The sequence below is a fragment of the Cervus elaphus genome, chromosome 23, assembly GCF_910594005.1.
Source record: "Cervus elaphus chromosome 23, mCerEla1.1, whole genome shotgun sequence".
Lineage (NCBI taxonomy): Eukaryota > Metazoa > Chordata > Mammalia > Artiodactyla > Cervidae > Cervus > Cervus elaphus.
This window is the reverse complement of record NC_057837.1, coordinates 53,929,250-53,998,765: the sequence shown is the minus strand read 5'-3', so window position 1 is coordinate 53,998,765 and position 69,516 is coordinate 53,929,250. Positions and strand designations below refer to the sequence as shown.

Here is a 69,516-nt window from a genome sequence, read left to right as displayed (position 1 = left end):
AGCCATGGAGGTCCTTTGAGACCCAAATACCCCTGAGAGGGGCCACTTGACAGCACAGAGCTCCCCTTGGATGGATTTCTCACCCCACCTCCACTCTGCTCCGTGACAGTGCTTCCCTCTCTTCTTAGAACCTTCATTCCCCCACATCACATCTATGGGCCCCTCCCTGCTCCCTGCTGACCCCCCCACCAATAATGGAGGCTCTAGGCTTTGCACACACACACACACACACCTGGCACTTAGCAGGGCTGGTAAATGTGTTGAATGCATGGATGGATGGATGAGTGGGGAGTGGGTGTCTGGCAAGAGGGCGTGAGGGAGGCTGGGTCCACAGGGAGCCCCTGTGTGTCACTTGTCAACCCCACCCTGGCTGAACCCCACATATTCAGGCTGAGAGGATCCAGGTGTTCAGGGTTGGTCCTGGCATCCAAGAAGGTGCTGCCGGGAGGGAGGGATGGTAACCATGTTGGCTGAGGCAAAAGGAAGGATGCTGGGAGTTGGAGAGGGTTCAGAGACCTCCTGTCTCCTCATCCTTTCCCCATCTTTCATCAGAAATGAATCCGGAGTGAGACTAGTGGCCTTGCCTCCCTGGTCCTGGCAAGCCACCCTGCCCTCCCTCAGGTCAGAGGTCATGCCCACTCCTCACAGCCAGTCCTGAAGTGGGACCTCCCCCTGCCCCCACGCACAGGGAACCCTGCCCCAGGCTGGCCCTTGCACCATCTCTCTGGGCCTGTGAGGAAGATCCTGGCCTGGCCTGGGGATCGAATCCCCCAGCAGGAGCCCTGGTCCAGCACACATGAGAGTGAGTCCCTGAAGGAGGGGTGCAGTGTCCAGCCCACAGGTCACTCTAACTGCCACAGGGAAACGCGCAGCCTCCTGGCCTTGGTGGCATCCCTGTTGTCAGCACCACGGAGAGCTCCACTCCTGCTCCAGCCTTCCATGTGCCTGCTCCGTCCTGTCAGACTCTCTGTGACCCCATGAACTATGGTCCACCAGGCTCCTCTGTCTATGAGATGTTTCCAGGGAAGAATACTTGAGTAGGTATTCATTTCCTTCTCCAAGGGATCTTCCCAACCCAGGGATCGAACCTGTGTCTCCTGTTTTGGCAGGCAGATTCTTTACCACTGAACCACCTGGGAAGCCCCGCCTCAGTGGAGACCAAATGCCTCCCCTGAGTCTCTTGGGAGATAGCCTATCTCTGAGTCTCTGTCTTTGCCCATTTCTTTCAAAAACATTTGGAAAACCATCAAATGCAGGAGGAATGTGACAGAATCGGGGCCATTTCTCCAAAGGGGACACGCCCTCGTCTCTCCCCACCTGAACATGCTTCTGATCTCATGGGGGCCTTGGTCTGCAGTGGCTTGAAGCAGGGTTTCAGTTCCTGGCCAGAGACTGAAGTCAGGCTGCAGAAGAGAGAGCACTGAATCCTGGCCACTAGACCACCAGGGGCAGTGGCTAGGGACAAGGCCCTGGCCTGTCATCTGTATAGAAATGAATTCCCACAGAGAGAGGGAAAGTAGGTAAAAAATAAAGTGTTTATTAGGAGGAAAAAGAGTATGTGTGGATAGACATGTGGGTGGACTCAGAAAGAGTCATGCCCTCAGGGTGGTTTGAATCACTTTTGTGGAGCACATCTTTTGGGTTTTCTCTGGCCAATCATCTTGCTGTTTCTGAGTCTGTATAGACCTCTGTTCAATTCTTGAGTTGGGAAGATCTTCTGGAGAAGAGATAGGCTACCTACACCAGTATTCTTGGGCTTTCCTGGTGGCTCAGTTGGTAAAGAATTCTCCTGCAATGTGGGAGACCTGGGCTCAATCCCGGGTTGGGAAGATCCCCTGGAGAAGGGAACGGCTACCCACTCCAGTATTCTGGCCTGGAGAATACAGTCCATGGGGTCGCAAAAAGTCAGACACGTCTGAATGACTTCCACTTCACTTTCAGTCTTAGGGTCCTCCCACATGTGCATGCATCTCTCAACCAAGATGGATTCTGGCGCAGAGGCCTATGGGTGGATTGACATCACTGACTATGGAGTGGCATTCCTCTCTTTTTGATCTCTGAGGAGCCTTTATTCTCATATGTATTTGGGAGGGTCTCCTTGAATTCAAGGAGTATGGGGGCTTTTATCTCTGATCTGGGCAGGGTTCAGCTCTCCTCGCTCCTGGTATTTTGGAGTGTCTGCCCACAGGGGATGAACTCCAGCTGTTCAGTCTGAGGCCTGTCTAGTTCCTGCCTCACTTCCAACCAGGCCCCTTAGAGAGACACCCCTAATGACCAGCCAGAGGCCACAGGGATCTTGGGAAGAGGGGTGGGAGAGAGGGCAGAAGGAGGCTGAAAGTCCTTGAAATCTAAGAAACATGGAATGTTTCCTGTCGGGGGAGGGATAGATGGTAGCACAGAGGAAGCAAAGACTGGCCCTCCTGAGACACTGGCAAGTCCTCCTCTGAGCTCCGGATTTAAGCCGGAACCTGCGGTGTGCAGCCAGGGCCAGTCATGCCAACAGGTGTCCTCCCTTCCAGTGCTCTGCAGGGCCCCCTTCTCCCTGAACCAACCTGGTAGGGGCTCAGCCCCGCTGCCCCACTCTCAGGAATCCCCCTGCCCCTCCCCCTGCCCCCACCATAACCAGGGTCCCCATGAGCTGGACTTCGCCCTCCAAAACCTTGAAGCATCTTTTCAGACCATATCGATCTTCTGCCTTTAGCTAGCCTCCAGTTTCACAGTTCCACGCCTGCCTGCCTCTCCACTAAGTAGTTAATTATCTACAAACATACTCCAGAGGAGGGTGGAGCACTCTGCAGGGTGAGGAAGCGGCTGGGAAGAAATGAGATTCCTGGGCCTGCATCTGCTCCCAAGTCTTCTGTTGGCCCAATAAGCATGACGGGCAGTTCAACTTCCCCTTCCCTCCACACCCCACAGCTGGCACCTCTCTGAGTCTCCATTTCCCCAGCTGTTAGGTGGGCGTGCTAACCGTCCCCACCCATGAGGCCATTGTAAAGATGAAGGGGGCAGGCCAGCTAGGCACTTGGTACCTGGCCCAGTGTCTGGCAAGCACTGAATTGCTACTGCTGAAAATGACCATTAAACAGGAATCGCCCTGTAGTCACCCTTCTCCAGGGAAGGCCCTTGTATTGACAACTAAGAGCTGGAAGCTGGGTGCAACTCAAGTACCTTCAGAGGCCAGGCAGGGGCCCATGGGCCAGGCCAGGTGTGGCAGACACCTGTGGGCCATGCCACCTGCCTGGGGGCTGCAGAGCATCCCAGGGACACCATGCCTGAGGACCTCTCCCCAGGTTCTGTTCCCTGCAGCCTGACCCATCCCAGGAACAGCAGGTGTTGGGACACACACTGGCCCTGAGCCAGTGGACACAGCAGACGTTAGGAGAGGCAGTGAGTTTGGCTCTTTATGAAGAATTACATCCTGACAGGCTGCAGGCACAGAAAAGCCCTTTGTCCTGGCCAGCTGGACACCTGCTAATGGGTCTCAGCCTGAAGGATGGATGCGGCTTCTGCCTGGGGGCAGAGGGTCATAGACTCCCTGGGAGGAGAGGGCAGGGGAGGCCAGAGGGTCATAGCCCCCTTGGGAGGAGGGGACAGGGTGAGTGTGGGGGAGGGCCACCCTGAGTCACTCTGGCAAGGACAGAGGGCAGGTCCAACAGGGACTTTGGGACTCTCCAAGGGGACCCTGGGTCCTCCTGGAAAGTTCTCCTCTTTCTCCTTGACTCCCAGGTCACCTTGCTCTCTCAGGCCCCAAACCTGGCCCTGCAGTTCCAGACAGAGCTTGGCCTGGGGTATAAGACCCCCTGGGGGTATAAGGCTCCACTGGGGTCTCCTCCAACACATGAGGCCTGGACCCCAAACTGCTGCTCCTCTTTGAGTTCCCACAGGCTGAGTGCAGCCCAACATGCGTGTCCCCGGGCCCCCTCAGGACCTCCCCTCTGTGAGGGTGCGTGCTCTGAGCCCAGCCCCGACTAGAAGGGGTCCTCCCCATCCAGATCTGAACCCCCTGATGTAGATGGCTGCCAGCATGTCCCAGGGGAGGCCCTGGGCAGGACATGGGTGAGCCCTGTCCAAGCCAGACTTGGCTGTGGCCCAGGGACCTCCAGGGTGTGGAGGAACCCTCCTGGGGGTGGAACTCAGGACTGGATTCTCAGAAACTGGCCCCACAGCCCCAAGGGAGGGGAGAGCAGCTAAGTTCCTGCCTCCTGCTGACTACCAGGCTTGACCAGCCAGACCAGGCAAGGGGAGCTGTTCCCTGTGGACTTGGGACAGAGCAAAGGCTCCTTCCCCTATTTGCACCTCCACCCCCAGGCATGTGCCCTGGGGCTCCCATGTTCCAGGAGGCACATGTGAGCAGGGTCCAGACCCAGGCCTGCCCTGACCACGGGCCTTGGGCCGGCCCTCTGCCTCCCCACTTGAAAAGCAGGGTGCTGCCCCTCACCTCCCAGGCTGTCCTAACCAAGGGAAGCTCTTTGTTATGGTGAATGCCTGATTGGAGTGTCAGCCTGTCTGCCCAGGGTGTTCACCCTGACTGAGGCGGCCCCCTGCCCCCCAACTGAGACTACCTGCCCATTATTACCATCCTGGGCTCCTTGGAGCCCTTTGGGCTGGGCTGGACCCTCCCTGCTAGGCCCTCTGGACCAGCTTCCTGGGGGCCTGAGTTCCCACGAACACAGGCTGGCGAAGGCAGTGTGGGTTCCTCCCCCTGGCCTCCCCCACCTGCAGTGAAAACAGAACCAGCAGCAGAGATGGGCGGAGGGTCCCGGGAAGTCTGCACAGCTCCTGTGGGGCAGGGCCTCTCTGGGGCCCAAGAAGCTGGAGAGGAAGCCCGTGCATCTCCACCCAAGGCTGAGGGGCAGCCGCACATCCAGAGGCCGATCACCCCGGAGGCTGCCCGCTGCTTCCCAACAAGTTTCCACAGGGAGCCTGTGTGAGGGCCACCTGCCACCTTCCCAGACACCCTTCGATGGCCCTGGGCCTGGCCTGTTCTGCCCACTTCCTCCCCCATCTCTGTGCCCAGTTGGCCTGCCCAGGAGGGGACTCTGAGGGAAAGGAAGATCCCCAAGATGCACAGCCTGCCCGAATCTGGGGACGCCTGTGGTGGGAACTCAAGTCCCAGGCCCAGCAGCTGATTGCAGAGTGTGGAGGCTCCCTTGGCCAGTGACTGGATTTTCAAATCAGCACATTCCCGGGAAGCGGGTGGCTGGCAGGGGGGCCTCGTCCTCAGACGTCCTCTGCATCCTCCAACCAGCTCGGGCCCCTGAGATTCTGAGGCTGCTCACGTGCCACAGCCCACAGCCAGGAACTGTCAGCAAGCCAGGGGTGGGGGGGTGGTGCTGCTCCCCAGCCCCACCATGAGGTTGCTGACCCTACCCTCAATGGGACTCCAAACCAGGTCCTGGGGGACCCACTGGACCCCAGGCCATGGTCCACCCCACAGAGCCCAGCTCCGCAGCTCTGTCCAGGTTCATGATGGGGTGGGCGGTAGTTCCAGCTGGACCCTCAGGCTCTCAACTTCAATCCTGTCCTGGAAGGGGCCACTGAACTGTCAGCCTCAGGGAGCCCTTGTAGATGCCGTGTTGGTAGCTGTCCTTGGTCCTGAAGCAGGGAGGCGGTGCGCTCAAACTCCTTTGTGTTTCTCAGCCCATCATTTTAGGGAGGGGGATGGGGAGACTCATTTGCAGGGTGGGGTGCTTTTCTATTTCTGGTGTGTTCCATCGTTTGTCACACCAGATGGATGGACACCGCATCTGGGATGGCATTATTATTCCGTCACTCACATGATGTCAAAGCTGAGGTCGTCTGGCCAAGGAGAGGACCCAACCAGGGGACCCCAGCATCCATGTCCCTGTTTTCCAGGCCCAGTGGACATCCAGTAGGCCAAGCCTCATGTTACCCACACCTGCCATCGTCCGCAGCTTCACACAGAGCTGTAAGCCCAAGAGGGCCCCATAAACCCAGTTCTGCTTCCTGTTGACAAAGACCCATCTGCAAATAGCTCCTCAAGGCTCCCAAACGAGCTGCAGGAGCTGGCACAGCTATGCCAGCAGGGCGCCGGCTACCTGGACAAGGCTGTGGGCTAATGAATATTCACAGCAGCTTCCCATTTATGGAAAATTAAGCCAACCAAGCTTCCCTTGCAGGCTCCAATCTCCCCAACTTCCTGCTCCCCCTCTCCAGGCTTTTATCTCTTCCTTCCAGCTCAGCAGGACAGGGCAGGCAGGTGGGGGCTGCCTTGAACCCCCTCCCAAAGTCCTGGCTGGGCCAGTGTCTGTGCGGGCTGTCACGGTGCCAGCACCCACCCCATTCCAGCTCACTTTCTCTGAAGCGCTTAACACGTCCCTGGCCTGTTCTCAGGAAGGCCCTGGACCTTGTCCCAGTCCCGGGTGGAGATAATTACCCTGACGTCCATTTGCAGAGTTTAAATACATCCTCTTGGCGCTGGAAGCACAGATTTGGTTGTGGTGAATTGGGGGTGGAGGCATTGTCCCTTCGTGGGCTCAGTCTCTCTGGAAGGGCCGTTTCCTCCAATGACGGGCTGGGGTGTCCTCACCAAGCATGCTTGGGACCTTGTTCTCTGGACCTACTGTTGGGGGGGTCCCACCACTGTCCCACTACCCCTCCCTGCTGCCAGGCCCACAGGCTCCCTGAGAGTCAGGGAGCTGGACACAGTGGGGGACAGGACGGAAGGGTGGGGGGCTGGAGAACCTGGCCCCGGTGCCCCAACTTTGTGGAGGAGCTGCAGAGCATTTGCAGGTATCAGAAGCAACAGCTCCCATCTCTGTAAAAACAGTGTCATGGGCCCCTCAGACCCGGCCACTCAGCTTGGGAACAGAACCCTCCAAACAGGCTGCCGATGGACACCAGGAACCGAGGTGGAGTTCGAATGGGATTCACACTGCCCTCCAAATCCCATTCAAGCCAGCAAATACCTCCCAGAAACTGGGCAGCCCCACAGGAAACCGGGACCGGCAGGGCCATCACTCCTGCCTTTGGATAGAGCTTAAATCCAGGAGGGTCTCCGGGACAGAGGACGGGGTGCCTGGGACAGCACTGTCCTCCCTCGTGGGCACATGGGGACCCCAGGGGTCTGCCAGGGTCCTCTCTGGCTGCCATGTGTATAGTACTAGAGATTTGATCTGGGCCCCACCCTGCTCACCCTGCCCCCACACCACCTGTCTCCCTCTATTCGAGTCCTTCTCAGAAGATGGGGTCCTGTGGTTCTGCCTCGGTCCCTGCCAACCCTCCCCCAGGACAGGGCCTGGCACATGGTTGGGAGAGGGCTGTGGAGCGAGGGGCCGGTTGTAGTAGGACCCCAGTGTGGCTGCCATGGCTCAGGCCAGGTCGGGGTGGCCTGTGCTGCCCAGTCATGGAGTCCCACCTCTGCACAGGCTCTACAGCCCAGGAGGTCAGAGAGCAATTGTCCAACAAGAATCGGGTCTGCCTCCACCTCCTCTGGACCCACCCAGCAGCCCCCACTTCCTCGATGGTCACCTTCATGAAGTGGTCCAGTGGGTCAGGACTCAGGATGAGGGGAACCCGGGAGCTTTGACCCCACCAGCCAGGCGGCCTCTCCTCCAGCCACCCCAACAGCTCTCAGTTCCTCCCCCTGCTGCCTCACCACCTTCTGTTCCCATCTCTGCACAACCTGCTTGGCCTGAGTGGATGCGTCTGCCTGGAGGCCACAGTGATCACGGCCCTTGTCCCATATCCCAAGAGCTCTGCCTCCCCAGACACAGCTCCACGTTCCCAGACCTCCGGGAACAGCTCCCCCTGTCGCCTGCAGCCTCCTCTGCAACAGACATGTCTCAACTGCTCCCCTGTGGCAAGCTCTCTGTCACCCGAGTCCCACCACCATCCCCTGAGCCTGCCCTCCAAGTCCCACCACTGTCCCCCATGTCCCATCTGTTCCCCGAGTGCTACCACTGTCCCCCATGTCTTGTCTGCCCCCAGAGTCCCACCACCATCCCCTGAGTCTGACACCTGAGTTCCGCTACCATCCCCCGAGACCTGCTCTTCTGCTCTCCGCATTGACCTCCTCTGGCTTGCTGAAGCCACGCTGCTGACTGCAACTAGAAGGGCCTGTCCCTGCTCCTGCTGGCTCCTGCTCACTAAGATCCTCTGGCTGCTCCCCTCCTTGTGAGCCTGACCTGGCAGGTAGACAGTTGAAAAGAGCCCAACTTCAGAATCAGGCCTGAGAGCAAGCCAGGGCAACCAGAGACAGGCTGAGGCAGACGCCAGCTGAGGGTTGGATAGGCTGGGCAGAGCAGGGGACAGCGCAGGTGGCTCGGCCACAGAGGACCTGGGGTCTGAAGGCCAAGGTCATCCCTAGACCCTGGGCTCATGGAGAGCAAGGACCAGCCCACACTCCCCACCTTCAGGCCGATCCCATGAGCTTCCAGTGGAGGCATCACCGCAGGCACATAGCTGGCCATCAGAGGATGGCCCCGGCAGAGGAGAGGCTCTCGATGTTCTAGAAAAACTTGGAACCCCAAGTATTATGCAAATCCTGAGCCTCACTTGTTAAAGACTTTTGAAAATCTAGGTCCAGAGTGAGGGGTCCTTCAATTGTCCGTTTTCCTGTTCCCTGGAATGAGGGGTCTCCAAGGTCACAGGCTGCGCTCCTGAGGGGAGTGAAGAGCCCCAGAGCCCCTGGGAGGGGACGTTCAGGCTGGAGTGGGGTCTCTGAGCCAGGCTGCTCCCCTGTGGGCCGCCTCCATGCCCACAGGTCATACTTCCGCTTAAGGAAATGCCTTGGCAAACCGGGGTGGGCAAGGCGGGCGCGAGGGGATGCTGGTGATTAGGGCTCCACGTCTCACCTTCCTGGCTAATTAGCTGTGATGCCCCTCTGCCCGCAGCAGGCTCTTCCCTGTCTCCTGGGGAGATGCTGGAGACTGAGCGGCAATGAGTGTGTGTGCAGGTTCTTTATCTCCAGTTCCGGATTGCAGGTGCCCCTCGCCAGCAAGCCTGATGCCTGATGCTGGGATCCGTGGGAGACTGTTGACTCAGAGAGAAGAGATTCTAACAGAATTTCTCCTCTGGGTGGTGTGACTTCTTTAGAGGCAGGCGAGGCTGGGGGAGGACATGCCCCAGGACAGGCTCAGAGCCAGTGCCTGGCCTCTTATCAGAGCTGAATCCTCACCCACATGTGACAATGGCATAGAGTCACAGCAGTCCCTTCCCAAGCACACAGCCAGAGGCTGATCGGGGTGCACCCATCACCGGGCCCAGACACACCGGCATCTACTCCCGGCTGCCCACAGCCCAGCCTCGTCTGGCTTCGATTCTCCCCACCTCCACACAAGGGGTCTCCCTGTCCTGACTGCAGCCACAGCAGGATGCTGGACACTTTCCAGGGACCACACAGACCAGGACACTTTGGGACACATCCCGGAGCAGGACCCCTCCCCATTGATCATCCAAAATCTGGGACGAGCTGGTAGGGGCCTTGATGGGGGCAAATAAGCAACTTGAGGTGCTCCCAGTGGACCCTGGCTGTAACCTAGGCTGCACAGACCCTCCCCCTGTGGTGGTGGGTGAGGAGCTCAGCCCCTGGACAATCCAGTTCCTCTGTGCTTGCCTGGTTGGCCCCCAGGTGCCCACCCTCTGCAGCCCAGCTGTTTGTCTGGGATCCCACATGCATGGCCATGACTCTGTATGCCCAAATCAGGGAGAAGACAGAATGGCCTGAGCCCTATGATCAGCTTTGCTGAGAGATGTTCAAATAAGCAGGTTCCTGGAGCTAGGCATGGATCAGGATGAGTAATCCCACGTGTGGGGGTTTCTCCTTCATCTCAGAAGCTTCTCACTTGCCCAGAAGAACACGCTTCCCCTCCCACTTCCTCTGAGCCCTGCCGGGCTTGGAAGCTCATTCATCTTCCAACACCCAGACCCTCCAGGCCCATCCCCCAGCCCATAGCTCACAGTGTTTCCATAGCAACAGGCAGGTGCCTCCGTTGGTCACAGCTCATTGGACTGTGAGCTCTTTGAAGGTTGGGGACCCTGACCTGGCTTACAAGAGCAAGGAGTTGGGGGGGCACTGTGACCCTGAACCCCCTCCTATAGGGTCCAGCACTGCCTACTGGGAGCCTCCCGGCCTCTTCCATCCTGCTGGTGAACTTGGTCATTCCAGAGTGGTCTTGATGGGCAGCTGAGGCCCAGAGAGAGGGACCCTTCCCCTTCACTACAGTGGGGGGTGGCATGCTGACCAGTGACAACCACACTCTCTTCTAGGAAGCCCCACAGGAGACAGAGGTCACCGATGGGAAGGGTCCCACCTGGGCGCATCCCTGGAGGAGGAAGGCCAGGTGCTGGCCCTGTGCATGCAGTGCTGGGCGGGCCCTGGCCTCCTTGTCACCCGGAGCCCCCCTAGACTCAAGGATAGGACATGGCCCATTATCTGCTGCTTCAAGCCAGGGGAGGCTGAGAGTAAGAGGGGACTGGGGCTGGCCAGAAGAACTTCCAGAGCAGCTGGCTTTCCTCCTCTGATGGGTGTTCCCTGCAGAGCAAGATGCCTTTCTTCCCGCCCCACTCAGAAGATGCCCAGGGCCCAGCAGAGGGGCCCAGACGTGGGGAGGTGCACACCTCAGCAGGAGGCTGCCGGGTCCTGGGTGGGGCAGGCACAGCGGCAGTCCAGCTGTGGCCACCGTCCTGCTGAGCCGACCAACTTGGCAGCTGATAAAACTCTCGGGGGGCCTTTCCTCGGGCTATTTGAATAACGAGGATCATCAAGGATCGAGGATCATTTCAAACACACACAGGTGCTACATTTCAACTTTCCTTTCAACTCAGCGGGGCTGTTGGAAGGAAAGATGAATAAACCAGAGATTGGGCCCTCTTGGCCTTGTCAAGATGGGGAGGCCGAGGCAGGGGCTGCCCCCCGGGACTGGGGCTCCCACCTGGCTGGAGCTCAGGCCCTATTCACAGCGGGCGATAGACCTTGGTCCTGGATGACAGCCCTGGGTGACATAGGCAGTGGGCGCTGGGAAGGACCAGGAATCTCCCATCTGCCCCCAGTGAAGGCAACTCCCACTGTGGGGGGCTCCAGGACCCGAGAGACCCTGTATTCTGAGTCCTGGCTCCCAAATTATGCACAGGCAAGTGGGCCTGTGCTCCCTGCCCCATGTCACCACGGGCGCTGTCACCCGGGTAGCCCCTCCCACTGGGACAGGCAGTCTGCCCTTGTCCTGGCACCTGCCCTTCAAGTGAGGGTCTTGTGGCCCTGGATGCCACATGCCCTGCCTTGGCCCCTGGGAGCAGGTAGGTGACGGGCAGCCCTCAGCGCTGTGACACGCCTGTGGTTTCCGCATCACTGGTCCTGTCAGTGCCTGCAGTGTCTGACAAACAGAGGCCTTTCTCAGCCAAATTTTTTAAAAAGACACATAAAATATTTACCTTCTTGCTGCTGAAGAAAATGATGCATTTTTGTGTTCTCAACAACCATACCCACTTCGGCCCTGGGACACAGACCCAACAAACTGTTTCCTGAGGCGCCTGCCTGACTGGGGGCCCCACCCTTGGTGCTCAGCCCACAAGTGTGGGTTTTCCCTGCAGGGTCGGCCCTGCTCTTGGTTCTATGTTTCCTCCGTGGTGAAATAATTGAAGATTTGTTTGGTGTTTTAAAATTGCAAATCTAGCCCATGATGCCTGTAACTGCTTCCATAAAGAGCATCACAGAGAGCTGGAATTAGGAAGGCTCTCTCATACCCACTCCACACCGCCCCCCTGTTCCCCTGCCCAGCCCTCTGCATGTGTTAAAGACATTGAAAGTGAAAGTGAAAAAGTCACTCAGTCGTGTCCTACTCTTTGCGACCCCATGGACTATACAGCCCATGGAATTCTCTAAGCCAGAATACTGGAGTGGATAGCCTTTCCTTTCTCCAGAGGAATCTTCCCAACCCAGGGATGGAACCCAGGTCTCCCGCATTGCAGGCAGATTCTTCACCAGTTGACCTACAAGGGAAGCCCTAAAGACATTGAACTTGAGGTTAAAGGCTTCCAACAAAGAAAACTCCAGGCCCAAGGGTTTCTCTGGTAAATTCTAGTAGGTGCGTAGTGTTATGCAATCACTTTCAGAAGGAGAGGACATACTCCCACCAGTTCCCCAATGACTCCAAAGCCAGGGCCCTGCAGAGTGAGGGCACCGTCTGTCATCACAGGGATCCAGCCACAGACAGAGAGGGTAATACGTCACCTCCATTCAAGCTCAACACAGGATGCGAGGCTGGCTCAACACTCCGAAAGTATTCAGTGTAATTCGACGTGTTAACAGATGAAAAAAGAAAACCCTGTGATCATCTCAATAAACTCGGAAAAAGCATATGGCAAAATTCAGCATCCACCCCTGATGAGAAGTTCCCGATCACTAAGAAGAGACCTACTGCCCACGCCGAGTCCATGCCAAGTCCACGGCATCTCCAGGCCATCAGCAGTGTACAAACACCACACTCCAAGAAGGGAGGCAGCAGGCAGCTCCCTGCTCTCAACCTGTACCCACGGAGGCCACACTGTCCTTGCCACAGAACTTTGTCCTATGTGCACTGTGATCCTGTTTGTGTACCTGTTTCCACACAACAAACTACCTTGAAACCCAGTGGCCTCAAACAGTGACACCCATTTATCACCTCACACAGCCTCAAAGGCCAGGAATCTGGACAGGACGCAGAGGGGTCAAAGGTCTCAGCCAGAGGCTGATGTTGGCACAGGCTGTGGGCCGAGTACCCCCACGTGGCCCTGGGCAGCCGTGGCTGGATCCAGAAGTGAGGGTTCCTGTGAGAGGAGCAGCCTCCCCACTCCGGTATTTTCTGTGTGGCAAGAGCACGGGGGTTCCTAGCCTCCGAGGGGCCTGGGAGGAACGTCTGGGGTGAGGGTCCAGGCCAATCCCTGGATGGGCAGGCAGCACCTCCTCCCCTCCAACAGGGACCCCATCCCCGTGGAGGCCACAGTCAGGGGGACTGTCAGCAGCTCACACGGGTTCCCTCCAGTCTGGCGGTGGGTTTCCCCCTCACAAAAGGAGGAGCACGGGCAACTGCCCCACAGGTCCCACCCCGTGGGCTGATTCTGCAGGACCAAGAGGGGTCCCCAGGGGCTTGAGACCCCTCCCTCCCCCAGCCGGCTCCTCCAGCTCCCTCACTCTGCCATCTGCAAGTTCTGAGCCCAGAGGGGTGGCCCAGGTGGCCAAGGGGGAGGCCCACAGCACCCCAGGTGGGCACAGGCTGGCGGGGAACCAACTGTTCAGACCATATGGACCCACCTCCTTCTGAAACCAGCCTGTGGCTCCTTCAGGGTGGCTCTCAGAATTCATGGAAGCTGTGTTCAGTGTCAGAGCCCGGCCGCCCACTCTGCTGTCTCCCCATCTTCTTGCACAACTCCCTTCAACCTGGCACCTCTGGCCAGGCCCTTTAGCTCCTCCAAGGCATGTGGTCCTCTCCTAAATCAGGAGGGGGCTCTGAACGCAGGCCAAGCCGCAAATGGAGGACAGATTCCCGAGAGGCGGACTTGTCTTGGGAGAGGAAGGCTGGGCACTGGGCCTTCTTGGGGTGGGAAGCACTCGGCTCTCAACAGGGGCTCTGTCCAGGCCCCTCCCACCTGTAAAACTTTCATCTAGTCCTGCTCTGCCCACTCACCTAGCCTCTCTCCTGAGGAAGCCCCTCCCTCCCACCCCAACCCCCATCAGAAGCCTGGAGAGAGGCGAAGCTGGGGTCACAAGGCCTGTCCCCCTGGCTCTTGTCTACAAGACCGGTGAGTGAGCCTTCCCGGCCCGGGGTTGGTGGGCACCCATTCTCCAGATGTAGGCACAGCACAGCAGCATCAGGAGCGTGGAGGGATGGTGTGCCCCGTGAGGCTTGGATGCTGCAGGGAGCATGTTCCTGGGCTGGCTGGTGCCAGGGGGTGCCAACATGTATGGATGCTGGGATGAGAAGAAGGGAGCCACCCTGACCTGACGCAGGTGACATGGGACTTGGGCACTAAAACAGTGAAGGGGCAGGTGTGCTGGGACTTCGCCAGGGAAGATGGCCCCAGGACCAGGGCCCCCGGACACCCTTGTGGGGGAGCTGCCCATGGGCCAGGTGGGCAGCCATGTCCTGAGATCAAGGTGGAAGCAGAGGTTGGGTGGAGGACCAGGTCTGTGTCTAGGTGGCCGGGCCCTGAGCCTCCCCTGGAGCGGGCGGGGGTGGGGGGGTGGACCGCAGGCAGCGATGCGGCAGACAGGCGGATTCAGTCTCTGCGCCAGCCAGCCGCCAGAGGAAGTTAACAGAATCCAATTCCAATGCAAATGTCAAACCCACCCTGTGATGAAAAATTAGCAGCTCTGAATGTCAAGGAGGGAGTCCCAGCTCCAGCTGTCTGGCTCCGGCGAATGGTGCGGGTGGCGGACAGGGCTGAGCTGTTTTCTCCAGCTCCTGAGCCGGGGGCCAATGGAGGAGGTGGCTGGATTGGGGCCACTGTTGGCGCAGACTGACCACTGGATAGTCAGAGCACCATTGTCCTCTCAGCCCCCCTCCCAGGAGTCCAGAGGGTCCCTGAGGGCCTCAAGGGCTTAGCCACGCCTTCTCCCCTGCCTCCCCACAATGCAGAGAACAAAGGATTCATTCAGTAGGTGCTCCATAGATACTCTTGGCTGAGTGAGCACAGCTCCTGTGAGCATGAGTCCTGCCCCCAGCGCCCTCCTGGTCCACTGGCCCATGGACACCCTGGGCAGGTCCCACCCAGGGTCACTCCAGGAAGGAAGGCAGTGTCCCAAGCCACCCCCTGTGTTCTCTGCTCCCAGCAGGCCAGGTGTCAAGGCCATGCTTAAAAACTGACAGGCATTTTCCACCTAAAAATGTCTGAGAAGCACAGGCCACGTGCCAGCATCACCAGCGAGGCCTCCTTCTGCATGTGCAGAAGTAAAACGCCAATTGCTTGAGTTAAGCTGTTTCATCTTAAACTGAAAAAGAAATGACATTCTTGCAACTTGTAAAAGCAGATGCTGGCTGCTATGGGGCAGGGTTTCCTGAGGACCAGCAGTGTCTGGATTTGGGGCCTTTTCTGGTGTCAAATCCCAGTGAGTCTGCAGGAACTCAGGCACCTAGGCTCAAGAAACTGGCCCTGGACAGATGGGAGGGCCTCAGAGGAAGAGACCCATGGTGGGAGGACAGAGGGGGCTGTACACCACCCATGGGACACAGGTCTACACGAGGGAGGGTCCCTGGTGCAAGGCGGCACAGAGGCTACGAGGAGAAGGCAGGAGTGGAGGTGGCCCCAGAAGGACCACAGGATTGGGGAAGAGCCATGGAGGAGGGAAGGTGTCGGTGGTCACTCCCCGCAAAGGTCCAGATGTGGGAGGAAGGTTTGGACATTTCCTTGCTGGCACTGGGGGGCCCTAGAAGGGTTCAGAGCAGGACACTGCCAAGGACAGAGGGGCAGAGTGCAGAAGGAGAGGGCACAGCCAGCCAGGCAGAGAAGACCACAGACTTGGTGAGGTGGGCTCACGTCTGCCCTCACACGGAAGAAACTTCTGGGCCTGCCCTCCACTGGGACAAGCATAAATGTGCAGCTTCTAAGCCGGCAGCCTGGTGGGCTGGTGTGGACAGCTGTGTCCCACAAATCCCCATGCCACCATTTGAAGTGTGGTCTGGGGGCTCTCAAAACACCAGGCAGTGAAGATGGCTGTGCCCCTGCTCAGTAACCCCTCTTTCCCACCTGTGAAAACCCTGAACTTCACCCAAGTCTCACCAGATCTTAGAGCCCTGCCCTGCAGCACAGGCCTCGGGGATGTAATAATGTTTGCAGACAAGCCCAGCATCCCTGCCTGCCTCCTGGGTACCCAGTGCAGGGCCTGAGCTGAGCTGTGTTAGGAGAAGGTCAGGGAGATTTGCTCCGTCAGCTTCCGGAAAAGGAACTGGTGAAAACAGAACTTGCTCTGGGCAGTAGCTCTAGTAATGGGAGATAGCTTCCAGGTCTGTGTCCATGACTCCCTCTCAAGTCTGTGTCTGTGGCTCCCTCCCTGGGATTCAGCTACTTGGGTGGTGGTGGGATGGTCCCAGCACCAGACATCCCACTTTGGACTCCTGGAGGGCCAAGGGTCAATGCTTGCGCAGGGCCTGCTGCATCTATGGTCCATTAGGACCACTGACCCAGGATTGAATTAGGCTCTGCCTTGAGACAAAGGTGCCTGACAAGCCAGCAAGGGCAGCCTGTCATCACCCATGGAGCTGTCTGACCTCTGACCTCACACACACAGTGGTATTTCTGTCCCTATGGTCTGTGCTCCAGTAGCCGTCATGAAAAGTCAAGCTTCGTAAGTGGTGTCCACGGTCTGGGTTTCAGGGTCCCTGAGCTCAAGGCCATGTCTGCCTCATTCCTGCTGCTGCTCTAGGGACTGACACAGACCTGTTCAGTGAATGGATGAATACATGAATGAATGAATGAGTGAATGAATATGTGAATGAATGAATGAGAGAATGAGTGCTTGAATGAATGAAGGGCACCACTCCCAGAGAAGCCTTCAGTCTTGTTGTGTGCTAAGTCACTTCAGTTGTGTCCAACTCTTTGCCACCCCATGGACTATAGCTCATCAGGCTCCTCTGTCTGTGGGATTTTCCAGGCAAGAATACTGGAGTGGGTTGCCATTTTCTCCTCCAGGGGATCTTCCAGACCCAGGGATTGAACTTGCAGCTCTTACATCTCCTGCTTTGGCAGGCGAGTTCTTAACCACTAGCACCACCAAGCCAAGTCCAATTCCGAGAACACCACCTCATGGTCTTGGGATCCCAGGGGCTGCAGGTTTGAGGGTCCAGGTGGGACTGTGGCTGCAGCCACCCCAGCTTCGAGCTCTGGATTCTGCACCCTGGATTGCAGAGCAGTAGAACAAGCACCAGGCAAGTCAGTAGACACAGGGACCCAGACCAAAGTGGCTGGATGGAGCAGTGCCTCCTACTGTCCTGAGGCCTAAGGGCCTGGCTAGCATCCTAGCCTCTCCCCCTCCAGCTTACCAGCCCCCACCACAAGGAGCCCCCACAGCAGGAGCCCTTCCCTGAACCCTCAGGCCCTTCCCCGGGTGCCACAGAGTCCAGGGCCAGGCCTGGGGACGTCGGCACAGCAGAAGCCACCAGTCAGCCTTTCCAAGTCAAGGGATGATGATCCCTGGGAGCTGCCGGGGATGCTTCCCCAGATGGGCTCCGTGTCCCAGAGCTCTGGGCAGCTCTCCTCCAGGTGAGTGCTGCCACCTAGTGGCACCAGGATGTAGAGGCCCTGGGGCCCAGGAAGAGCAAGAGGGGGCATCCATCCTGGAGGGTCTTAAGGTTGGGCAGAGGCTGGACACACCTAGAGGCTGGCATTCCCCGCCAGCCTCCCTACAGCCCGTGCCTGCCCGTGGCATCTGTCCACCACATGTCCTATCACTACGTCACCACAGTCTCCTCTGACCCTCCCAGGCCAGCACTCACACGCTGGGTCCCCTGCCCACTTCACTTTCGGGCACTCAGAGACTCCCCACATGCCAGAAATCCTGACAGAACATGAGTCACAGGCAGGGGCATGTGATCAAGGGGGCACGTCAGCTCGTGGGGGGCTCGTAAGCTATCAGGAAACACACCATGGGACGGTGCGGGGGCGGGGGGGGCATGGGCGGACATCATCTTCTTACTCCCAGAGGGCTTGTCCAGGTGGGTGGAAGGGGCAGGGCTGCGGGGGAGCAAGATTTCAGGATGAGGGAGGGGCCAACAGACCAGTAGGTGCCCAAGTGGCCCTGTGGAGGGCAGGCAGTGGGTGAGCTGGTGGACAGCACGTACCCACGGCACCCTTGGACCAGCGCCCCTAGGAGGGAAAGCAGGGCCCCCAGGGGTCTGGTATGACCCCTCATCTCTGGAGCCCTCTCCTCTGGCTCTAGCAGATGGGCAGGGACACAGCAGGACCCGGGTGGGTGATCTGGGTGGACACAGGTGAGAATGGCAGGGGACCCTGTGCCTGCAGGCAGTAGCCCAGCTGCACCTAGAGCCCAGTTCTCCCCCAAACCCAAGGCTACCCCGGGCAGAACTTTCTGGAAGTCTCACAGCACAAAGGCCTCTGGTGGGTGGCCTGGGCCTGCCAGGCCCCTCCCTAAGCCCCTGCTGCAGAGCCAGGTGACCTGGGAACAGGCTACAGAGGCAGCAGTCCAGGCCTGGTCACTGCCTCTCAGGCCATTGAACTGCTGAGCTGCTCTTCCTACTCAGCTGACCCCCAGGAGGGTCCAGCAGAGTGGAAAATTCCAGAGGGCAGTGGGCAGTATAGTTGAAAACACACGCTCAGCTTGCCGCCACGTCTCAGACCCACCTGCAGCCCATTCCTCTCACAGAGAGGAGGTATGGGGGCAGTGACAGAGCAGGTGCCACACTCGGCAGGATGGCCTAGAGGACTTCAGAATCCAGGCAGGGAGCCAACGGCGAGTTCTGGGTCTCCACTCATGCACAGAGCCCACACCTGAGAAAAGGCCCCTGCTGGCGCCCACCCAGCATTTCCTGAGGGCCCCAGGCTGGAGGGGCCATTCCCAGGACTCTTGCCACTCCCAGTGGTGGAGAGAAGGGCCAGGTGGGGAGCTCGGTGCATTCAGATCCCAGGCCCGGGGTCATGAGCATGTCTGTTGTGTGAGCCACCAGCTTGTCCTCCAGCATCACACCAGTGACAGGACACTGACAGGGCTTGGTGCCCTGACCTTGGAGGGTGCAACCCCACCTAGGCCCTGTCACAGGCCAACAGCCCCGAGCCCCGAGGAAAGAGGCCACACACGGTCCAGGTTGAATCACTGTGTTTTACTAAGTGCACAGGTCCACTGGGCATCCGACTCATCCCCGTGGCGCTACAGCTTTCCAGAACCTCCCACGTGTGTTCCTGTCACCAGATCCCGCACCCGCCGTCCCCAGGCAGCCTGCGCTGGGCCCTCGGGGTGGCACACGTGTCAGCCTGACAGTGAGTGCAGTCAGTGAGTCTCAGCTGGTCTGTAGAAAACTAGATTCTTTCCCTGGGCGTCTGTCCCTGGAAAATGGACGGCACGCAGGTCACCTGTCACAGGGGTGACAGGTCCAGGAGCAGAGGCCCGGCTGTGCTGCAGGGGCGCGGGCGTGACGGTGCTCATCAGCACTGAAGGCATCATGACATATTCTTTGGAGCATGAACATGAACAAAAGTGCAAAGACAGCCAAGACAACAGTGCAGACGGGGCTGGGGCTGGGGCCAGGGCCGCCTTCGGACGGCATGGGATGAGGGTGGGGTCCCCAGGTGGGCGGGTAGGCAGAGCCCCACAGGAACCATGCCGTGAGGTCCCCTACCCCCTGTACTTGCTGCAGACCTGGGCCCGCAGACCCTGGATGGAGGAGGCGGCGGGGTCGCAGGTTGGTGCCTGGCAGAGGCCAAGCGGGCAGGGGGTGACCACGGTGAATTTTTGTCAACGTGCATTAAGGCAACAACTTTATGAAACTCAGTCAGAGCTGGACGTGCAGCGTTCAGCAAAGTCCACACGCTTGCCCAGAAACCCCAGGATCGAGCGCTGTCCCCCAGGAGGGTCCCCGCCTCTCTCGGTGCCTGATCTGCCTATACTGAGGGGCTCTCCAGACAGGGCCATCCAGCCATACCTCTATCAGGCAAGGGGACCCATGCAAATATCCAAAACAAGAACCACCCAACTCCTCCTCAAGACAGAGGGGTCTCTCCTCCCCCAAGCATCTTTTTCAAGCTCCCTACCTCCTTCCTAGGAGGAAGGGGCATTCTCCTCCCTCCAGAATGCCCTCCACATCTGCCTCCATCCTCACAAGTCAACAGAAGCCAGCAAGCTGTGTGCCCCACTTGTGCAGCTCCAGGGGCTACAGTGTCCTGCCCTGGGCAGCCGGCTTTCTAGGGCCCTTGGACAGAGGGTAGGCATAAGCCCCTGATCCTAGCACATCACCTCCTCCAGGAAGCTCCCCGATCGTCTCTCCCACTTAGTACTTGGTAAAGGCCCAAGTGGAACCACCCTGGGGGCAGGAACACAGGAAGCAGCTGGCCTGGGATAAGTGCACAGCTCCACTGGGCATCCGACTCAGGGAGCCTGGGGCTCCCCTGGGCGCTAAAAGTAGCCCGGCCCTGCGGGGCCGAACATCCATCCACACAAGCAGGCAGCCTGGAGTTCTGCTCAGGGGTCACAGAGGGCAGGACTGTCCACATCACTGCCCAGGGCAGCTGAAGACCATGCAGGGCAGTGCATGTGAGGAAGAGTGTATAATTTGGAGCCGTGTGTACTGGGGGTCATGGAGGCACCCTGCGGCTCAGAACTCCCCACCCCACTGCAGGCAGGGTGCCCTGAACCCTCCAGGTGGGGCCTCCCTGCTGGACCAGCCCTCTTCACAGACATGTATTCTGGAGACTTGGGTGCGGAACCAATGTTGACTTTGCAGCAGGAAATCCAGGCCGATGCCTCCACCAGCGCCTGGCGTGGTCTTGACGTCGGGAGAGCATGGGAATTAACACCATTAACTCTTACAAAGGCCTGTCTGCAGCTCCCACCCCCGGGGCTTCAGAAGCATCAGCAATGTCCCAGGGCCACGTTCTGTCCACAAACAGCAGGTACACGGCGTAGCAGACAAGAGGACACCTCACCCCGTCCCATGTTGACACCTTAGGCCCATGACCACCAGGATGCCCCAGCCTAGGGAAGGGAGAAGTTAAAAACCATGCGTGAAAGCTGTGCAGAGCTGCTGTCTGGTGACCGCTCCGGTTGAGAGTGTTAATTAGAGGGCAGTGACTGGCTCTCCTCATGGGGTGGACTCCCTGGCAAATCCCCCCAAAGGAGGGTGGTGCTCCCGCGGGGGTGCCGTGGTCTCCCAGAGGGAGGGGCCTGGCAGGGAGGCACCGGAGGGAGTCCCCTGCCCTCTGGCTGGGTTCCTTCATCCTCCACGGTGGCCATGGCTCATGCTGTCACAGAACAGCGGGGTGTGGGGCAGAAAAGGGAGAGGGTCCTGAGGCTGGGCCGCATGGTTCAGGAGGGCGGAAGGAGCCATCAGAGCCCCCACATTGCAGCTGGATGCCCACAGACACCAAGACCTCCCTGGCCCAGCCTAGGCCATCCTGGCATCTGGACAGCCTCCAGGGCAGCTGAGGAGGAGGAAGAGGGTAGGTGGGAACCTGCCTGGGCTCTGGGGATCCCCCTGAGGTGCTGCCCAGAGGCCAGAAGAGCAGGAACCCCACCCAGGGTCAATGTCCCAGGACTGTCTACAACTCCCGAACTTGCTGATTCCTATGGATTGAAGCAGACAAGGCGTCTGTGCATGTGTGGGTAAGCGTGTGTGCACATGGGTGTGTGAGTATGTGAGCATGGGTGTGTGCACATGGTGTGTATGATTGTGCACACATGAGTAAGTGTGTGCACTCTGGTGTGTCTGGGTGAGAATGCATGTGACTCTGTGTGCAGGTGCTGTGCGTGTACCTGTGGGTGTGTATGCATGAGTGTGTATGTGCTGTATGTCTGCAGGCAGGGTGTGAGCACAGGCATGTGCAGGGCTGAGGGAGCCACATGATCAGGTAACTGAGATGCTTCTCTTGGGAAGCGCCTACCACACGTATGGTGGGGCAGGGTGGCCCCACAGCCACGGGTCACCCAGGAAGTGCACCGACGTCCCCGGAGTGCCAAGCACTCTCCTGCCACAGCTCCTGAAGGTGGGGGCCCTGGGGCAGCAGATGGACACAAATGAACACATGTTGCTCGGACCCCTAAGAAGGAGCCTCTACCCCATCATCTCCTAAAACCGCACCCCAAAATGGCCCCCCAAGGAGAGACCGGGGGGGAGGGGCAGGATTTCATGGAGGAGGCGTCACAGACTCCTTGCTGAGCACAGCACGTGGAGAGTTGGGCCTCAACCCCTCCTTCTGCAACCTTGGAGGCCCTCCCAGCAGTGGCCTTGGCACCAGCATCTGGCTCAGCAGCTCTGCGGACCAAGCCAGCCCCTCTTGTCACCAGGGACCCACAACATAGGGCATGCAAGTGACAGGACATGCACCTCTCTCCAGGGGCAAAAGGCCTCTCCTAGCAGGCCAGGGGCCCACGCAGGCCAAGATCTGACAGGGGTGGGTCCTTGCTGCTGGCAACCCGAATCGAACCGTCCCAGAGCCGGACAGCAACAGCTGGGGCTAGAGCAGCTATGGATACACTTGGTCCAGGGGCTGGCCTGCTCATGCCTTGTTGGGGGCCTCCAGCTGGGGCCTCTCTCTCCCAAGATGGGGGGCAAAGGGGGGCTCTACCCTCACCCAGAGGAGCTGCTACTTGCCAGGGCCTCTTCACACAGCCAACACTAAGGAGGAGCTTTGCTCACCACTGAAGGTCTGAGGGGGAGAACACCAAGGGGGCACAGAGCAGACACGCTGGGTGGAGGGAGCCAAAGAGGCACCCCCCGCCCAAGGCCACATGGAAGATTCCACAGCCAACCCCTCTCTGGAGACTGGGGGTGGGGCATCCTTGTGCCTTGGCCCTGAACACAGACCACGGTTCTGACTCCGAGCTCAGGTCCTCCTGCACTGGGCTAGCAGACAGGTGCACATGGCGGGGACCTGGGGGGTCCTGGTGAAGGGGGGGAATGCACAGGGGCTATAGTAGACACTGCTCCCCAGGGATCTCAGAGGGCCAGGACCCCAATAGCCAGGGGCATTCGACCCTCGGACGCTGCTTTCAAAGTCCTTCCCAGAGAGCAAGCAGAGTCTCTCACTGACCAGGATGGATGGAAGCGTCCTGAGGAGACAGCTCAGGCTCTCCCTGGACCTGGTATTTCAGGGGAAGTCGCTACGTGGTAGGCCTCGCGGACCCAACCCTGGTGCACAGGAAGGTCACTGCCTCAGAGGACACTAGGTGTCCAGGCTTGCTGTCCTGTCACCCCAAATGCCAGAAGCCTCTGCACACTGACAGCTGGGGGCCCAGGATGGGGTCCACTCCGCCTCCTGGGGTTGGACTCCTGGCTCAAAGCGACTGCTCCTCAGGCCCAAGACGAGAAGGATGGGCACCACTGTTTCCCAGGGCCCAGGGCGGGAACAGGCATCTCTGATCCCAAGACACCCAGCAGTCACAGTCAAGGGCTGGTCAGTGAGGAGAGTGCGGGGGATGGTCAGCCTAGGAGGGACAGGAGAGACCACCTACAAGGCAGCTCCTTCATCTCTGGACAGTGAGGGGCAGGACTCTACTGAAGGGTTTTCCCGTCAGCTGCAGCATCGTCCAGCTGGGGTCCTGTTGGGGGGCTGATGGGGGACAGGTGAAGCAGGGTCCCTGGAGGACAGCGAGCAAATCAACTCACCACAACCAGCCCGGTCAGGACCCCAGAGCACGAGCCTAGCCAGGGGGCCCCCTAGCCACTCAGCACACATTCCCACAGGCCGGTCCACGTCACAGTGCTGGCCACAGCGTGGTGACCAGCACCCAGCCAGGGGAGAGGGAAGAGGACACAGGGGACACCCCTCCAGCTTCCAGGTCTGGAAGGGAGCCCCCAAGGGTCTCCTCCAGGAGCCTATGGAGCCTGTCCCTCCCCACAGGAATCAAGTTCAGGAGGTCAGAGGCCACTCTGTTCTGGAGGGGGTCCCGAGCCTCGCCCCCACACCCCCTTCAGGCCAGAGTCCTGAACGTGGGGCTGGCTCCTGTCACAGGATGCTCGGAACCAGGGGGAAGGTGGTGACACTGACCAGCAGCTGCAGGTGGTACCCAGGATGATGGGGCAGGACAGGAATGGGGGCAGAGACAAGCCACACGCCCTGGGCCTCAAAGCTGCTGATCCTCACGAGGCAGATCTGCCCCTCGCTGCCACCCTGCCCCCACCCAAGCCTCCAGTTGGCCACTGGGTGCCTGTCCTCAGCCTCGACCCCGGCCTCTGTCATGCCCAGGCCAATGGTCTGCAGAGTCTGCCAAGTGGGCACGGCCAGCCGGGCTGCCCCTTGCTGGAAAAGAATTCCTGCCAGCCTTCAGTGGGAGAGACTGAGGGCCACGCCTGCCTGCCACCCTGCACAGGCACCCCTACTGCCTTGCTCTAAGAAAAGGGCTCCAGAGCATCTGCCTCAAGACCAGGAGGCCAGGAGTCAGGGGGAGGCTAGTGGGTGGCCTCACTTCCGGGGCCCGGCCCAGCCCATATCACCAAAAGGGCCCTCGCCCGTCGCGGAGCGTGGTGGGGGCCCGCACGGGGTGCAGAGGTCCGAGTCCGTGTCCGACTCGCCCTCCGCAATGTAGGGCCTGACTTTGGCACATGGAGCGACCGCCGCGTAGCAGCTGTTGAGGGCATCCAGGTTCTCCTTGGACTGGGAGATGCTGAAGCCACTGAAAGAGCGCTCCAGCTCCTCGTGGTCCACGGATGGAATGGAGATGGATGTGTCACTGTCCCTCAGTGCGCCCTCGTGGGGCCTGCAGGCCGGGGCATCCTCCGGCCTCAGGAACTCTGTGCTGGCCCGGTGGCCCCCGCTGTAAGCGGACAGGGACCGCTCGTGGGCGGGTGGCGGCGGGATGCGTACAAGCGAGCTGTGGTCCCCCACGGGCGAGGTGCCGTGGCCTGGGCGGGGGTGGCACTGCTGCTGCCACGAGGTGGAGGGTGGGCACTGGGCAGGGGGCACAGGCGGGGGCGCCGCAAAGTTCTTCTGGCCCACGGAGCTGGTGGAACGGACGAGCTTGATGATGCAGCCACTCCGGCCACCGTGGTCCCGGCTGTCCTCAGGGCTGTGGTATGGTGGCGCTGGCTCTGGCTCCTTGGCCCCAAAGTAGGCCTCAGTTTCCGTCGGGGGGACACCCATGCGCTGCATGTAGATGTTCACCAGGAAATCCAGCTTCTTCTCCATGGACAGGACCTGCGGGAGGGGCCAGTGGGCCACGCTGGACGCTTCCCATGCTGGGGAGGGGGGCAGGGGTGGGGAGGACGGTCCCTGGAGGTGGGAAGGGCTGGATGCTTCTCATGGGGCGGGGGTCGGGATGCTCCTTGGAGTTGGGGAGGGCAGCAATGCTCCCTGGATGTGTGGGGACCCTAGACACTCCCCAGAGGTGGGGGGACCCAGAATGTCACCTACAGAATTGCAGAGGCAATAGAAGGAAGGACACACACACACACACACACCCCCACCCCCAGCAGCTCAGCCCCTGACCACCCCCATCAGGGTATGTGGCCTCAGGGCTTCAGAGCATGGACACTCTTGTATGGGCCACTCTGTGGGTTCACCCATAGAGCAAACTCAAGACGGAAGGAACCATCCGTTCCTCTCCTGGGCTCCCAGAAGCAGACCCTCAGCTGAGGGTCTTGTGTGTGGTTCCAGAGGACTTGGTCACAAGACAGTAGAGGAAAGTCAGACAAGGTCAGCCAAGTGGGATGGAGAATGACCACGCAGGCCCTGCAGCAGAGCCCCCCAGGCGAGAAGAGAGCGAGCAAGCCAGTGCTTGGCCTGGGGTCTGTAGGCGCTGGCCAGCAGAAGGGAAGTGCCCCAGGCCTGGGAGTGCTCACGGGGTACCCGGGGTCCAGACACCACAGCCCTCAGCTCCCCACAAAGCTGGCGCACCCTCCCGCAGCGGCCGCGCGGACACCACGGACCCCCAGCCTCTCCCACCTGCTTCTCCACCTTCCCCAGCCTCCCCATCATGCTGGGGTCCTCTGGCAGCTCCGCCTCCGCCGGGCCCTTGCCTCGGTCTTTGTCCGCCATCGCTGGGCCACGCCCCACGATCTGGTCCACTCTGCCGGAAGAGATCCACCCCGGGCGTGAGGTCGGGTGAGAGTGCGGGGCCCAAGGCGTCTCCTCCTGGGCCAAGCCGCAACCCCCAGTTTCAGGCCCCAACTGAGCCAGAGCCGACTGAGGGCAGCGAGGAACCAGGACAGACGGACGCCGGGCGCCAGGTCCCCGTCCCCGTCCTGCTCTCTGCCACCCTCGGGGCCTGTCCCTTGACCGTCCCATCCCAGCGGGGCTGGCACATCAGCGAGGAGCAGAAAAGGAAGTCAGGGCCATGCACTCCCAGCTCCCCGTAGCTTCCCCAACCCGAGCCCAGCCCCCACTCCGGCTCTGCTCCTGGATAACGTGCCACTGAGGCCCCGCCCACCCGGGGGTCTGGAGGGGGCGGAGCTAAAGGTCTGCAGAGGGAACCACAGAAGCGCGGGTAAGGGGCAGGGGGGCGTGAGGGCTACGCTCCATGCGCCAGACGCGGGAGGGGACACAGACTAACACTGAAAACCACCAACGCACAACCAGAAGGGACAGACAGAGCCACTGCCAACCAGAAGGGGTCCGTGTGCGCTCGTGCGTGTACACGTGTGTGCTTACTGTGCATGCGTGTGCGTGCTTCCATGTATGTGCGCGCACGTGTGTGAACGTGAGTGTGCCCTTGTGTGCACACGAGTGGGGGATGCGGAACGCAGCTGAGCTGGCCTCAAACAAGGGCAGCAGTCAGGAAAGCCAACAAGAGGGGAGGGAGGCCTCCTTCCTGGAGGGGCTTCTGCTTGACCACCGTTTGAGCAGGAACGGCCCCAGAGGAGCTCAGAAGGGGCCTTGAGAGCAGCAGCGTGGGCGCCTGAGCCAGAGGGGTGCAGCCACATGGACACTGGGCAAACACACTGGGGCCAGGGTGCGGCTGGCAGGACAGTGACCTGGGCACAGGCCACGTGAGCCTCATGGGCAGAGCCTCTTTCCAGGCTCCAGAGTGAGGAGGGCTGCCAGCCCCCCTAGCAGTGCCACTTGAAGCCACTGCCCCTTCCCCGGCTGCCTTCCTCATCCACAGCTGCCCTGATTGCCTGTTGGGACTCAGGGATCTGTCCTGTCTGTCGCAGGAAGCAGGAGGGGTCAGGCTTGCATCAGCCATGGGGCAGCCTCCTCATGCTCCAGTGGGCATCATGCTTGATCATGCGGGGGGGCTGGGTGGGGGGGGGCGGACGAAGGGCCCTCAGACTCCAAGCAGACGCCATGGGGACAGAGCGGGAGGAGGGCTGTCTGGTGTTCAAGTGTCCACACAGTCCAGGCACGGGCGCTCAGCGCCTTCACCCCTGCCACATGACGGGCTGTCCACCTAGCTGCTGCCCTGGGAGCCTCAGCCCAGGGTCGGCCTGGAGCTGCTGCTGGTGGGTGCTCCCTGACTCTGCACTACCCCCTCCCCTGGGCCTCAGGTGAGGAGCTGGGCTTAACCCCTCATGCCCAGTCGGCCCTTCGGCCCCTTCTCTGTGGGAGTCTGCGTGTCCTCTGGCTGCAGTGGTCCGGGAGGCCTGGGGGCTCTGAGGGCTGGCAGGGCCTCCTCAGCCCCTGGGCCCTACAGCGATGCCGGAAGGGCAGGCTGCTGTCTCGGGGCACAGCTTCCTGGGGGCTGTCCTCCTTTTGGGGCACAGGAAGGACAGGGGATGCGAAAAACACTGTCTGGGCTGCCCTGGGTCAGGCCTGCTCCCTCGGAAACTCCTTTCTTATGGGAGAGCTGCCAGGCTGAGGTGCCAAGTACACTGATCCCCAGCCTCATGCACAGAAACCCCAGCACATAGGAGTCAGACACCCAACTCGCTCCATTGGCCCAGTGGTCAGCATCCCTGCTGGCCTTCAGGACACCCCTGGTCCCCTCTGCCAGCACAGCCAGGGTGCCTCTGTCCTCAGCCCACATCCCTGCCCTGGGTGCTGCTCTCGCAGACCTGCTGAGGGCGTCACAGCCATCATTTCAACCGTCCAGGGGAACAGGAAGGCTCCGATGTCTGAATTCACCACCAGTGACCCTGGTTCTGCTGCCTAACACCTAACTGCCCTCATACCCCACTCCCCTTTGGCCAGGACCACCTCCTGCAGGAACCCTGACTGCGGTGACAACTAGACACAAAGTCCAGGGCTCTGGGGACCCCCTGGGCACCCCACTCAGGTTGGAGCCTTTCCTAGTCACTCTTCATCAGGGTCTAGAAGCCAGAGGACCTGCTTGGTCCATAAGCAGCCCAGGGTGACCCACCGGCAGTGGTGCTAGGAGCCTGCATTGGTGCTCAAGCAGAGCCCCCGCAAGGCAGGCCCTCATGTCTGAACGCGTCTGGCCCCTGGGGGGCTACCATCTACTTGTGCCCAGGGAGCGCCCCCACAGCAGTCACACAGGTGTCACACAGCCTCCCCAGGAACCCGCCAAGACGAGCAGCTCAAGGGCCCCAGACCCAGCCTCCCGGGGCTTCAGAGGACGTTGCTTTGTCAAGGACAGAAACAGCCCCACATCCTGTCGAGCAGAGAGGGTGCTGCCGTCATGTGGCTGGAGCGAAGGGGACTGGCATTCCACACAGACAGGCGGGGCGTGTCCTGACCTAGGTGAGTACTGGGGTGACTCTCTCGGAGGGGCCGTGGGTCCTTTGCTGGGGTACTTCTTGTGCCGGGGAGTTGAAGGGGGTGGGGGGCCCACAATCATATCTATCCTGGCGAGTAAACAAGAAAAGAGACACCGGGAAAACGCATCGTGAAGCAACATGGGGGGAGGGGGGCAGCAGGAACTTGCATAGACGAAATGAACGACCTGCTGAAGGCCGCCCCGACCCTGTACAGACGGGCGCAAGGACTCTGAGCTCCAGGACCTCGGCACCGAGCAGGGTCGCAAGCTCGCGGTGCCCTGTCTGCCCGGGCCAGTGTCCACATGCACAGGACACTGGCAGCAGAGTGCCAAGGGCCCCAGGAAGGACACAAAGGCCCTGCCAGTGAGCGACAGACATCCAGCTCCTGCGGGGTGGGTCTGTCTCATCTGTTTTCCAGACGGAAAGGGAGGGAGAGGAGACCATCTAGGACAGAAGAGTCTGGTGAACAAAAACAGCTGCTGTGACCGGTGGAGGTGGGCCAGCCGTTGGGACCCGGGGCAGCCTCTCACTCACACTTGCACACATGTGGACATACATACACGCTCACACACTGCACACACCTGCATGTTTGCATGCACTGGCACACGTTCACACACCCGTGTACACATGCACTCTCACACATTTGCACGTGCACAACTGCATGTGCACACACGTTCACACAAACACACAGATCTACTCAATGCTCGAGGAGGACACTGAGCAGCTGACCTCCTCCTGGCCCAAGCCCGTGGACAGGAAGGGGTCACCCCCCGGCCCCACCCAAAGGGAGAGCTGGAGGCCTAGATGGACCACTCCCCTGGGATCTCAAGAGGAACCGGGTAGACGCCACCTGCTCTGGGGCCAGAGGCTGGGCTGACCCCCAGTACCGCCACGACCATCCAGACACCCCTACGGCCAGAGTCCAGGCTTCAGGGCCAGAGAACTGGCAGCAGCTTCAGTGGAGGGGCCTGGCCAGCAGAGGGTGAGGCCCACGCCAGGACAGACCCACGACAGCCATGGCATCACAGGCACCACAGACACGTGTGCTCGTTTGTGTGGACGGTGCGTGCTTCTGAGCACATGTGTACTCAGCATGCATGCGTGTGTGCTGGCCTATGGGACATATATGTGGACATGAGACTTAGGAAACAGTTACTTGTGTACACGTGTGCCAACACACATGTGCATGTGGGAGTAGACACAGTTCTGTGTGCATGTGTGTCCCGCGTCCTCACTGCGTCTGTGTACATGCATGTACAACTGACTCCTAGAGTGAACAAGCCAGAGACGGCAGTGCCTGCGTGCGCCCTGCCCCGGCCACGCCAGGCACCTGTCCAGCCCCACCGCCTACTCTGGCCATGGGAATCCCTCTGTGTGAGGGGAGGGAGAACCGGCCCTTCCATTCTGGAGGAAGAGGTGCCACACGGCCTAACTGCTGCCCAACAGGCCCATGGAAAACTGCCCCTTCACCTCTCAACAGAACTACTCTCCCCAGCTCACGTGGGCACACATACATGCAAGGACACACAACACACACAGATACATGCGTACACCCACACATTTCTGCAAAACATGTATTGCACTCGTGTGCACACATGCACATGCATGCACTTTACACATACAAGTGTGTGCACATGTGTACCTATGGTCTGCACGTGCGTGAGTACACGTGTGCATTCACATACATGCATGTGCACACATACACACATACACGCTTGCCCATCATGGCAAGGGCAGAGAGAAGAGAGAAACAACAGAAAGATTCAAAAACAGACCACACGAGGACATGGCAGAAACCCCTCATGGGGCCGGTGTGGGGCCGGAGAGGAAGGGCCCAGATGTGGCAGCAAGCAGGGCCAGCCACTGTGTCTGCAGCCGCATCCGCTGCCACATCTCTGCCGGGAACAGGCAGCCTGCACTGCACGGGTCCCCGAACAGCACCCAGGTTTGGCCCAGAGGACCCGGCTCCACACCCCAGGGCAGGGTGGGCGCTCTTGCCTGGACTGCAGGTTTTTGATGCGGGACAGCATGTCTAGGTGGCCAGCTGAGTACTGCTCGATCACATCCATCACGTCATAGGGCCGCAGGCTCTCCTTGAACTTCCGCTTGGACACCAGGAACCGCATAACACTGGCGGGGGGTCAGATGAGGGGCTGTGAGCCCTGGGCAGAGACCACCGAAGGCAGCCCCCCAACAACCACCTAGCTATGGCCCTCCCAGCATCTCTAGCGCTGTTACCTAGGACACCCACCCCCATAACCCCTCCACCTTTGGGCCTAGCTGTGCTGAGGACCCTTGTCCACTCAGGAACTCCCGTGCAGCACAGCTCCTGGCCATCCACGGACAGCCCCAGGCACCTGGCACCCGGGCGCAGGTGACAGCCATGACAGCAGGTGCCTTGTGAGCCTCAGGGCCCAGGCTGAAGTGGTGTCGGCCACGAGGCATCGCCCTGGAGCCGTGTCCTCACACCCGCTTCCCAGGCCCCACGTGCACAGATGGCTTTGCGAGAGGCAGCCAGGTCCTCACCACACGGCCCGAATGCTGACTTTGAGGCCTGGGGTCAGATCCTCTGTCACAAACTCGCAGTTGCAGCTCTTATTGTCGTCCACGATGTCCTCCCCCGGGAGACTTGCTTCTGGGTGGAAGGACACAGCCCGTGAGGGGCCGGGCAGCCCCCGGCACTGAGGGGCCTGGTGCTCTGGCCCCACAGCGCTCCAGCCCCCAACTCCTGCCTTCTCAGCCTGCTCCCCTCCACTGTGCTCCTTGGGGAGCAGCCACCATGAGAGTATAAGAGGGCATCACTGTGCATGGACAGATGGACAAAACATGATATGTCCACACACGGGACCCGGGGAATGTCTGCCGTAAGAGCAGGAGCACACCGTCACCAGTGCCGTGGGTGAGCATGGAGCTCGTGGTGCAGGACAAGCCCGTGTGGCCCCGCCTCCCAGAGCTCCAGGACAGCAGGCCCCTACCCCCGGGGCTGCCCAACCCACCTTCCGAGTTCTGCCGCGAAGCAGCACCCCTGGCCCGGAATGCCTGCCGGGCGCGGCCACGTTCCCCGAAGCTCCAGCTCTTGGGCACCTTGCTTGGACTGTCCTCTAGGCTCTGGTCGGCGCTGGGTGACCGGCGGACGGTCTGGGCCTGAGGGGACCCCTTGCCCTTGGCAGCCACGCCGCGGGGGCTGGAGAAGACACGGTCTTTCAAACTGACCTTCTGACTGCTCCCGCGAGAACCGATAAGATGGACAGACACACAGAAAGACAGCAAGAGAGGTCACCCTGCAAAGAACACTCCAGCCCACTGGCTGCTGGCGGGTGTATGGGGCACCGAGGCCATGGGGATGGGGAAGGAGGGTTGCCTGGGTGAGTGGAGACGAGTCAGCCCTACCACAGACTCCCGGGGCCCACTGGGTGCTCGGCCTGGCCAGGGACCAGTCAGTGGACTCTGAAATCACTTTCAGTTGCCACCCAAAGGTGCCTGAGCTCTTGCCACACTGTCCGGCCAGGCCTCCTTCTCCAAACGTCCTGGGCACAGCCTGAGGGCACCCAGCCACTTCAGTGGTTACCACACCTGCCCCTCCACCCTCGTAACTGCACCAAGTCAGGAGGGTGAGGTCTGCAGCTGACCCCTGGGCCCATCTGCCCAACCCTGGGGAGCTGCCTAGAGGAAGAGTTGCAGGGGAGGGGGAGGGGAAGCAGCACGGAGGGCAAAGGTCTGCCCACCCCTTCTACCCAGGGCAGCACAGGTTCCCCCAAACAGGACCCATCCAGAAATAGAACATTCACGCTCTGAAGAACACTTGGGGTGCCAGCTGAGCCCTGGCCAGAGGTCGCAGGGAGGGGGCAACCGTGGCCATCCAGCTGCAGCCCCATAATGGGCTCCCTGCCCTCATCTATTGGTAACCACAGAGATGGATCTGACACCCCGAGTTTGTCAGTTCTAACATCCTCCAGGCCTCAGGCAGGAGACAGAAGCAGTCATGGTAGTCACAGGTCAGGCCCAGGGCCAGGCGGCCACTCACTTCCTCCCATAGACCACCATCTGCCTGGAGGAGAGCGAAGTCCCTGTGAACTGTGAACCCATTCATGCCACCACACTGAGGGGCCACAGGACCTCCTGGAGTGGCCTCTGCACTGCCCTGGGGCCCAGGGCCTGGCGCCATCCCTCACGGGCACCTGACAGGGCCTCTGCTGCCCCTGGGAAGCAACCACCACAGCTAATCCCTCAGACAGTGCCAGCCCCATCACAGATGCCCCGGGTCAGCCACCTCCATTGACCCAAGGGGGACCCACAGCTGACACAGCGTCAGACGGCGCACAGATGACAAGCCATGGACAAGAGACGGCCCATGGCCTGGTCCACCCAGCCCAGACACTGCAGTCCAAGCTGGTGCCCCCACCTTGCCCCCAGCCAGCTGAGACCCTCTGTGCTAGTTCTCAGGCCTGAGGCAGGGAGCCCACTTGGAGGGGAGGTTCCCCCAGAGACTCTGGGTGCCCAGGGTCCCCTTGAGCACAAGAGCCAGGGCATTTGCTTGCTCAGGACACTAACCCCAAGCCTGTAACTGCTGTGCCTGTCACGAGACCAAGACAGGGGTGGGGGGCCAAGGGACCCCGGAGCCAGGGCATGGGGGCCAGTGTGCAGATAACCCTCGTCATTCCCTAAGGAGACCACCAGCTGGTCCAGGAGAACCAAGAAGCAAGGGCCCCACCTAGACTTTGATGGGGACCCCCAGCTGGATTTGCTGTCCTGTGCACACCAGAGGTCCCTGGAACTTGGCCCCACGCAGCTGCCTACGAGGACAGAGCCACAGGAAGGAGCCTTCCCTGGCCTCGCCCTGGCCCCGCCATCCCATCCCTGACTCTCAGACTGCTCAGACCGGAGAGGAGCACCCTGCTCGGGGACCATAGGTGGTAGTCTGGACTTTCTCAGTTATCACAACTCAGAGTCACAGGCACGCAGCCCCCCAGCCACCCTGATCCTTCGTTAACTCCAGGTGCTCGAGTGCTGACAGTCCTGCAGGAGTCAAGAAAGGCCCTCCCTCACCTCACAAGCCAAGGATGAAAGCAAATGCAGGGTGGGGCTCTGGCCGCCTGCCCCCAGGGAAGGAGCAGGAGGCTAGCCCACCCTCCAAGTGAAGGGCATTTACACGGGGCCAGGGAGCAAGCTCAGGAAGGTCTGGGTGAGAAAGCAAGGCCCAGCCTCTCCTCTCCTGCCTGCCACCACCCCCATCCCCCATCCAGGGCAAAATCACCAAAAAGAGAAGCCAGCCATCAACAGGGATAAGCAAGGGGGCGCCCCAGCTGAGCGCCCCTATACCCTAGTCTGCACGGCCAGGGCCCAGCGTGTCAGGGGGAGAGCCAGCATCCACCGAGAGAACCATCTGGCCCACAGCTGGACCTTGGATGCCCAGGGAAGGTGAGGAAGATGAGGGGAGAGTTGTGAAACACACATAGCGGGGCCAAGCATGGCCTGGGCCCCTGGACCGGCTGTGGGCACCTTTGGCCCTTCCGGTTCCCAGGCAACCTGACCACAGCCCCCGACCTGATAGGCCAGCCTGTGGCCAGAAGCACCCTGGACACAAGCTCTGGGCAAGCAGGACAGCTTCTGCTGGGACCCCAAATCTCCCCTCCGAGGGCTGCAAGAGCCCCCCACCCCCGCAGGCCTACTTCAGAACACACAGGCAGCACGGCAGGTGCGGGGTGGGGGGAGGTCTCCCCTCCGAGTCCCTCTCTGGGGGAGCAGGATTCGGAGCATGCACGGATGCAGGTGTGCAGGCATGCCGCCCTGGAGCCCCGACCTGCTGCCCAGCCCCTCCCCACGCCCACCACTCAACACCCCTGCTTCCAGGGCCAGCTCGGACCACATGCACACGATGACTGGTGAGTGCAGCTGCCAGCACCTGCGGGCCGCACGGGGCAGGGTGGGGCGGGCAGCAGGGGGCCCAGAGCAAGCAGGAGGACAGACACTTCCACATCCCCGAGAGCAGACAGGGCACAGAGAGAGGAAACGTGCCGGCAGTCAGGGAGCCCACGGGGCAAAAGGTCGGCCCTTCCACCGTCCCGTTTCCAGTCTGCCCTAAACCAGGCCTGTACGTGGGAGGGGGGAGCCGCGGACCTCGGGCTTTCCGGTGCGTCTGGTGTGCCAGGACCACAGGGAGCCCGGCACACACAGGACAGAGCCGCCTCCCGCGGGCGGGCAGCGGGTGGAGGGCAGCGCCCTCCCTTGCGTAGTAGAGGTGCTAGATGGCCCGGCCATGTGGAAGTCTCGCAGGAGAGCAATCAGACCCCGGAAGGCACGCTTTGCGGGTTCAGACCCCCTGGCCGGCCCCTCTCCTACTTGGAGTACAGCATCGTTGGGGCATCGTTTGGCTTGGGGCGAAGGAAGGGCGTTAGCGCCGTGCCCCTGTTGCCCAGGAGGGCGCCTGGGGTCAGAGGGGGGCAGGGGCTCCACGAAGGGGCTGGGAGGTGAGCTTCCAATCAGAATCCGGGCCTGGGGGGCCGGGCGGGCGCCAGCTTTTCCCTGGCGCATCTAGAACCTCTAATAAGCAGAGTGTTTGGAGCGGAAGGGGACAAGAGCCGTGCAGCAATGGTCGTCCGAGCGGCGTGTCCGCGATACCTAGCGTGTCCTGGGCAGCATCCACACAGGGACTCTGCGCACCGTCTGCCTTTACTGGAAATGAGGAGAGGACAGTTAGTCCTGGGGGCGCTGGCGACCGGAGGGACCCCGGCCAGGCGTGTGGGCGTGGGGTGCACCCGCCACAGAGTTCGCATGGGAGAGAGAAGTGCGAGCGAAGGAGGTCGCGCACGAAGTCCTCCGTCAGCCTGGAAAAGAAAATAGTCCCTATTTTTGGAGAGAAAAAAAAAATCCATTTTTTTTTTCTCTCCAAAAATACCTTTTCCTTCCAGCATCTATTTGGGGCCATCTCTTTCAAAAGATGTATTATTTTTTTGCTATATTCATGCCAACAAAAAAATAATACATGGGCTAAGGCTTTGCTGGTTCTACAGGGACAGGATTTCAGAAAGCTCACGTTTTCAGAGGAAAAACGTGCGAGTTTGGCTTCACAAACCAACCCAGCCAGCGGTCTGATCAGAAGTGGCCCCCATTTACCCAGAAGGCAGTGGCCACCTCTACCCGGAGGGGAGCCAAGGAGGAGGAGGCTTGGGGCACCTGCACATCAAAGGGCCAGCCAAGGCCAGACCCTGGGTGAAGGCTATCCTGACGTGCAGCTAGCTGTTCAGGAAAGGCAGCTGGTGGTCAGCCTGCCCAAGACCCTCCGCAAAGGCCAGAGCAAGCCTCAGCTGTGCACAAGAACCTGCAAGTATGTTAGTTGATCAGTCATGTCCAACTCTCTGTGACCCCATGGACCACAGCCCACCAGGCTTCTCTGTTCATGGGATTCTCCAGGCAAAAATACTGGAGTGGATTGCTATTCCCTTCTCCAGGGGATCTTTCCGACCCAGAGATCGAACCCGGGTCTCCTGCTTTGCAGATGGATTCTTTACTGTCTGAGCCACAAAACTTTTAAGCAGAAATGAAAAGAACCAGCGAGAACATCAAGAAACCCTTCGCTTCCCTGGGGTCTCACTCTCTGCCTCCACCTTCAAAGTTGTTGCTTTTGAGACAGTGGCTCCCAAACTGCTGCGCCTAGAAACCCGGACGCAGCCAACAGTGTCGACTCACATTCACTTAAACACCGGTGGCACCTGCCACTGTCCCAGCAAGGATCTCCCCACATTAACACCAGCAAGCTAGGGTCAAGGCTCCTCAAAGAGCTCTCCCTTGGCTTCACCGGCCTTGTCCTCTGTGGAGGACCCTACGAGAGTGTGCGTTTCCCTGGTAGGACCTTCCCCAGTTACTTCAGGTTGTAGAAAAAAACTAACTAGAGGGCCACCCCGGGCGGAGGGGCACACCTTTCCAGGACTCGGACCCCCCCAGACCCTGCCCAGCAGCTCACAGAACTCAAATTTAGGGCAAACGTGCTCTCCCCGGGCACACCCCCGAGGCAGCCACAGTTCCACCAGGGCCTGATGGACAGATGAAGACCCTAAAGACCAAGACCTACATTGCCAGCTCCTTGCAGGGGTCCCCAGGCCTGCACACAGAGCCCTGCCTTGCCCCGCCTGGGGGCTCCTCCCCCAGGAAAGAGCATGAGGTGGGGTGGGGTGTCTGCCTCCGGCTCTTTGGAAGGACCCCAGCCTTGAACAGATGAGCAGCCCCGCACTGCCCACCCACCATTTCCTACATGACACCTCAAGCCTGGCTCCCACGCACAGGAGCTTGGGGAGCGGCTCTCCAACTGCAGTGGTTTCTTTAGTTCTAATGAAAATTTAAACAGCCTCACGTGGCCAGAGGCTCCTGCATGAAACAAGGAAGTCTGAGAGCAGGACAAGAGCAGAGGGAGGGGGACTGGTGGTGGCCCAGCCAACCCCCCTGAACACTGCTCCTCTGCTTGGGGTGGGCAGTGAGGGGCCCTGACTCCAGCCCATCGCCTCTGGGCTCTAGGCTGGCCCTGGGGTTTCCTGCCCACATTCAGCCCGGGGGGGCCTGGGTTCAAGAGGGTGGAAGAGGTGCCCACAAACAGTCACCAACACCAGACTGGACAGACACGCACCCAAACACGGCACACGGCCCCCCACGACGAAGAGGGGGCCACACGGACGGGAGCAAAGCAGCTGGGGCACAGGGGTTTCCCCAGGCACAGGAGAAGGCAGTCAGAAATGGGGTAGATCAAAGGGCAGGTCAGAGCCACACCCGGAGCAGCACAGCCCGAGACCCCCACCTGCCCCCCCCACCTCCGCCAGCCCCACGCCTTGGTCTGACGCCCACACAGCCACAGTGCATGTCCCCACAATGAGCCAGGACCAAAGGGTCTCCCGGCAGTGGAGGGCCCCCGCACCCACCCCATCCACCTGCTTAGGGTCCCCTCGCCGGGCAGCCCAGTAACAGCCCACCCACAGGTGTCCAGGGCGGGACCCTTTCCTGCAGACCTACTGTGCATCGGGTGCTGCACAGGGGCTCCTGGCTGCTCCAGTCGGGGCACAGAAATGCCCTGGCTGAAAGGTGCGCTCCCAGGATAGGCCGGCCCTCTGTCCCAGGGCCTCAGCCTGGGGCCCCCAGGGGAAGCCGCTGGTCACAGGCAGGGATACACGGACACACGGGGAGGGAGGGAGGAGCAAAAAGCGGGTTCGAGGAAGGGGAGCCACAGAACGTGCCGGAGAGCCAGGGGGCTCCCGTGAATCCTCACCTGGAGTCCTGCTTTCAGGGTCAGCCACCTCATCCCCAAAGACAGAGCGGACGTGAAAGGGGCCCGAGAAGGGCAGTGACATGATTAAAGGCACTTGGGGGGGGCAGGCAAGATTTTCCAGATTGGGGGAGGGGAGGGCAGGAGAGGAGAGAGAGAGAGAGAGAGGCTGAGACGAAAATTGTCTGGAGGGGAGAGGCACGCAGGTGGCGAGCACAGGGAGCCGCGATAGGCCGGAGGGGCCACGCCGAGGGCCAGAGAGCGCCCACTGGGCAGAGCTGAGGGCAGCCGCGCCCACCTGCTCGGCCTCTGGGTCCTGGGGGCTCACAGGAGGGGCTGATGGCAGCACCAACGGGAACCAACGAAGTGGAGCAGCCTCGGGGCACCCCAGAGGCCAGGCTTGCTGCTCCCCCTCCCTGCCCACCTGACCACAGCCCCGTGCCGGGCCCCTCGGTTTGTGCCCATGAGAACAGAGGTCACTGCCCAGGATAAAGCCACTCTGGTCTGGGATCTAAAGGGTCATCTCTGCTGCTCTTTGGGCTGGTTGGAGGCAAAGCACTGCTGATGTTTCCAGGTCAGCTCCAGCGGCCAACCCGCTTCAGGGACTCAGGGGTGGGGTACATGCCCCCCTCCGATGGATGCTGAAGCAGGGCTCAGCCCATTGCCTTCCCAGCTGAGCAGCCTTCAGTCCAGGAGGGCACGAACAAGCTGGCAGCGTCTTTGGCCCATGGCCTGGGGAATGGGACTCCCCATGCAGGTGTGGACAGGGCACCAGGGAACCCCTGAGCTCAGGGATACACAGCAGTACATGGGCAGGTTGCAGGTCACCAGACTCGAAAGTAGTGAATTGATCTGGCTTTCTTTTCAAAACTAGGAAAACAGCAGGGTGCTATCACCCTAACCCCAGCTGAGATCACCCCCGGGAGTCCCCATCTGGGGTCCCAGTCTCAAATTCACATGAACCAAATAGAACTGCAGGGGCCTAGACAGACACAAGTAGTGGGGTACGGGTGCCCACCCAGGGGGTGTGAGGCGGGGCAGGAGACCATGCCCAAAGGGAACCCTCTCCCACTCCTCCATCCTCCAGAAACCTCCACAAACCAAGACCTGCAGGGGTGGTGTGAAGACCTCCCCTCAGAACAGCCCCTCCCCCTACTGCCTGACCCTGATCTGCAGTGTTTGGGACACCCCGTGGGAGTGTCCACCTGGGTCACCCTCGACTCAGAGCAGCCCAGACCCTGTGCCTGGAGCCAGTGGGACCGCTCCCCTGAAAGCCCCCCAACTCCCGCCCAAGGGGCTGCAGTCACAGGCGGGCAGACAGGAGCTGCCCCTCAGCTTGGGGGCCTGGAAGGGGGCATAGACCCAGGTGCCCACATCACCACTGGGCAGGGGTCCTCGCGCAGTGGCATCAGGGAGCATGCACAGGCCCCGCGGCAGCGCGAGCTCCACGGGACACGCAGAGCACAGCGGAGGCAGCAGAAGGCAGGCGGGCACTGACCTGGGAGATGGCTCCGGCTGAGGCTCCTTCCTGCAAACAGAAGCACAGAATGTCAGAAGCCGGCCCAGCAGCTGAACCCCACACAGGGCCCAGCTGATGCACAATGCTCCTATGGCCCAGGGCTCCGTGTGAGGGGTGCAGAAACAGCCCACATGCCCCTGAGAGCTCCCTGGGGGCCCAAGGAGGCAGGTTCCAGAGGGACAGCGAATCTGGAAGGGGTCACGAGAAGTTTTGAGACTGAGGGTGCTATGGCCACATGTTTATGGACACTTGTTTTAATCAGCATCACCAATATTAACGAACTTTCAAAGAGGACATGTGAAGAAAGCTCTGGAGCTGTCAACTTCCACAGTCGATGCTCAGGACAGCTAAGGTCCTTCACTTAACCACACCCACGAGGACTCTTCCAGATAAGGTCATGTTCACAGGTCCCAGGACACAGATGAATCTTTGCAGGGGGGCACTATCCAACCCTCTCCAGATGCCCCACTGCTGAGAGTTCTTCAAACAGCCCTGGGCGCTGGGCCCAGCAGGCATCCTCCCCTCCTCTCCCATTGGCCAGTCCGTGTCCTTGGCAAGCCTGTCTGTGTCAAGTGCTCCGGGAGTCGCAGGTTTTGTGGTCGTGAAGGAAGCAGCAGGTGCTACTCACGTGTCTCCACCCGATGCTCCAGGGTTGGACTCTTCCTCTGACCTGTGGCCAGAGCACCAGCCTCCCAGCCCCATATGGAGTACCACCTCCCCCATGCCCACCCCCAAACCAGCCGCCCTCAGGATGGGAGCCAAGACTGGTCAGCAACAGGGGAAAACCGCCAGCAGCACCAGGGCCTATGGCAACAGGATGTGAACATTCTGAGCCATCAGGGGCCTTAGCCCAGCCTGAGCGCCCCTACTGGCTCTCATGGAGCCATGGGGGATCAGAGCCAGCATGGACGCCCCCGCCCACCTGAAGGTAAGTCCAGACTTGCTCTTGAGGTTCCGCAGCAGCTCCAGCTGGTTGAGTGGCGGGATCAGTCTGCAGCAAGAGGACAGGTGAGTGAGCCCGCAACCCACCAGAACCCCAGGGACCCCCATGCCAGCTCTCACTGGTGTCCACATCTCACATGGGGACACAGGCCATGACGACCTGTCACAGGCAGAAACAGGAGGAGTCCATGGCGGCAGCAGACCCCCAGGGAGCCCATGCCTCCACCTCTGCAGCCCAGGCACTTTATGCATTCCTCTGGGCTCACTTTCCCTGGGCACCTCGGCCTGGGAGCGGGTGGTGTCCAGGCCATCCCTAGAAAGGATGCCCACGTGGAGCAGGTCCCGCAGGGCACCAGAAAATGGGGGGGGTGCCCCTCCCCATTCCCAACCACTGAACACCCCCTGGATTTGCAGCACAGTTGAAAACGCAGCCCCCAACATCCTAGGACTCCCAGACCCTCTCTCTCTGAGACACTCTCTCTGCCAAAGCTGAGCAGGGCAGAGGTCCCAGGAAAGGACTGTGCTGGGCAGAGCCCACTGGGCGGCTCCTGGGTGACTGGTCTGGCCCTACTCTGAGCCCCATTTCCCAGATGGAGTCCCACCCACCAGGACAGCTGCATTCCTGGCCTGCCTGCCAATCCAGCATTCAGTGCTGTGGCCACCAGCAAGAAAGCCAGAGGTGAATCAAGTCCCTCTGGGATGCCAGGCAGTGGTCTGTACACCTGGGAGGCTCCGGGGAAGCCCACGCCCCCACCTCCAGCTGCAGGAGCCTTCACCCAGAGACTTGGGTCCCCACGCTGTCTGGGGACACTTTTGTCCCTCCCCCCACCCCACTCCCCAGGTCCCTCCCCACCCCACTCCCCACTTCCCACCTGGTTCCTGGACACTTTCAGCCCTCAGCTTCCATCTCGTCCATCAGTCACCCTGTCAGCTTCCGGGCACTGGTCTCTCCTTCCTGACTCAGCCTCCACTTGTTCTGACACCCCACCTGCTCTGTGACCCCCAATGTTTGTGAATTCCCACCTGCTCTGACACCCCCATCTGCTCTGACACCCCTACTGTCTGTGACATCCCCACTGAGCCCCAGGTCCCCAAACCCTGTCCTGAGCCTCAGGCCTTCTTAACCCTGGGGACCCCTGACCCTCCCAGGCAACTCTGTCCAAGCCTCTCCTGGGTGTCCTCACTCTGTCCCGCAGTACCACCATTCCCCACACACCCTGGTTCCAGCCCCTACCCCCTGCTGTCCCTCCCACGTACCCCATGTCCCTGGTCCCTGAATGCCCATCCTCCTCTGACTCACTCTAGTCCTTCTGCTCGGACTCCCCACTGTCTCCAAAACAGGAAGGTCCCTGACCCCCTGTACCCGCAGCCCTGACCTGCCCCCACCAATCAGTCTCCAACTTTGCTCTGGTCTCTCCCAACTCCTCTGCTGCCCGGCCATGCCCCTAGCACCCAGAGGAACATCCCTCCCCCGGCCCTGCCCTGGTCATTGCCATCCCAGGGCCAGCAGGTGTGACCCCGCACCTCTGTTCCCTCTGCAGCCCCAGCCCCGCCAGGCCTGGATCCTGGGGACGCTCACCCTCCTTCTCCCCCTCCCCACTCCTCTCCAAGGCTCTCCCCTGTCCTCTTAGGTCTAGACCAAGCAGGAGGCCTGGGCAGTTCAGTCGGCTCAAGCCATGGGCACAGTAGAGCCCCAGGAGTGACACTGGGGCAGAGCTGGTCTCCCCACCACCTTGAGCACCCACCGTGGCCTGGAGCAGAGACCCCGGGCAGCTGGACCCACTCGCCCCCACACACGTGGGTCAAGGGCAGGGACACGCAGTTAGGATGCCATGCCTTGGACACAGAGCGGCAGGGGGACAGAACACAGACGGGCAAAGGACGTGCAGGCACCACACACTCGAGGGCCACGCACACACAGTCCAGTCATGGGGGATGAGGGTACAGCGGGCGACGGGGGTGGGACACACAGGAGCGAGCAGTATTAGTCTAGGGGTCAGCCGGCTGCGGAGGACACCACCAGTCCCCAGGCCCGGGGCTGGGCAGGGGTGTCTCCGCAGACATCGGGGGATGTGGTGTTGCTGGAGTAGATGAACCAAGGGGCTGCTGGTCTGGGAGGAGCCTGACAGGGTCTGAAGCAGGATCTCCCCCACCTGGAGCCCCAGGAGTCCAGGGTCAGCAGCCGGGAAGGACCCTGCTCCCTCTCCACCCCGCCTCTGGGGGGGCAGTCAGGCCCTCCTGCCTGCGGAGCCTGGCCCTGCCTGGCCCCCTCTTCCCTTCTGGGAGCAGAGGATTAACTCTGACAGGTTCCCACACAGGGCACCGAGGGAGGATGAGAGAGCCCTGCTCTGCGGGGTGGAGCACGGTGCCACCACTCTGAGGGGAAAAACAGGGCCTACGAAGGGCACAGGGGACCCTTCCTGGAGCAGCTCAGCACCTGGTCTAGACAGGGGACCCCAGGAAGCGAGCTGTCCGGTGCAGACACGGTCAGTGGGGCCACATGGATGGGCCACAGGACCCTCTGTCCATGGCCTCGAGTCTCACTCTCACTGCAGTGTGAAGACTTGGGGTGGGGGAGTGGATGCAGGGAGAGACCCCAAGCCCAGAGCAGTCTGCCAGGACTAGGGGCTGCTAACTGGGGGTGCCCCAAACTGGGACGGCCAATACCCTGTCTCCACTACCTCTGCACTGGGCATAAGTGGGGCCCCGGGGGCAGGGTGGAGGCGCAGGGGCAGGACCCCAGCCACTGAGACAGGCAGGAAGCAGAACAAGGGACAGAAAACACCTGGACAGACAGATCCAGCACAAGAAAGCAGCTGAGGGTGGGGGCAGTCAGGAGAGGGGACCAGGGGAGCGAGGAGGGGGCGTGTGGCTCCAGATAGGGGCCACAGGCCGGGCGGGGCTGGCTCAGGGGGCCCTGGGACAGTCCCCAACAGAACAGAATCACACCACACGCTTTCCGCCCATGCAGTCCTACCTGGAGGCCCCGTAGGTTTGAGTTTGCGAGCTTTCAAGTGTTTTTCACACACACACAGAGGGAAAGGAACAGAAGATTGTAAAAGAACGGGAGAAGAAAAACGAAATGAAAAAAAAATAGTTGAGGAAAGTGGGGGAAACAACAGAACAAAGAAAATTAGCACGAGGGTCGGTCCTGCCTCAAAGGCTGGGAGCACAGGGCCTGGGGTGAGAGCGAGTGCCCTTGGGCCCCCAGCACCCCGAGACTGAGTGTCCCCGGAAGTGCTGGTGGGTCGAATGCTGGAGAGGGGAGTGGGCAGCACTGTCTCCCAGGTGACAGATCCCGGGAGAGGCAGGTGGGGACCTGCAGGAGGACTCTGCCCCAGTGAGGGCTCCGTGGGTGGACACGCAGGGGCAGGTGAGGGGACTCTTCTGGCTGAGAGGACCCAGAGTTCAGTGCTCACCGGAGGGCACCTGACCTTCATGGACTCCGGCCAGGCCCCCACCCTTCTCACCTTGGAAATCATCCTGAGCCCAGGCCTGGCACCAACACACCCCAGGGGCAGAGCCTGGAAAGGTGCCCACTGTCCATGCGACCCCCGGGGGGGTCCCCAGGACACTCTCTCCCCACAGGGATCCTGGGGGTGTCTGCACCTTGTCCTGCTGGGGCCTCGCTGTGGTCCGGGGGGTCTCTCCTTCCTCGACAGAGACCCTGGCCCTCGCTGGGGGTCAGAGGGTCAAGGTTATCCTTTTGTTTCTAAACACAGGGCCCACCACCAGTAGGGCTGCACGGGGCTGTGGTCCGTGGAAGCAGCCGCATTTACCTCTGTGAGCTCAGGGGGCCGTGTCCACCAGACTCACACACTACACCCCTGACAGCAAGGACACTAAGCAGGGGGCGGAATGAAGGTGAAAAATAAAAGCCGCAAACTATAAAACAGAGAACAAAGTTAATAAAATAAATCACACACGATTCATTTTTGAAAAGTACATGTTTTAAAGAAAAAGAAACAAAAGGCAAACAAAATGATGAACAACTGAAAATGGGGATTAAGAACAAATGGGGGGCACACACAGGCAGCGTGGTGGGGGGCAGAGGTACCTGTACATGGGGACGGTCACCGTGCGCTCGTAGTACTGCCACGTGGAGTGCAGGTCCGTGCGTGACAAGTTGGTGGCATAGAACCTCCAGGCGGACTGTGGAGAGGACGGGGGTCAGGCGGGCGCTAGGGGCCCTCCCGCCTCTCCCGGGGCTTCGTCCCCATGCATCCCTCTGCACTGGCCTCTGGACAGCAGCCCAGTGTCGCTCCCACCCCACGGGCCACAGTCACCTCTGCAGAGTGGAGTTGGGAGGGGGGACCCGGCAGTGAGTCTGCATGGAACTCCAGTTCTTTCCCTTCCATCTGTCCCACCTAATGCCTGGCAGCCATCACCCGGCATCATGGTCACCTTCCTGCCCTCCCTGGGGGACAGGAGGTGAGGGCCAGAGCCAAGGACATGGGCTGCATCCTCCACTGTAAGGCTGAACCCCTGCAGGGCGCAGGCCTGCCCTTTACACCAGCCTTGGCCAGGCCTGGCCTCTGTTCCCAACAACTCTTGTTAATCAGAGTAAAATACACATAACGTAAAATTCACCCTTTTAAAGGGCACAGTTGATTGGTGCTAAGCTTGTTCCTGATGCTGTGCAAACGTCCCCTTGACAAACACCACACTCTCACCACCTCAAGACTAAAAGCCCCCAACCCACCAGCATGACTCCCCACTCCCTCCACCCCTGGCCTGCCATCCCTGATCTGCATCAGTCTCTGTGGTTCCCCACTCTGGACACTTCCTAGCAATAGAATTTCAGTGCCAGGCCTCCTAGGTCTGGCTCCCTCCGTTTAGCGCGTTCCCAAGGCCTGTCCCTGGTGGAGCCCGTGTCCGAGCCTTGTTCTTTTTAAGGCCAGACATATTCAAGCATGGGGCTTCCTAGGTGGCTCAGTGGTAAAGAATCTGCTGCAATGCAGGAGATGCAGGTGCAATCCCTAGGAAGATCCCCTGGAGAAGATGGCAACCCACTCCAGTATTATTGCCTGGGAAACCCCAGGACAGAGGAGCCTGATGGGCTACAGTCCTTAGGGTTACAAAGAGTCAGACACAACTGAGTGACTAAACAACAACAACAAGATTCGAGCCTGTGGACGGACCACATCTTCTGCACCCTTTCACTGGCTGAGGTGGTGTTTCAACCTTTGACTCCTGTGAACAGTGCCACTGCGAACACCTGCGTGAAAGTTTTTGGCTAAACACCTGTTTCCAGTTCTGTTGGGTGTTCACCTAAGAGTGGGAATTCTGGGTTGTGTGACAGGTTTAACCTTTGGAGGAGCCACCAAACTGTCTTCTACAACAGCCATACCATTTCACACCCACTCCCACAGCAACGTATGAGGGTTCTGACTTTACCTCCTCATCAACTTAATTTTTTTAAATTGTAGCCATCCTGGTGGACATGAAGGACTTTTGATTTGCATTTCCTCCATGAAGAATGACGTTGAACATCTTTTCACGTTCTTATAGGCCATCTGGTATATCTTCTTTGGAGAGATGTCTACTTAAATCCTTTGCCCATTTCTTAGTTGGGCCGTTTGTCTGTTTGTAGTTGAACTACGAGTCCTTCATGTATTCTGGATACCAGATCTCTATCAGATATCTGATGTGCAAATATTTTCTCCTATCCTGTGGGTTATCTTTTTACTCTCTAAGGAGACAGTTCAAATAGTGTCCTTGGATGCACAAAAGTTTTTCTTTCATTGCTTGTGCTTTTGGTGTCATATCTAAGAAACCAAAGTCTCAGAGGCTGACTTCCTACCACATGAAGTCAGGTGAGGTAAGCACTTAGGGTCTTCTCCAGTCACTTCTGAGCCTGCATTCAGCGCTGGGATGTGTGGCCTCATGGAGTCCCCAGTGTGTGGGGGTCCTTCCCTAATTCCTCCCCATCTCCCACCCTCCCCCAATAACTTGGAGCTTCTCAGAGAGGAGGGGGCTGTGGGGAAGTGATATCTGTTCAGGCCGCGCTCCTTCCCTATGCTGCTCAGACCTCGAAATCACTGGGAGTGCTAAGACTTTGGTGTCAATAGTGGGTGGGACTCTTGTCAATGGGGGGGTGGGCATTTTTGTTCTTCTTTACACTCTTTTGCATTTAAAAGAAGCAGTCGATTGAAGTTCTTACGGTGAAAGACACAGGTGTACATATACACACAAAAGTAGGCAGCAGCGTGGGCAAGACCACATCTTTAAAAAAGAAAGCCAGGTGAGGGGCCAGGCCAGTGTCCAGCCAGCAGTAAAGGTCAGTCAATGCCAAAGGTCCACTGGGTCCCCCGGCCCTTGGGAAGGGCTGTGGGAAACTCAGCCCCTTGGGCAGCCTGTGCCCGGCCCGCACTTTCAGGATGGCTCAAGAAGCACTGCTGGACGCTGCATGGCCACTGTGACCCCAGTGATGGGGTGGGTGGTGCAAGCTGGGCAGCACAGACATGGCTCTGCCACCTACCTGCATGGGGGTCTCTGAACCCCCACCCCACAAGTGCAAGGCAGTGTTGGTGCTGTGAGGGGACAGCTCGGGGGCACCGGTGACAGCCTGGCCCAGGGCCCACAGACCGCTGGCCTTGATGTTACCTGTGCCACAGGTGCCAGGCCACTGCAAGCATCTAAGTGACTCTCAGCACAGACTTGAATTCCCCGACAGGAGACAAACACCAGAGGGACTTCGCTCTAACACCTCGGGCCCAGGCCAGGGGTCCCACGGGTCCGTGTGGGGCCCACATGGGGGCTATCTGGACGCACCTGGATCAGACCTGCTGCAGGATTCCGCCTCTTCTCAAAGTGCTTCTGACGGTGCTGCTCTTGAACTTTCAGTGCAAAGCCAGACCCCAAAATGCCCTGCAAGTCACTGGGGTCAGACAGCGCCCAGGGACCAGAGCCCCCCAACCTTGCCTGCACATTCCTGGCCCCACCTTCTCGCCCCTACCCCCAGCCCCTAGTCACCAGGAGACAGACTGGGGGCTTCAGAGTGGCAGGGCCCACTCTGAACACATCTGAGCACAAAGGTTACAGTCCTTCCCAGTCTACACTGCAACGAGCGGGGGGTGAGGCCCAGGGTCTCAGAGAAGAGCACCTGGACAGCAGAACCACCAGCTGCCCCACGCCCTGCACAGCTGCAGGGGGAGGGCTGACAGGCCCCCACGCCTTCTGCAGGAAACCTGCCAGAGCCACGTCACCCACAGCTCCGCTCCTGGCCACAGGGACCCAACTGGTCAATCCCAGGGCTAGGAGGTGCTGATGGGGACCCAGAGATGCAGTAACAGGGGAGCCCTGCCCTGCCCCACGTGACCCCAAGGAAAGCAGTGGTCACCGAGGGGGCCAGACTCCATCCCCCGCAAAGGCAGGAAAGGCGGGACTCACGGCAGGAAGAGCAAAGAAGGAGACACCGATGAGGGTGAAGGTCGCCGCCAGGAGCCTCCCGTTCCAGGTCTGGGGGTACTTGTCCCCGTAGCCGATGGTTGTCAGGGTGATCTTTGAACAGAGGGCCCGTCCTCAGCCAGGCCTGGCAGGAGCCAGGGCCCTTCTGAGGCCTCAGGGCAGCTGGACAGACCCCTGCCCCATGCTGCCCATGCAGGGCCCGTGAGGCCGGGGTCACCACCAGCCACCCTTCCCCACTCAAGAACCAAAATGATCAGGGGGCGGGGGGTGGGGTGTTCGGCCTCCACTCTCAATTACACCTGAGGTGGGCAGGGCAGGTTCACCCAGGAGGGCTGAGCTCCAGCCGGACAGGTAGCCAGGAGGCTCTGACAAAGCCGGAGCCTCAGAGGCAACAGGGCCAAGGGACCCTCTGAGGATGCTCAGGGGTCATGTAGGGGCCTTTGGAGGGGGGCCTTGTAAGCTGAGGCCAGAGAGGGAGGGGCCCAGCTGCCAGGAGGGGCATGGGATTGGGGGCACCTCCACACACAGGATCTCACGAACTTCTCCCTCAGAAGGTCATGTACTCCCAAAACAAGGGCAGACTTGGGGGCATGGGGGATTGCTGGGGCCTCGGTCCTTGGGGCCAGCATTCGAGGCCAGTGTTCACAGCCAGCATTCGGGAGGCCAGCTTGAGAGCAAGGCGGTGGGAGGACTCCCCCAGTGCCCATGAGGCCCCTCCAAGGACCACCAGCCCCCAGAGCAGAACAAGGGGATCTCAGGTGGAACGGTTCCCAAGAATGATGGGATGGGGAGGGGCCAATCTCATCCCATCAGAGAGCAGAGGGAACCTTTAAAGTCTGCAGTTCACAGAGAAGGGACTTCCCTGGAGGTCTCTTGGTCAGGACTCGGCACTTTCATTGCCGAGGGCCCAGGTTCAGTCTCTGGTCTGGGAACTAAGACCCCCACACATCAAGAAACACGGCCAAAAATGAAACACTAAAATAAAAATAAAGTTCACAGAGGAAACCCCCGGTTTAGGTGGGGAATATGCAGAAGGGGTTCCCCGTCTGAGTGTCCAGCACTCCCAGAAGAGCTCGCAAAGGAGGGGCACTCCGGCCCCCACCTGGGGGCGTCCACGGAAACAGACAAAGAGGAGCTAGACAGAGGTCCTGGCTCGAGCTATTGGGGTCGAGGTCTGCGGGGCCCTTTGGAGGGTGGCCCAGGAAGCCTTTTCTCAGAAGAGGCCATTGCACTTGGTGACAGGAGAGGGGCCCATAAGCGGCCCAGGAGGTAGGTGGCCGTGAGCATGGGTCAAAAGTTCACCAGCTCTGGATGGAGCCCCCCTCGTCAGGAGCAGCCTGGGAGGTTGAGTCAGGGGGTCTAGTTCCCCTTTTTGAAACTCTCCTCCATCAACATGACAGGCAGCACCGCCCATCCCTCTCCATCACAGAGATCACACAGGTTGGTCAGCAGAGAAGGAAGGTGACCGGCCATGGCTGGGCACAGGCTCCCTGAGGGCCAGGCTTCCTGCCACCCCACATAGACCAGTGCATCCCCCACCACGGCCCACCTGGGACACCACCTCCACGTGGCATCCTGGTCAGAAGCAGCCAGCAGGTGGCCCCAGAGAGATGTCTCCAGGCAGGAGAACTGAAGGTCTGCTGTCCAGGCCTGGGCAGTCAGGGGCATACCGTGGGGAGGGGTGGGGGGAGCTCAGACCATGGGCAGGAGGGACCCCAAGGCAGGCCACGCCCGGCGAGCACATCCTTGGTGAAGGCCCCTCTCCTTGGCCCCAGAGGCCAGACACTTACCAGGCCCCACCAGAGTGCATCCGCGTAGGTATCAAAGTGATCGTTCTCCCCCTTCTCCGCCAAGTACACCAGAAACGAGGCCAGGATGAGGCAGAGGAAGCCGATGTACCAGGCAGTGACCAATTCCTGAAAGAGATGGCCACATCACAGCTGCCAGGCTGGCACCCAGCCCAACCCGCCCAGGAGCACAAGGTCCCATCTGGCTGGAGGTTCGCTGAGCTCTGAGTCCCCTGGGCTTCCGGGGCAGGTACCTCTCCCGAGAGCTGGCTGCAGAGTCCCTGGGAGCCTCAAGCCTGGGCAGACAGGAGAGGCAGCTGGTTTTCCAGCCCCAGCCCCAGCCCTGGGTGGTCCCACACCTGCGCATCTCACCCCTAGAGGATGGCAGGCAGGGATGGCCCAGAGCCGCATCCACCCAGGAAGGGAGTGGTCCTGAACGGCTGTCAGCGGACAGGTTGGAGAATGTCGGGCCTGCTGGGGCCCTACCCAGACTTCCCTGAGGCTGAGGGAGACTCCCACTTTGTCTTGTCAACCAAAGCCCAGCCTCGGGTCCTCAGACAGGAAGGACAGTGGGGAGGAGGCTGGGGACCAATACGGCCACCCACCAGCAGGAGGGCCTCTCCGCACAGCCTGGCAGGGTGGGGTCTGGGCTTGTGGAGCTCCTGGGAACACAGGGTGGGGATCGGGAAGGACCTGGGACTGCAGCCACCTCGCGGGTCCCACAGCCAGTGGCCACCATGAGCCTCAGCCTAATGGGCAGGTGACTGGGGGATGGGCACTAATCCAGCACACCCCCCACCACGGAGCCAGCCGGTTCTGGGTGGGACCCAAATGGACCGGGCCTGGCAGAAAAGCTGGAGAGACGAGGTCAAGGGTCAAGTCGTGGGAAGATGCCCAGAGGAAACGAGGGGCTGCGTCATGCCCGGCCAGCCCTCCGCACCCTGGCCTGGCACCGTCACCTTGCTGTGCGCGTAGACCACAGAGCCCAGCAGCTTCCAGGTGCCGCCCCGCCGGTCCATTCGGATCATGCGCAGGATCTGCAGGAAGCGCAGGCTCCGGAGCGCCGATGTGGCGAACACATTGCCCTGGGAACCAGCAGCCAGCACGGCGATGGACGCGATGAGCACCATGATGTCTGTGGGAGATGGCGGAGCTGGGGGGTGGGCCCTCTGCTGCAGAAGGGCGGTCCCCACCAGGGCTCCGGGAGGATGGACAGATGGACACACACAAAGGGCCAGCAGGGCCTGGTTCCACAGCCCACCCAGCCCAACCCTTCCCTGGGCACGGCTGCCCAGCACCTCACTGCCCTGCAATCAGGCTGCATCAACCATGGGCTCTGACGCCAAGAGGGCAGGTGGGAAGAAACTTCCAGAAAGAGCCGGTCCTGCATTTGTGCCTGCCCACCTACCCCCACCGGGCCTCACCAATCACACAGAAGGGCTTCCGGGCAAACTTGAGCCGCCCTCTCCAGCCGCGATACCGACAGCAGCAACCCGCAGCCCAGATCCGCACGAAGTACTCCACACCGAACACCACAATGGTCACGATTTCCTGCGGGTGACACTGCAGCTGAGCCACTACAGTGGGGGGGTCCCCGTCCTGTGTAGTTGGTGTGTGGCCCCGTTCTGTGTAGCTGGCGTGCATGCAGGGCACAGAGGGCAGAGCTGATGGAAGGTCTCAGGTAATTGCCAAGTGGGGGGTGCTCCCAGGCCTGGGGCAGCTCCAGGACACAGGGCAGGGGGGAGGAGGACTCCCCAGAGGTGCATCTGGATGCAGGATCAGCCTCCCTGCAGCCCTGCCTCCATCACCAACAGCAACACAGAAATCACCCTGCAGTTGCCATGGCGCCCACCCCTACCCATCACAGGACTGCTGCGAGCTTCACAACCCCCACCCCACGCCCACATCTGCCGGGAAACACCCCACACTCCAAGGCGGAGGGGGCCACCAGAGCCCTCAGGCTCCAGTGAGAACGAAAGGTGGAAAAGGGCACAGGGACAGTGGGGGCGGGGGCTGTCAGGTGCTGTGATGACACAGGGTGGGGGGGCAGGCCGGGAAGAGGGTGCTGGGGTGTTGTAGGGAGGGGCCAGTGGAGGCTGAGGAAGTTGCAACATCACCAACGTCAGGAGGGGAGACTGGGAGGAACCGAAGGGCTACCAAGAAGAACAGTGGGTGCCAGGAGGGTGGGGGGTCCCTGCCAGTGGGGGACCTGGAGGGTCAGATCAACGGGATCACGGGCAGGCTGCCACCCGCGGCCTCGAGTGCCATCAGGCCCTCCGCGCCATCCTGCGGAACCCACCAGGATGTAGAGCGCGCCCTCAGAGCTCTTCTCGTACTCCTTGATGGTGGAGAACACGGACAGCACGAGACAGGAGAAGACCAGCAGGAACCTGGGGACGGAGCAGAGGGCGGTCAGCCAGGCCGGGTGCCCAGTGGCACAGAGCGGGACAGGGCAGAGCAGGGACACCCGCCCCCCAGGGCTCCATGGCAATGACCAGCCTCATCTGCTCTCTAGGACACCCACCACGTGTCCCTTGTCTGTCTGCTCCCAAAGCTCCTAAAACAAACAAGGGGCACAGCCTCCTGGGTCACTGGGCAAATGAGAACTGAGCAAATGCCACAGCCCACCCCCAAGCAAGGCACCCCAGGCATGGTCCCCCATCCCTGTCCACAGCTGTCCTTGCCAGGCTCACAGGCAAACACTTCCTGTCCCCTAGTTCACACCGGCTTCACCCATGCCGTCCAGCATCCTTGACCACCAGAACACGCCTGCAGGCAGTGTTGGGAGGGGGCACAGAGAACTGGTCAATTTCCAGAACCAGGAACTGCTGGGCAGCAGGCGTCCAGCCAAAGGGGACAGGGTGGGGCTGGGATCCCAGGGAGCAGAGCCCCTGAGGGCTGCTGACAGGGGTCCAGGGCTCCTGAGGTGCCCTCCCACTTTATCACCACCTGGGAAACCCCAGGCACCTAGCTCCACCTTCCCTGGGTGTCGAGACCACTGGCTTCCTTGGTGGCAGAGGTGGAGTGGAAATGAGACCCTCAGAGCCAATGCCACATGGTCCAAACTCAGCCTGGCCATGGCGACAGACTGGGCCCGGCCTGCCCAGTCTGGCCAGAATCACCAAGGGGGTGCTCAGCGCCAAGGCCTACTGAGCCTCAGCCAGATCCAGGGGTACCTCCAGTGGTCCTGCCCACGTGCCTGGAAGAGGCCTGGCAACAAGGTCCAGAGAGGCACAGGCCACCCCCCTCACAGGGCCGACCCAGCCCCTCCTTGGAGCATGGCCCCTTGAAGACAGCTCCATCATCGCCCCTGGCTCCATCCGTGTCCCTGGCTCCATCATCACCCCCGGCTCTATCTGAAGGCCGCTGGCTCAGACAAAAGGCACGCGAGGAAACGGTCACATTTCAAAACCGCAATTAATTTCCTTTGCTCATTAGCCAATTTATTCAATTAGCTGAGCCCAGGGACAAAAATGTCCAGATGTCTCATGTGCCTTATATTCATAAATCTTTGCTGGCAGTATCCTCCCCTCAACTCTATTGGTGAGAAGGAGCCCACATGCCCAGAGAGGGTCTGCCAGGGTTGGAGGAGATCCCAGGGCAATGGTCAGGATGCCCAGGCCTGGGTGGTGGGAGAGACTGAGAGGGTCGCCCACCTCAGAAGGGGTACCGGGACCCAGCTCAGCTCAGTACCAGGACTCGGGAGCTGGGGGGGACATACAACCGGGTGAGCTTCCCTGAGGAGGTGTCCACCACACTGCAGGGTGAAGAGCCAGTGGGGCCAACAGAGAAGGGAAGCTGTTCCTGACAGAGGGAAGAGTAAGTGGGGTGGCCCTGGAGAGGTGTAAGGGGTGGACAGTGAGCCCAGGACCCGGCAGAGGGCGAGTCTGACCAGACTGGAGATCAGGGTCCCCGGGGTGCCTGATGCCATCCTCGTCTGTCGGGCAGGCAGAGCCCAGGGCCGCAACCACGAACGCCAGCTCCTTGTACTGCATAAGAACACTCCTCTAGAGAACAAAGGAAAGGCCAGGACTCTGGGTGACCAGGCCCTCTCAGCCTGGCTTCCTCGAGGTGGCTCTGCCAGCGTCTCAGAACGTTCCAGAATGTCCCACTCTTCCCAGCAGACAGAGGCCAGGCTGTCGGGAGCCCCATCAGCAGCTCAGGAGGCAACCCTGCAACCCAAGGTGGGGACCTCACAGCCTTCCTCCCCCACCCCCGGAAAGTGCCGGCCACACTCCCAGTTTTGTTTCTGATGTTTTGGGACAGATGGCCACAGATGGCACCGCCAGGGGATGCAGGGGAGTCAGCGGGACGGACGCTTGGAAAAAGGCTGGCACGCCCACTCGACGAGGAGGAAGCAGAGGAGGGCGGCAGACGCCCCCAGGGAGCGAGCACCCCTTACACCGTGCTGCCAGGTCCAGGTGGGGCCCCCACAGATCTAGAGGAACACCTCCAAAGTGCAATGATGCCCCCACAGCCCTTGGCCACTCGCAGGCAGTTGGCTGATGGAAGTCACTTACTCCAGGGCCCTCCCGTCTGCAGGCACCTCAATGACTGATGGCCATCCCCACCCAGCATCCAGCCGTAGCCTGGCCCGCAAGACTTCCAACGCCCATGCCCATCTAGAGACAGGGAGGCAGAGGCCCCACAAGCCCAGGAGGGGGCTCTGCCTCTGGCCTCCTGGTTTGAGACACTGCATTCTTGGTGATAAGCAGCACTTCAGTGGGGCCTGGCCTCCACTGGAGCTAGTAGGGGTGGGGGGCTAGCTCAGACGTGGGTGCCGCTCTCCCACAGGACAACACGGGTGACCACCCCTAGCCCTGTGGCCATCGCAAGGTGCCCACTGCAGTTATGCTGGGGCCCTGGGCACCGGGGCATCCTGGAGATGCTGGGGAATCTGAGCCAGGCAGGTTCTCTCTTGCCTTAGTGACCTGGGTTCTGGCCTCCAGCAGACTCCTCAGAGCTGGCAGCTGTGTCTCAGAAGAACTCCCTCTGCCCCGCTCCTCCTCAGGAGAGGAGTTGCAGAGGTGCAGGGCAGACACCGCCAACAACGCTGGGGCCCTGGGAGGCCAGCTATGTGCTGGGTACTGACCCCCCAGGCCCCAGAGTCTGCTTCCTCCCAGACAGACCGGTGAGCAGGTCCACCCCACCCCCAGCACGCTGGGAGACCAGCCTCTCTGCTGCAAGGTTCATCTTAACGCCCAGCATCATCCTGCACCTCTCCCTGCCACCTGACCAAGGCCCCAGGCCCTGGGGGAGGGTAGTCCTCATGCCCTCCAGCCCAGGAACTGTCCAGGTTGCAGGGAAAGAAAGGAGCGGTGGCAGGAGGTGTCCACAAAGGCAGTACGTGGTGGCTAATTATGATAATGAATTCAATGTCAGGATGCTTCCCTGGCAGCAGTTGCCATGGAGACAAGCATCTCGAGCACTTGGTCCCCAGCCCCAGACTCCAGGCGCTGTGATGGGGGTCAGGCAGTGGGGCCGGGCAGGCAGGCACAGCGGACCTTGTTCACCTAGGCAGGGGGGAGGTGGGCCACCTGGAGAGTGAGCATCAGCCAGAACCACCACAGCCCAGGTGCGCTGCCGGGCCTGCACCACCCAGAGCACCCAGTTTACCAGCAGCCACGGCAGGGGGTGAGGGGTGGGTTGGCCCCAGCCCTGCAGGATCCGAAGCAGCAGGAAAGACCTCAGCCAGATGGCAGGAGGGACATCCATGGCCTGAGCTCTGGGCAGAGATGGACCCCTCTTTTGAAATAGGTCCTGAGTGCAGGGTTCTGTTGATGGAGAGGAGGGGCAGGAAGGAGATGACAGGAGGGACTGAGGATGCTCGAGGCTTGGGCAACAGCCATAGGAGCCCCCCAGCCAAGGCTGACAACACCCTTGAGGCAGGTAGCCCACAGCTGTGCCCGCAGGCCCTGGGTGCACGTGTGTGTGGTCTGCCTGCCCCTGCGCTCTGGGGAGGGACAGCCCCCACTTCCGGAGGGAGAACCCACTGCCTCCGGCTCTTCCCTCCCACCTCCTCCCCCCATCTGACTTAAGGGAATATTTCTCTTCTGGAAAAACATGACTAAGCCTCTGCCACCTCATCCCATGTCACTGTTGGGAGGGCACCAGGGTGGGGGCCGCGGTGCAGGCAGGGACAGCCCCCCAAGGTTGTACCTGCAACCCAGACTCCCCCCTCTCCAAAGACTGAGTCAAAAGGTAGCTGGGATTACTTGCCTCATTCTACATATTTAATGAGATAGGCGTATGTGCTCAGTCATGTCTGACCCTGTGTGACCCCATAGACTACAGCTCGCCAGGCTCCTCTGTCCATGGGATTCTCCAGGCAAGAATACCAGAGTGGGTTGCCATGCCCTCCTCCAGAGGATCTTCCTGACCCAGGGATCGAACCCACGTCTCTTACGTCTCCTGCACTGGCAGGCGGATTCTTTACCACAAGAGCCACCTGGGAAGCCCTTAATGAGATAAACCTCTCATAAGCAGGTGGCAGGGTTGGGAGGAAAAATAGTCATGTTGCTATCACCCGTTTGCTCGCCCCCAGGCCCCCAGAGCTGGGAGAGGAGAGTGGGGAGGGGTCACTGACATCGAGCCCCACCCCCAGGCTGGAATCCACAGCATGTCTGCTACACGCCAGGCACTCAACAACCAACAGACAGGGAAGGTGTGCATCCATTTTACAGATGAGAGCACAGAGGGAGCACAAAGGCTGTGAAGCTGCTCATTGCGGCTGTGGGGGCCAAGCCTGAGCTCCCCTTCCACTGGCGGGGTCCCCAGAATAACGTCCATTCTGATAAGACTGTGCCTCCCGGGGGGGTGGGTGACCCAGGAGTCAAGAGAGGCCGGGGGAGGGGAAGCCAGCGTGTGAGGTCCCCGGGGAACCTCCCGCTGCCTCGTCCTTCAGGACTGCAGCCGGTGCCGCAGCCTGGAATCTAATTTCACTGCCTAATAAACTGCTCTGCCTCCAGGATCCGCTGCCACGTCCAATCTCTGGGAGCGACAGGAAGCCTGGATTCCTGACGGCTGTTCAAGGTGCAAAGCAGATGCAGGGAACCACTCGTCATCCTGCCAGGGTTGGAGGGAGCTGGAGGTTCCATGCAGACCTCTTCCCTGGAGCCTGGGCAGGGAAGAGGGGCAGCGCCAATGGGGCAACGCCCAGCCCACTGCAGCCCAGCCAGGCCAACCAAGCCTGCTGCCAGGAGAACAGAAGGTACTTGGAGGCACCACCTGAGCCTAAGGCCATGGGGGTGAAGGAGATGGGCACTGGGAACCTCGCAAACAGCATGAGCTCAATCAGTGCCTTGGATCTGACAGGCCCCGACCCAGGAATCTCAGACCCTGGGAAGGTCCAGCTTCAGACTCAGCATTCAAGGGCTCTACAAATGACCTTGGCTTCCCTTGTCCTGGCCCCCAACCCCTTCCCCTGCTCCCTGCTGGACCAGAGGTCACTCCACATCCACAGCAACCCACACATCTAGCCCTCTCTCTCCCAACACCCAGGGCAGGAAGGTGTGCTCGGGGGACCCCTTATGCTCCCACTGGCCAGTACCCCAGATGGCCCTTGTCCTCCAAAGCCTCAGCCACAGGGTGAATCTGGTGAATGTCTGATCCTACCCTTCCCAAGCATTGTCCCCTGACCACTCACCAGTTAGAAGTCCCAGGTTCCAAGGGACCCCCCAGTACCCCCAAAAGAGTAGACATCTGTGGTGAAGCCCCAGGGGCTCCAGGAGCCACAGGAAGGGCTGTTCCCTGGGGCCAGGCCAGACAGGAGGACCCCCGGGGACCTGGCAGGAAACCCACTGGCTCAGCACCCACTGAGGCCACTTCCAAGCCCCTCCCATCTCATCCCCAAGATGCCCACTCCACACGGGACCACTCTCCACTAGTCACCTGTCCGCACCCAAAACCCAGCATTGAACAAAGGCTCACCTGAGTGCCTTCCTCCATCCCACATCAAACAGGTTTTGGGGTATTTTTTGTTCATGTGTTTATTTTAGCCACATGGCATGCAGAATCTTAGTTCCCTGCCCAGGGATTGAACCCGTGCCCCTTGCAGTGGAAGCTTGCAATCCTAACCACTGGATGGCCTTGGAATTTCCCCTCCATCCCCCATCAGAGTCCACCCGCCACCAGCCTGCACACATGGATGGAACCCCTCGTCATCCCCACCTTCCTCAGACACAACAGTCCCCACCAGGCTCACAGCCCCCATCAGGGGTCCTCCCTGCCAAGACCCCATCTCAGGCCTGTTCCCCCAGACTCTTCCTCTAATGTGTCCTGACTGCAATCCACCTCTCTGTTCCCCATTCCCACCACCCGCCACCTCACCAAGACACCTGGAGGAGCACCCATCTCCTCCTGCCAGCTCGCCTGCCCCAGGGCCTTTGCACACTCTCCTCCACTGCCTGGCACTCTCTGCTGCATGCCCAGTGCAGGGCTACCCCCTCCTAATGCCCAGGTGCCATGCTCAGCGTCACCTTCTGCAAGAGGCCCCCACCTCCCTCCATTCTCTCTCCTGGGGCCCCTGATCATCCTCGTGCCAGCTCCCCTCACCTGCTCTGCTCATCCATCCCCACAGTGTGCAGCCAGAACCTGCACACGGGGCGGGCCCACATCCCGACGAAGGGCAAGGTCAGCTCCAGCCCACAGCCTCCATCACACAAGGCTCAATAGTGCAGACCCACCAGACAGTTTGGGAGCAAGGAGGCAAGAAGCGGCCATGGACAGAGGCCCAAGGGACCCAGAGGCTTCTGAAGGCAGAGGGTGGGGGTCCTGGGACCAGGAGAGTACCGCACACCCCAGGGAGCCTGGCCACACGTGAGTTCACAGGCAGCAAATGCACTCATTAAAAACACAGGAAATATTTGCATGTATCCACACAGAGCCATGAACTCAAGTGTTCACAGCAGCTCCAGACACCCCAAACTGAGGGGGACACCACACAGGTCATCAGCAGATGCACAGTGGGCAACTGGCCCCTCTGCAGTGGAACATACTCGGCCTTTAAGGGGAGCAAAGCACTGACCCAGGTCACAACCTGGATGAACCTTAACACATGACGCTCAGTGAAGGAAGCCAGATGAGAAAGTCACACAGTATGTGATCCGCTCCCATGAAATGTCCAGAACAGGAGCCACGGCCCCAGGGGCTTGAGGTGGGGAGACAGACTGGATGGGCTTGGGTGTCTTAGGGGGGGACAAACATGTCCCAAGACCAGACAGCTGGTGGCTGCCCCTCACCGTGAACCCAAAAAACGCCCCCAATTGGCCACTTTGGAATGACTAATTGTACATTCTGTGAGTTTCACCTCGATCACAAAAGAAAGACGGGCAGGTTGTCAGGCTCTGAAGAAGCAGGTGAAGCCCCATCCACGTGCTTGCGCCCAGGCCAGCCTTCCCACCTGGGCCTCAGCTTCCCTCTGAGAAAGTCTCAGACAGCCCACCCCTCCCCACACACTGCTTCCCGCACCCCTGCCAACAGGGAACCTGACCCATCCTTAGAGGAAAGACACTGCTCTGAGGCCCCTGGGGGCAAGAAGGGCCCCAGCCTCCCCTAGAGAAGCCTCAGCACCCACTCGCAGGGAGCAGACAGCCACTAGCTCGTTGATTTCCTCAGTCATGGGAGAGGGTCCCCTCCAGGTGTGTTTTCTTCCATGGTCTTCACTAAGCTCTGTCCTCGTAAGGCCTGGACTCCCCCAGCCCTGGCTCACTCTGGGGGCCCCTTCTGGAGGTGTGTCTCCCAGGCCTGCCACACACTCCCCCAACACAGGCACCTTTGGGAACTGCCCTGATCAGGCGGTCAGCACAGCTCACTCTGGCCCATACAGGTCCCACAGCCCTGCCATGTGGAAGCCTGGGCAGGAGTGGGGTGGGGAGGGGTCCCCCAAGGGCACACTGCAGTGGACAGGCTACTGGGCTCAGAACACAGGGCAGACACCAGCTTTCGGGGGAGAGGGGCTCCCCCAGTTAGGAGGTCAGTTTGGACCACACCCTTGGTATCCAACATCCCCTTTGTGAGCACAGGAGCCATTCAGGGCTCAGGGCATCCCAACCACTGCTCTCCTGACTCAGAATCTCTCACAGAGTCACCCCCCGCCCACTGCCCCCAGGTTAACAGGACAGCCAGGCTTGCTCCCCCAGACTCTTCCTGAAGACCCTCCAAGTAGCTCTCCAGCTGGTCCTCTGCCACGCTCCCATGGCTCCCAGCTCACTGGTCCTTTACAGACACCCCCGGTTTCCTCTCAGCCTTCACTTCACGCCTCCAGCAATGGAGGGCTCACCCTCACGCAGGACCTCATTTTAACAAGCCCCCTCTTGGGCCAGCCCTGGTCCTGACCCCAGGGCCCCTCCCCAGGCCAGCACCCAGAGCCACCAAGGGCACAGGGTAAGGGATCGGGGACAGGGCCACCTTTCCCCCAACTCCGGAGAGACAGGGAGCCTTGATGACAGAGACAAAGTCCAACATTTGCCCAACCGAGGCTTGTCTGACTCCACGGGTAAATCCCCACTGTGCACGGTCAGCGTGGAGGAGGGTGACAGAGTCTGAATCTGATCTCCTTTGAGAAACACAGATGCTCAGAAACAGATCAGGAATGACAAACGCGCCTCCTTGGGTTTTCTGCATCTTCTCCATCTCCTACAGCGGACGTGTGCAGTGTTCGGAATCAGAAAGGATAATGCACCATAACCAAGTGTTTCTCTAAAAGGCCGCCAGCCCCCTCCCTCAGACCACGCGGTGCTGTCTGCCCACTGCACGGCCTGAAACACTGGGTTTCCATCCAGACGATATTAATTCAGCTCTCAGCTAATTAAACTGCAGATTGGAGAGAACCATCTTGGAGAATGTTAACCAAGGAGGAAAGAGCCCTCTAAGCACAAACAGCTGAATCTGGAGACAGAAGCAAGTGGTCCAGACAAAGGGTGGCCATGCGTCTGCCCCAGGAGCCCCTTCCCTGCGCCAGCCAGTCATGGACAAAGCTCCCGCTCTCCACGGTCCTGCACGGAGTTCACAGGGAGAACTGGCTAAGGGCTCCTGATCAGGACCACGGCCAGTGCCCTGCCCGGCCCTCCAGTCACACAGGACCCAGCCTCCCATCCTGACCCCAACCACCCACCCCCCACCAGAGGCTGAGCTCTAAACACTCCCACTTCTTGTTCATCCGGTGAAAGTCAGAACCCTGCATCAGACCCTGCCCTCCTGCTGGAGGGCCGTCCCAGTACTGCCTCTACATCCTACATCAAGCCTCCGTCTCCCCCGTGGATATGGCCCAGCAGGACTGGCAGCCCCTCAGGGCCCTGCTTGCAGGAACAGAAACAGATTAGCAGGTGCTTGCCCAGGATCCCCCAACTTCTGCACCCCCCATGACCCCACTTCCTCCCCCAGAGCCTGGGATCCCAGGAGAAAATGGCCTTTTTTTTTTTTTTGAAACTGGCCTTTTCCTCAGACAGACCCTTCAAGTATTTTTCCAAGCGTTAAATGGAAAAGCAAACTCAAGAGTTCTAAGCTCTCTAGTTGGGTCAAGACTGAAGCTCCAAGGAGGGAAGGGGGGCCAGACAGGACCTAGGGGAGGAAGGGGCCTGGGTAGGGGCCACACGCAGCAGACTGCCAGGAACAGCCTGGGAGCTGAGACCTGCCACCACCGCGGATGGCCAAGGGATCGCTGAGGACAGTTTCCACCAACTCCTCATAGGACTTTCTGGAACAAACATGTTCTGCACAAAACTACAAAATTATTCCAGATAATCCAAAAAAAATAAAGAACTAATTGTATTCAAGACAGATAGCAGGCAAAGTCTAAGAACACTCAGATCTGAGCACATCCTGAGGGTGAAGGTCAGACTCAGGGATGGAAGCTGGAACACACCCAGCCTCCCGTTTCAACTGAGTGAAGCCACCATGGCCTCTACAAGGAGCTGCCGGGAAAGGCCTGCCTGTCTGGTGTCCCCTTCCTTTGGCCAATCCCAGATGCTGGGCAGTGGGACCAAAACTCTAGGCAGCTGGTGGCCAAGGAGAAGTGAGAGTCCCCTCACAGGCAGACCTTCCCCAGACCAGGGGTCTCACCACGTCCTTGGGGCTGCTAGAGAAGCCAAGGGCCTTGCCCATCACCTGCCTGGCTGAGTGCTGGTGGCCCCGCTCACCAGTACGTAGCCTTGGATCTGTTCATGAGCCGGGCTCATCTGGGCTCGCACGCCAGTGTCATGACACCTGACAAAAGCCCTGTTCTCCCTCCAATGGGCACCATCCTTCCTATCCCCAGGGGAACCACTTTCCATGGCAGAATGCACACTTCCCACAGCCAGGCCTTCACAACCTTCACAACCTTCTGGGGCCTGCCTCCCCCACAGGCTCTGTCTGGGCTGCGGAAGAAGCCACGCAAACTCAGAGCAAATCGGGGGATGTGGGTTGCGGCTCTGCAGCAACCCCTCAGGGGGACCAAGGGTCCCACAGCCGACCCATCCAGGGCCCTGGAGACCCACACATCCCCAGCCCAGCTTCCTCTTGGATGAATGGAAAGCTTGGTGCCGCCCAGCTTCAAACAACTGACTGCAGCATCTAACTCCAGACCATTTGTGTGCAAAACAGCCCCCGGACCACCTGCCTCCAACTCTGGCCAAGCCTGCCCTGATTCACGCGAGGAACAGACAATCTTTAGAAATAGTCATCTCTCTGCCCCAGACCCCTCCCGCAGACACCCACGTCACCAAGAGAGGTCTCGGGGTTCACCACCACCCCACCAGCTCTCAGGGAAGTGAGAACAGTCACAGGGCAATGGCTGCCCGCAAAAGTGGAGGGAGGGGGGCAGCTTTGTCAAACCCTCCCCCACGTGGAAGGCAGAGTCCCCCGGGGGACAATGTGGGACTGCAGGCCCCTCTTCTTTCCACCTTAGCTCTCACCAAATTGGCGCAGCCTTGCTGTCCGGGTGGCCTGCAGCCGGGAGGGCACAGGTGAGGCCTGCTTCCCGGGGCTGCAGAGCTGTCAGAAAGCACAGCCGGGCACCTGGGGCAGTGCCATCTGGAGGTGGGCTCCTCCCGGTGGCCGGCATGGCGCTAAGTCACCATACAGCAGCTCATCGGCACATAGCCCACAGGGAAACCTGAAGTCCCCATTATGGTCTGAGGTCCATGGCTACAACTTGCCTGCCATGATGCTTTTCAAGCCAAAACCATGTGGCTTCCTCGCTTGGAGGTACCAGGTGCTAGGACCACTTAGCGATGGAAGGAAGACCTCCCCCAGCACCTGGGCAGCAGCAGAACAAGCGAGGTCCTTTAGGGATTGGCCAGTCCCCCTGGACAAACACACAGCGTCAGACTGGGCCTCGGGTCTAATCATGCAGCCACTACTTCACAGCAGCCCCGAACACCTGTCCAGGCCAGCCCCTGGCCAATGAGACCGAGGACATGCCAGACTGGGCTAAGGGCTGGGCTGAGGGCGGACGGCCCAGGGTGCTGTCCCAGGCGTGCCCACCTCCATCTGCCTGGAATTCCTCCTGCAGAGCAACTCATGATGCAGCCAGGACCCCGTGACCATCACACACGCCAGGCGCTGTGTTGAGTGATTCACAGGAGACAAGCCCAGAACGGTGTCCCCACGTCACAAACACAGACATGCACAGCCCTGCTGCAGGAGCGGTTTGGAGGGCAGGATCCCCACCAGGCTCGCCTGGAGGCCCCATCCCCACCGCCCTCCCACCTTCACCCACACATGTCCTCTGAACCACCACTGGTTATAACCTCAAGCTGCGCCTAAGAGGGTGTGGGGATGACGAGGTTACATCTGGTACTAATGCATGTGCCCACCCAGGAAAGAGCCTGCGTTTATACTCAAGAATATTTTCAGTGACCCGCATACCAGCTAACCCAGCAGCATGGTTTGTAGCAACGAGATATCATACAGGGACCAACGTCCCTCACACGCTTCACCCCTGAAAGGGCAGCAGCTTCCAGTGACCCCCCGGCCCCCCCCGCCGCCCCCTCCCCATCCTCCTCATGCGCCTCGGCAGGGAAGCTCAGCCCTCCCCATGGTCTCCTGCACGCCCCCCAGCCCCCAGCACCTCCCACGAAAGGCCCAGAGTACCCTCGGTCCCCTGGACCCTGTTCCTTCTCCAGTGGGTTCAGGGTAAGGGTATCTCCCAAGGGTAGGGGCAGCCTGGTGTGGCTCACTAGACGGGGACTCAGGTCTTGTGAGCAACGGCCAGGAGCAGAGGCGGCCTCTGCTTAGCCGGAGCGCTGGGATTAACAGAGTCTGAGCATTCATTGACTGACTCAAACAAATGGGGGAAAACACCCCCTTAGACACTCCCTCCACCGCTGGACTCAGTCTATGCTCTCAGAAATGACCCGATCCCTCTACAGACACTCCAGGGTGAGGCGTTCTCAGGTTCGGTGCCCATTCAAGGACCTCCCCCACCGCAAGAATCTCCGCAAAGACAAGTTGTGAAGTTTGACTTGTACTGATTTCTAACAAAACAGAGGTCTTTCTTTGTTCTGATCTGTGAAACTGTCAAAAACAGAGCTTTCAACTGACTGTTACCTTGAAGACACAGACTGTCTGTGGGGCCTCACGGCCCAGTGTAATTAGACACCACGATTAAAAAACATTTCATGGTTGTCGGAGGGAAATCCTACAAGGAGGCCTGAGGTCTCCAGACGGGCGGCCAGAGACAATCAGCCAAGCCCTGTTCTCCCTGGAAACCACAATCCTCCTACCTTCTCACCTTTGGGGAAATTTCCATAAGATTCTCCAACTCTCCAATCAATAGTCACTTCCTCCTCAAGACAGTGGGGCTGGGGGCGGGGTCTGGGAGCTGGAAGGAGCTGAGGACATGGCCATTCAGACTCCAGCCTCCTCTTGAAGCAGAGTCTTGGTCACTTGCCCTGGGCCCACACTCACCCCTAAAGGCAGTCGGGGCGAGGACAAGAGTGACCGGCCCGTGGGGTCCAGCCTTGCCCACTGAGAACAGACGGATGAGAAAATGCAGCAGGCAGCCTGCACGTGACCAGATGTGGGGCCAACTGGGTTATCCAAGGCCATGCAGGGGACAAGTACATGCCCCGAGGCCCCAGACCCCCATCTCCCTGCCCCCAGCCACAGGCCCAAACCTTCGCAGGCCTCCAGAGGTCTAGCTGACGCCATCTGAGGAAAGAGGGGGTTCGGTGGACCAGCCCGGGAGAAGGCAACTCACAGCAGTGAGCTGGTCAGATGAGCCCCAGCCTCCAGGGGTCAGTCCCTGCCCTGCATCGCCAGCATTTTCCATCTGCCTATTTTAAACACCATTTCATTGGCAACTCCTAGTGGCTTTCGGAGGTTCGAAGTTAGCCAATCTGCACCCCAGCTCTGGGCAGAGACCCCTTCTGGTGTGAGTGGGGCAACTCGGGAATTCTACCCCTTGCCTCACCAGTGAAAATGGGGCCACAAATGAGAAAAACCTGAGACTGGCAGACTGCAGGCCCAGAAGATGTGTGGTTCCCCTCTCCTAACTCAGGCCTCAAGCAGATCCCCCATGACACCAGCCTGCCTGCCCAGGGGAAGGAGTCATGTGGGGAGGGGTCTGCCGGCCCAGGGACCGCTCTCCCTCCAGACCAAGCAGAGGAAGGGATCTCGGGGCTTAGAGGGGCAGCCTGGTCTGAGATCCCTCCATACTCAGGGAAGCCTCCTGCCTTCAGAAGTGTTTCTGGGGCCGCTCCCAGGCAGAGGCAGTGATAGCCATAGCTCTGGGCCCAGAGGCACAGTCACAGAGACGGCCCCTTCTGCAAAGGGTGGGAGAGAGGGGGACGGGACCTGCCTGATGCCCACCAAGCCGGGGGGGCCACAAGGTGACCGCCTCCTTCCCCTCCTCTGATGCCCAGAGGGTCCGGCACACCCCTGCTTTGCAGAAGCCAGGCTTCGGTGGCAAAAGGCAGAGGAAAGTGGCCTAAGAAGGCAGCACTGCCCGCCCCACCACAATGCTCCCTGGCCCCATGGCTCCCCCAGGCCCAGCTCTGGAGGGGCTTGAACTGGCTTAATTAACGAATCAACAAACCAAACTGAGGAGTGTCGGTCCCTGCTGGGGGGGGTGGGGGATGAGGCGGGCAGTGTGCACAAGGGAGGCCACACCCTCGGGGACCAGAATGAGGGCAGAAAAGGCCTCCTGAGACTGATGGCCTGGGCCCCAAGGATGGGTGGGGCCTAGGGACAGTGACGAATCCCACGCTCGGGGACTGGGTGATGGTTGATGAACAAGAGAGGACAGAGATGTCGCTGTTCAGGGAGTACCCCCCAGGCCAGGTGAGGGGAGGCTCCACACAGTTCGCCTCCACAGCGCCTTGGGGGCAGGGGCAGCTGGGCCCCTTTACTGCCCTGGAGCCCCCATGCACTGCAGGCCCACTTGTCCTGACTTAGGGACACTCAAGGAGGCAACAGAGACCCCACCCTGGGAGTGGCTGCCTGGACCCCGGCCCCACACACTATCCCTTCAGCTCTGGACGCAGGAAGCACAGATGGCTGACCGCTTCAGGCTGGGCATGGAGGGGCCAATAGAGGGGCCCTGGGAAGCCCAGCCAGCTGGGACCTTAGTGCCAAAGCACAGAAAACTCTCCAGTAGCCCCACTGTAGGTCAAACAGGAGTGGGGGCGCCGTGGGCTGTGTCCACGGATCAGAGGTCACCTCAGGCCAGGACCTGCTGGCCAGAGCCGGCCCCCAGGACCCCCTTGAGCCCCAGCCGGGAAGGAGAGAAGACGGGGCTCTTCCAAGGGTGAGGAACACACCTGGGCACGTCCGCCCAGGGGGATTACCAGGGTGGAGCCACCTCCCCGGGGCCGGCGGGGCTGATGCGGTGCCCAGGGAACCTCTGAGGACAGTACCCAGGAGGCCTCCAGGGCCGTGGTGACCCTCAGGACACCCATTCCTCAGCAGCTGGACACTTCCCTCCCAGGGTCTTCTCCCTCCTCCCACGGAGGGTCCATACACAGCACACTCACAGGGCACAGCACGCTCTCGGGACACACAACGCCAGTTCTAGGTGAGCCCTCAGTTGTTCCGAGACGTTTTCCCAGAATCCACCCCTCACTCCCATCCCAAAATGCCTCTTCTCACAAAATGGCCGAGTCCCGGCCCCGGGCTGGCTGGGATGGGAGAGAGCGCCTGCAGGCTCAGAAGCTGTGCGCACCACCGGCATGGGAGCACACACACACACACAGGCACAAACGCCACACACATGTGAACACCCATGTGCACACACCGGCCCCTGGCCACCAGCCCTGCCTCAGGAGCCAGGAGTTCCCCGAACACCGGGCCTGGGGACACCGGCAGCCCTTCCACGGCCAGGGCGGATGGCCCCAGGATGGTGGCACCCCTTCTCCGGGGTGTCTGCTCTGCCAAGGAGGGGGTCCAGAGCCCAGAATGTGCACAGGGGCCTCAGGCATACACCTGCCCCTCCTGCTGCTGAGAGGAGTCAGGGCCGCGCTGCGCGGAGGGAGAGCGCGGTGCAGGACAGCTCAGGGATGGGTGCAGGCGCCACGGGACAGGACAGCCAGCTAACTGCCCTGGGCCTAGGGCTGGGGAGGAGAGTAAGATTTGGACCCCTCCCCATTTCAGCAATCCAGGCGCTCAGCCTGGACGAAGAGCAAGCGGCTTGGGGGGAAGGGGAAGGGTAAGCCGGCCCCTTCCCCATTTCCCTTTCTTTGGGGGAACCCATCTAGAGGGGGCCCCCCAAGAGTCCAGATCCACTGGCAGGACGGGCAGCGCTGCGCTTCCTCCCAGGCCGGCCCTTTGTTCCGTACAGCGACCGCGGGGAGGGGCCTCCGGGGCTGAGGAGGGGAGGCTGGGGCGTTGCAAGGCGCCCCATCCTGCGGGGGAGGGGCTGATGCAACCCAACCAGGCCGCGAGCGGGCGGGGGAGGGGGACAGACGCCCCCGCCCGGACCTGAACGCCGGATCCCAGAACTCCTTTCAACCGTTTGTCTCCAAAATCGCTCTCCGACCTCCCCCCCTCGCATGAACCAAGGGACCCCAGGCACACGGTGTGACCGACGCGGGCGCCCGGACACAGACGGAGGCCCTCGTCCCCTGCAGCTGCGCGCCCGCGGGCCACCAGCGGCCGATTGGCCCGGTGCCCCGCGACCCGCGCCCCCGCCCGGGTGGGCACTCACACGTAGGCGTGGTAGATGAACGCCCAGCCGCGCGGCCGCTCCAGCACGTTGTAGAGGAAATTTTGCAGCTTGCGGTAGAAGGCGTTGCGCTTGGGGGGCTTCCCGGCGCCCGCGCCACCCGCACGCGGCTTGCTCAGGATGCTGCCGCGCTTGGGGGCCTCGGAGCCGGCGATGAGCAGCGCGCCGTCCCGGGTGGAGTCGGGCGCGCCGGGGTCCAGCCCCACGAAGCCCACCTTGAGCTTCTTCTCCCCGCTCGGGCCAGGGTACACGCCGCCGTTTCGCGACTTCTGCACCATGGTGCCGGGCGGCGCCCGGGCGGGCGCGGGCTCAGCGAGGGCGGCGCGCGGGGGGCGGCGCGGGCCCGAGCCCAGGTCTCCGGCCCGGGAGCCGCATGGCCGAGGCGGCGGCGGCGGCGGCGGTGGCGGCGGTTCCGCGCTCCTGCCGGGCCCGGGCCGCGCGCGGGGATGTTGCGGCCACCTAGCTCCGCGCGCGCCTGGGCGCCTGGCCCGAGGCCGCGCCGGCTCCGCCCGCCGCCTCGCCCCGCCCCCCGTTAACTCCTGCGCCGCCGGGAAGCGAGGGGGTGGGGGTGGGGGGGAGAGACGAGAGAGGATTTGGCTGGGCCGCCGAACCCAGCCCTTCCCGCTGCTACGGCCACGTGTGCCCTGACGAGGGAATCCGGACCCCTGGTCCTCTCTGGGTGGGCGGAACCAGGCAATCACACCGCCTGACCAGAGCCCCCAGCTCTCCCTGGCCCCAGCTGAATTCTAACCAGCTGACCTGGACTGGACACCTTGGAGCCGGGGAGACAGGAGCTCTTGCCAGGCTCTCTGTTATAAAGCCCAGTCCCCAAGGACCTTGTGCTCCTGGCCTCTAGATGGACCAGGCATTCGGACGGACGCTCTAGACCCCAGGCCCTTGGGTGAGCAGGGAGGCGTCTAGGACTTCCTTAGAGGTGGCCTGAACTGGGCCTTGGAGAGCAGGTCCAGGAAGGCACACAGCATGAGAAAGGCTGGGTTTGCAGAGACCTCGGGGCAGGAAGAAGGGCGTTGATGGTCAGGAAAGTGAGGCCCGAGACACCGCAGGGGGCCTGGAAGTCCCCCAAGGGGCCTGGGCTTTGTTCTGTAGACTCCAGAGGGGCCTGCGGCAGGTGCAGCGGCTGGAGAGCCAGCCCCAGGGCAAGACCTAGGCCTCAGGCCACTGGGGACATTGATGCCACAGTCCAGGACAAAGGAGGACAGGCTTGGGACACAGACAGCAGGGTGTCCCTTGGGAGGGGACAGAGTTGACCTCTCCTAGTCATGGATGTCCCAGGGAGGGGGGCGGTGTCGCTGAAAGACCAACAGGCTCACTCTCAGCCCCCGAGGGTCCCCTGCACACTCAGTGCTGCCAACTTCTCAACAGCCCCCCGGGAGCCCGCTTTGCATACCTGGGGTGTTGATGGCTGCAGGTGGCCCTCCTGATGACATTCAGACTCCTCCCACATTCACTGGGCAGTATGGGATCCACCAAGTGAACAGCCTGTTTAATAGCTGGCGCCGTCCTCAACGGTAACTTGGGGCTCCTAAAACAACAGGACCCCTGGGGCCAGGTCACCTGTGTTGTTTGCCCTTTGGGTTCCAAAGTCATTGGCCTGGTTTTGGGGTTTTTTTTTTCACTTGGGCAGAAAACAAAATGGACAGTGCAGGCACAGTGCTAAGTCATCTAGAATGTGGAAGTGGGGGACTGCAGTGCATGCCACACACACACCTGTGCACACAAGTGCATGCCAGGGGCCACATTCCTGACCCTACCTTCCTGCCTGTGTGCCAGTATTAGTCGGGTTCACCCCCACTGAGCCCAGGATGAGGGAAGAGGAGGAGGACCTGGATTACAAAAGGAAAGAAGGGATCATTGCATCATGCATGCACTGGGTCTTCTTACCTGGGGGACACTCACGCTCAGTCCTCAGAAACCGGACAAAACACCTGTGACTCAAATCTGCACACTCCACGAGGGCTGACCCACCCCATCCTGCTGAGGGGAGGCCTCCCGGCCCCTGGGGTTCCACCTGAGCTAGGCACAGTCCCTCCCTGGGGTTGGATGGGAGAGCAGAGTGGGCTCATGGTTGGGGGGTTCACAGAGGTGCACCTGGGCAGGTGCATCAAGACAAGAGCAAGCTGTGGGCTCTGCGTCTGAGACCCTGAGCAGGAACAGAGACCGGAGGGGCCCAGCTGCCTCTACCACCTCCTGGGGTGCCA

The 69,516-nt window shown here is 60.6% G+C and overlaps 1 protein-coding gene across 15 annotated transcripts; it reads right to left on the bottom strand.

Annotated features, from left to right (window-relative positions):
- Positions 1-18,746: 18,746 nt before the first annotated feature.
- Positions 18,747-67,783, bottom strand: KCNQ2 (potassium voltage-gated channel subfamily Q member 2). 15 transcript variants are annotated; one of them, XM_043884288.1, is made up of 18 exons: positions 67,280-67,783; positions 51,455-51,545; positions 50,580-50,706; positions 50,115-50,290; positions 49,159-49,284; positions 47,351-47,461; positions 46,733-46,828; positions 44,016-44,110; positions 42,936-42,965; positions 39,939-40,007; positions 38,996-39,025; positions 34,869-34,922; positions 31,247-31,470; positions 30,777-30,885; positions 30,249-30,380; positions 28,230-28,337; positions 25,540-25,663; positions 18,747-24,792 (listed from the first exon to the last, which is right to left on the bottom strand). In XM_043884288.1, exons 1-18 carry the CDS (start codon positions 67,573-67,575, stop codon positions 24,061-24,063), a joined length of 2,730 nt encoding a protein of 909 aa, XP_043740223.1. In that variant the 5' UTR covers positions 67,576-67,783; the 3' UTR covers positions 18,747-24,060. The 15 variants fall into 15 exon arrangements, 14 of the variants coding, with proteins under 14 accessions (XP_043740223.1, XP_043740224.1, XP_043740227.1 ...); XM_043884289.1 differs by having other exon boundaries at positions 30,777-30,882; XM_043884292.1 differs by having other exon boundaries at positions 31,247-31,434.
- Between the last annotated feature and the right edge of the window lie 1,733 nt (positions 67,784-69,516).

Coding starts and splice junctions, on each gene's coding strand:
- KCNQ2 (XM_043884288.1), bottom strand. CDS start 67,575: ATGGTGCAGAAGTCGCGAAACGGCGGCGTGTACCCTGGCCCGAGCGGG. Junction 49,285..50,114: donor TGGTCTACGCGCACAGCAAG/GTGACGGTGCCA, acceptor CATCTCTTTCAG/GAATTGGTCACTGCCTGGTA. Junction 40,008..42,935: donor CAAACCTACGGGGCCTCCAG/GTAGGACTGCAT, acceptor CTCTTGCTGCAG/ACTGATCCCGCCACTCAACC.